We start from the raw sequence: 72,089 nt of genomic DNA, 5'->3' as shown, positions 1-72,089 counted from the left end.
TAGTGGAGACAGGTATGTACTGTTTTATTCAGATTTTTTGGGGTGGGAAGGGGTGGTCAATGACCTCTGGGGGAGTATGTGGGGGTCATAACTTAATCCCTCCAGTGATCATCTGATCAGTTTGGGTATCTTTTTTGGCACTTAGATGCTTTTAAAACATGTCTAGCTCACAATGTCTACGTTCCGTCCAGGACGTCTTAGAAAAAGTTTGATTATTACCGCAAGACATCCAAGTCTAATCCTGCCCAAAGTACACCCATATCACACCTCCAACATGCCTCCCCTGTAGTTCTGGATGCACCGCGACTCACAAGATGTCCAGAAATACAGTTTGTAAAATCGGTACTCGGACATCCTGGCAATTAGGATATTCAAGTGCTGATTTATGCTGGTTTTTTAGACGTCTTAGTTTGTTGTTTTTTTTAAATGCCCCTAATAACAACATAAAATAAACATTTGTTCTATGCACATTCCTGGTTAACTTTTTCCACTTATGGCGTCAAATCAAGCTTTGCCATTAGGGTAGAGAAGCATTAAAACCCAGCAAAAGGACCCCTTCCCGGTGCTCATTCCTCTTACGCTGTCTCAGATTCCCCTGGCAAGAGCTTAATGCAGAATGGCAGAAAACTGCTTTTGTCAGTGGAAATTGAGCCCACATGGCTGTGAATTGGACTTTTTAGGGGCCAGAGCTCATGCCTGATTCTCATCTAAGCCACCTAATAAAAGGTCAGGTCGTGATTGACTAAAGACCACAAGAAACATGTCATTGAAAAGACCATGACAATTTATGTCAACCTGAAGCAGGTCCAGGGATAGCAGCATCTCTCTAAGCTTTCTGTGTGGTGTCAGTTAGCAAGATGATCAGTCTTATGTCCTATTGTGATAAATGAACAGACTCTTATCACTCGGCATCATGGGTGCCACTGGACGAATCATTCATTCCCCCAACCCTGAAGGGCAAAGCCTATTTCATCATCAAAGGTACTAATATCAAATAGAGGGAAAGATCATGAGAAAAAGCAAGAGCTTGGTTAGACAAAATAAACCAAAATAAGCCCCAGCCTAGAAGCCTGAATTATGCATTAGATGCAGAACAGAAGACACCTTATCTGCAGTGGCTTATTCTCTTTACAGTCATGACTTTCTCCAGCCTCTTTGATTTATTTAGCAAAGATTTATATTCCACTAATCCAAGCACAAGCTTTCTCTCAGCAGATAACAAGGTAACAATACAACATCAACCATAAAGTTGCAAAAACAGTATTCGTAAAATCTAAACAGTTAAAAGGGAGCAACCGACCGTTATTAACACAGACTGACATGTGAAGGCTGCGTAAGTGGATGAGATTAATGTCCACAAAGAAAGAGGCAATGTTGTAAAGGGAAAATGCATGCGTGTTTTCACCTGTAAATATATCCTCATGAGGGTCATTTTATAAACTTATTGTTGTACATAAAAGGCATTTTATAAAATTAGGAAAAAGCCTAAAAGTATGCATGGTGCAAGCAGGTGCATACTGAGGGCAGGAGTTTGGGTAGAATCATGAATGATAGAATACATGTGTTCTTCACACAGTAACATATCTACTTGTTCCTGGGAAGCGCCTTTAATTCAGCTGGGATTTCTGCTAGTATTTTATGAAGACATATAGGAGTCTCAGCACTGAAAACAGGCACCTCCCTGTCCATTTAATCTAGACTCCCTGTTATAAAATTACTCTCTATGGGTCAGATTCTTATAGTGTGGCCAAAGTTGTGGACACGGATCGATGCACACTGTCAATTTGCACATGCAACTTAGAAACATAGAAATAGACGGCAGATAAGGGCCACAGCCCATCTAGTCTGCCCACCCCAATGACCCTCCCCTTAGGGGGGAATTCATGAAAAGGCATTAAACGCATTATCTGCTGTCATTTACTATCTACTTAGGGGTCCTTTTATCAAGCTGCGGTAGGGGTTTAATGCGCGGAATACCGCACGTTAAACCATCTGCCGCGCTAGTCGCTAATGCCTCCATTGATGAGGCGTTAGTTTTTTGGCTTGCCGCGGGGGGGTTAGCGCATGATGAAATGTCCGACACGCTAACCCCGCTAGCGCCCCTTGATAAAAGGAGCCATTTTGTGAAGTGAAGTATTTTGTGAAGTGTAGAAAGCCTTTGTAAAATTATCTTCTAACCCTGTGACATTTGGCCTATGGTGGTCAGCACTTTTAAACCAACTTGCCCCGTTAGCTTTGCAGGCACCGGCACAATGAATATTGCCAGCATTCATATAACTGCCAATTCCTCCTCGACGCCACCCATGGACCATCCTGGCACTGGCCACATGCTGCCAGGGCTGTCAGAGAGGATATTCAGTGGCACTGTGTGGTTAAGTGCCACTGATTATGCATGGACAGCCCACTGATTGGGGGTTAAGAAAGGCACAAACCTCTCTTGGCTGCTTGAACCCCTTTGAAAATCCACCCTTCAATTAGCTGGAACTGCAGAAGCTGTTCCTAGAAGGAGAAAATGAAGGTGACCAGAGAGACTGGGAGGTTGCATCTTTGCTAATTTCATGCACAAACCGCTATTAAAAGTCTCCAAAAGCAATTAAAAAACAATTAAACTTCTCATTGTATCGCAGTATAATTACAGCTTCAGCTGTTGGGTTAGCAACTAGTATATTCTGGTTGCTAATGAAGGTGTATAATCTCAGGGGTCAAACCCCGCTGAACTGGTGGCTGCTGATATTCCATGACAATTGACTGGGCAGTACTGCACAATATCTCTGCTAATCAGCCATTCGCTAACCGGGTGGATTAGGGGTGGTCTGGGGTGGAGCATTACTTAGGTGGCTAGCAGCAATATTTAGTGTGGCGCAGTGGTTAAAGCTACAGCCTCAGCACCCTGAGGTTGTGGGTTCAAACCCACACTGCTCCTTGTGACCCTGGGCAAGTCACTTAATCCCTCCACTGCCCCAGGTACATTAGATCAGTGTTTTTCAACCTTTTTTGGGCAAAGGCACACTTGTTTCATGAAAAAAATCACGAGGCACACCACCATTAGAAAATGTTAAAAAATATAACTCTGTGCCTATATTGACTATATATAAAGTAATTCTCTTGAATAGGAATCAAATAAACACAAAGAAAGTATTTTATAATTACTTTATTATGAAATATTAAGTAAACAGAATAGTGAAAAATTATAAAATACTTTATTCAGTGCGAAACCTGGGCCTGTTTGGCTGAACACAAAGATGATATTCTGGCTGGAATCGAAGAAAGACACACACGTAGCTCTTCGTCAACAGCTCTCAGTCTCTCTCTGTATTTGGTTTTTATAGCATACAAAAATAGACAAATATACCCTCCATCCTTTTTATTAAACCACAATAGCAGTTTTTAGCGCAGGGAGCTGCGCTGAATGCCCAGCGCTGCTCTTGACGCTCATAGGCTCCCTGCACTAAAAACCACTATTGCGGTTTAGTAAAAGGTGACCATATTGTAAAATATAGACAGCAGATATAAATTCAGAACTGTGCATAGTAAGTGAAGGGAAGTTTTCATCTCTGGGAATTTACCCAGTTAACTATTAAGTTATTTGGGCAAATTCCTTTGAAAACTGTGGTAATACTGCCTCCACTTTGCTAAATTTAAAATAAAATCATTTTTCCTACCTTGTCTGGTGATTTCTGGTTGCACTTTCTTCTTCTGACTGTGCATCCAATCTTTCTTCCCTTCTATCAGCCTGTATGCTTTCTCTCCTCCACACCTCTTTCCCTCCCCCAACTTTTTCTTCCTCTCTCCCTGACCTTTCTTTCTTTTTTTCTGTTTCTCTTCTTTCCTTCTGTTTCCCTGCCTGCCCCCTTTCTTTCTTTCTCCCTGCCATTCCCCAAGCCACTGCCACTGCCGCTGCCATCGGGGAACAGAACCCACCAATGGATAACAGGCCCCAAAGCCGACGCCGACGCATGCTCTCCCTGACGTCAATTCTGCAATCGGAGAGGAAGTTCCGCCCAGCCAGGCAGCGATTGGCTGGCCCGAACTTCCTCTCCGACTGCAGAATTGACGTCGGGGAGAAGAAGACTTATCGGCTCGATAGATTAGATCGCCAAGACAAAGTGAGTCCTGGGTGATCGACTCACTTTACCTTGGCGAGCTACTAGCGCCCCTGCCTCGGGCCCCCTGTCAGCTCCGGGCCCCTGAATGCAGGACTGGTAGTACTGCCCTGATGGCGGCCCTGCGGCACACCAGGCAACATCTCGCGGCACACTAGTGTGCCGCAGAACAGCGGTTGAAAAACACTGCATTAGATAGATTGTGAGCCCACTGGGACAGACATGGAAAAATGCTTGAGTACCTGAATAAATTCATGTAAACCATTCTGAGCTCCCCTGGGAGAATGGTATAGAAAATTGAATAAATAGTGTGAAACATTGCAGCCTCTAATAACCAGAGCTGGTATTGTGATGTCATAATGCCTCATTCCACCAATGCCTAAGAGCCAACCTCATCAGTGATGTCACAATGACTTGATTGTACTTTACTTGGCTCACTTTTACTTCATTTTGATTTCTAGAGTGGCGCAGTGGTTAAAGCTACAGCCTCAGCACCCTGAGATTGTGGGTTCAAACCCACTCTGCTCCTTGTGACCCTGGGCAAGTCACTTAATCCCTCCATTGCCCCAGGTACATTAGATAGATTGTGAGCCCACCGGGACAGACATGGAAAAATGCTTGAGTACCTGAATAAATTCATGTAAACCGTTCTGAGTTCTCCTGGGAGAATGGTATAGAAAATTGAATAAATAAAAAAAAATAATAATAAAAAACTAATTACAATAGCTAAATAATCTCCCCCCTTTCTATTACAAAACTGTACTGTGGTTTTTAGCGCCTGCCATCGCAGTAACAGCTCCACGCTCATAGAATCTCTATGAGCATCGGAGCTGTTACCAACGCGGCCGACGCTAAAAACCACGCTTCAATTTTGTAAAAAAAAAAAAAAAAAAAAAGGGGGGTGTCAATAAGTGCATAAAGTAAGATTAGCACTGTCCTGTTAACTTCTGAGCCAGCACACACAGCCCTATTAAATCCCACGCTGCTCCTTGTGACCCTGGGCAAGTCACTTAATCGCCCACTGCCCCAGGTACGTTAGGTAGAGTGTGAGTCCATTAGGACAGATAGAGAAAAATGCTTAAGTACCTGAATGGAAACCAACTGGAGGGGCATAATAAAAAAAAATGTCTAAGTCCCCTTACGTTGAAAGTAGAAGCAGGGAAAATGTCCATTATCAAAAAAAACGTCCAAAAGGAGGGTTTTTAAAAAAATAATGGCCTGCCTCTACGTTCAGCTGTGTCACGCAGGTGAAGTGGCAGGGTTTCATACACTCTGTCACAAGAGGTATATCAAATTTTAAATAAAATTTGAACCTCCCCTCCCCCCTCCCAGGGGCTATTTGATAGTTGACAAGGGTAACATGTCTGCGATGTGTCCCTGCACGCTCATCTTACAAAGCCGCATCAGGTTGAAGAAGTGAAAGCAGAATACTTTAAGAGCACGTAATGAATCTGAAGCCATAAACATTTTATTTTTAAAAAATTTATATTCCGCACTATGTACCATTCCAGGTGGATCACAAAACCATACATAAAATCCATAACAAACAAACAAACAAACATAAAATCATTGACCAAAACAAGTAGCATCAACATTTTTAAAGTTTTCCATCTGTTATTTTCAGATGTTCTTTTTTTTTTTTCCCCTTCCATATCTAATTGTTCAACTGAATCCATAACCATTGTTCCCATCAGAACGGCTCATATTGATGGCAACATCTGCTAGCTCTGACTGGGAGGCTTCTGCTGTTCTCCACTGAAGTGAGAGGAATTCTTACGGAGCCAGCCTCTGTTTGAAAACCGTTCTCAATGGACAGTTCCTGTGTACATCTGGCAGCGCTGTAAGAATAATAAGTGATGCGTTTTTTTTTGTGTTGTTTCTTTTTTTGCTGGATGTAGACTGGAGGATGGTAGTGAGGGCTGTTATGTGCAGGGCTCAGCATGCAGGAGCGCCGCCATAAGACTGAAGGGCTCCGTTTGGGCCTTTGAAGTGGATGAGACTGTTGTGCCGAGGAAGTTTAGCATCGATTTTAACAGTGAATGCCAAAGCACAGGAGAGAAAAGGAGTTTCTGAGGTTTGAAGTAATAAGTCATTGAAGAGGTCAAAATCTTATTCTCTTCAATCCACAAAGTGAGTGATTTTCAAGTTTCAAGTTTAATAAAAATTTGATAAAATCGCTTATCTGGGATTATTAAGTGAATAACGGTCTAATAATGATACAGTTAAAACATAAAATAGACACTTACAAATAATGGAGGGACATAACAAACCAGCACAATAAGAGGAGAAATACAATCTTTATAAGGAAAGAGACAAATAAGGTGAATACAACAGGAACGAGGGGAGGAAAAGAGAGAGAGGAGAGAAAAAGAAAGAAGAAAGGGTGAAATAGAGAGAGAAGAAGTTGTACACATAGAGGACCTTCATGGAGAAAGAGAAATTCACAAAGGGCTCAGACATGCCAGTGGACAGAGATTATAATGCTTTCTGAAAATATTTTTTCTAGTAAAATGTGTCTCTGCATTAACAGTGGCATAGTAAACTAAACTAAACTAAACTAAACCTTAGGTTTGTATACCGCACCATCTCCGCGTGCGCAGAGCTCGGCACGGTTTACAGAGTTTGAAAGGAAAGGAACTACAAAGAAAGGATATAGGAGAGGGACTGAGGAGATAGAGGGGGACAGGATACTAGAGCACGGGAGGTGATTAGATTTTTGAAAGTAAAGGGGGGAGGGGGGTTTCACCCCGGGCACTGTCTTAGTGGGGGTGCCGGCACCCATCCTCCTCTCTGTCCCCACTACTATGCATGTGTGTGCCCCTTCCCTTCCCCCATACCTAACGTTCCTGGTGCGAGCAGCAGCTCTAACCTGGTGCTCGCGCCTACGTCAGCTCTTCCTCTGACATCACTTCCTGGACCCATGCCTAGGAAGTGATGTCAGAGGAAGAACCAACGCTGGCGCGAGCAACAGGTTGGGGTCGCTGCTTGCACGAGGAATGTTAAAAGAGGTATGGGAAGGGAAGGGGAGTGCACTTGCAGGAGGAGGGGGTGGAGGAGCGGCGCCTCTTACTCTCACTATGCCACAGTGCATTAACAATGCACTTTTTACAAAACAATGCTAACATTTTTAACAATGGCCGCGGCAGTAGCAGCGCCGATGCTTATAGAACTCTATGTAGAGAATGACAAGGGGGAAAAAATTTATCACCGTTTCCGCCCCGCGCCCTGTGAGCTTGTCCCCGTCCCTGCGAGTTTGGTTCCCATCCCTGCCCCATCCCCGCAAGCTCGGTCCTCGTCCCTGCCCTGCAAACTGTCAGATCCCATCCGCACAAGCCTCGAATAGTTATGATTTTATACTGAACTTATTTTATTAAAGTATAAAAAGAGGCAATATTTTGTATAATTATCTAATATAATAAAATGGTAGGCCGCGCATGCGCACTGAAAAAAACGTGTTCCCTGATCTGTCGCGAAAATACGACTGCGCATGCGCGGCCCCGGCGGCGGCTTTCAAATTAAAAAAAAAAAAAAATTACACAGCTGCGAGACAGGAGCTGCGGCGGCGGCGGCGACTTTCAACGACGAAGAAGCTGCAGCTCGGGAAGTCGGGGCCTCCCCCGCCACTCCCTCTCCTGCAGCTCAGGCACCACAGAAGCTGTAAACGCGCAACCCAGTCCCCGCATCTGCCTACCCTTCCCCCCAACACAGCGCATTTGCCCCCCCCCCCTCTCAGAGAGTCCTTTGCCTCTCACCACCCTTCCCTTGCTGCTGACCCGATTACATACCCGGAGATATAAGCAGCAGTCTTCACACGCTGCTTCAGGCACTTCTACTGCCCTGATTTGCTCTGCTGCGTCTCTGATGATGTCATCAGGGACGTGCCAGAGTAAATCAGGGCAGAAGAACCCGAAGCAGCGTGTGAAGACTGCTGCACAGGCTGCTTGAATGGGAGCAGGAAGAGGTGATGATGGACAGGGGGGGGGGAAAGGAAGGGAGGCCTATTGTTGGACAGGGGGAGCAGGAAGAGGTGCTGATGGACAGGGGGGGGGGAAATGAAGGGAGGCCTACTGCTGGACAGAGGGAGCAGGAAGAGGTGCTGATGGATAGGGGGAGGTAAAACAAAGGGAGAAGGACTGCTGCTGGATAAGGGGAGCTTGAATGGGTGGTGGTGGACAGGGGGGAAAAATGAAGGGAGGCCAAATGCTGGACAGGGGGAGCAGGAAGAGGTGCTGATGGACAGGGGGAAAAAATGAAGGGAGGCCTACTGCTGGACAGGGGGAGCAGGAAGAGATGCTGATGGACGGGGGTGGGGTGGAAATGAAGGGAGACCTACTGCTGGACAGAGGGAGCAGGAAGAGGTGATGATGGACAGGGGAGGAAAAAAAGGAAGGGATGCCTATTGTTGGACAGGGGGAGCAGGAAGAGGTACTGATGGATAGTGGGGAGGTAAAACAAAGGGAGAAGGGCTGCTGCTGGATAAGGGGAGCAGTGAAGGGGTGGTGGTGGACATAGGGGAGGTAAAAAGAAGGGAGAATGGACAGGAAAAAGTGGCTAAGGAGACAGAGAGAGAAAGAAATAAAGACAGACACACACATATATTCTAGCACCCGAGGGAGGAAAATGCTGCACAGGGAAGTAGGGAGGGGGGAAATGCTGATGCACAAGGAAATGGAGGAGGAGGGAATGCTGATATGGCTATTGTACAGGAAAGTAGACAAGGGGAGATAAATGCTGCATAGGGGGCAGAAAGAGAGACAAATAGAAAGAAAGACAAATAATAGGAGGGAGGAAGACAGAAAGAAAAGAAGAAAGACACAAGGGCAGGGAATGAGACAGAAAGAAAGAAAGACAGACATACATATATTCTAGCACCCGTTAATGTAACGGGCTTAAAGACTAGTCATTTTATAAACACAAATAATACAGAGCAAGGATCAACAAAACCCCTGTCATCCTTCCCTTTCACAAATATCCCCTTCACTATTGTGAAAGCTGAACAAACCAAATTACTACAGAATGCTACATATAAAAATCAAGCTAACAGAATACTTCAGTCACACATGGCAGAAATAGTGTTAGGGAAGTGCAACTAGGGCAACTGCCCCCTGGTCAGAGAGAGAGCCCTAAGCCAGCTGGAAGCTAAAGAAGCACAGCCTGGGCTTTGCGTCCCCAGTTAGGTCTAATACCAGCTCTAACAGGATACATATTTCAAATCTGAGATAATCTAATCACAAAATATATGTAAAATAAATTTATTTTTTCCACCTTTTGTTGTCTGGTAATTTTATTCTTCAAATCACATTGGTCTCAGGCTTTGGTTTTGGGTTTCTTCTGTCTTCATCGTGGCGTGGCTGGCTCCTGAATGTAAAATAGGCGCAAGAGGAGCTGGAGAGGAGATGCCGAGTTTGACACAGACACAATTTTTTTTTACCACAGGAGCAAGACTTTTCACCGCTACCATGGGGCAGTAAAAGGTCTTGTTTCCATTCCCACAGGGCGGTGAAAGGTCTTGTCCCCATTCCTGTGGTAAACCAGTTGCAAATGTCTCCATTCCTGCGGATTTACTGCGGCGACCACGGTTTACCGCAGTAAGCGGTCCCTGTGTCATTCTCTAACTCTATGAGCATCGGAGTTGTTGTCGCCACGGACAACGCTAAAAATGCTAGTGTGGTTTTGCAAAAAGGGGGAATAATCTTTTTCATGCATAGCCTGAGTGAGAGGACACCCATTGCTTGAAAGGGAATAGTCGATTAAAAAAAAAAAATCCCTGAATTGGTGAGAACAAGCTTCTACTTCCTGTCACTTTAACCCTGCCATGGATAGCAATATATTCCATTCAAACTATTCTCTCAAAGGTTATTCAACATGTACTGAGCATTATAAGAGTTTCGGCATTGGTGGCTGAAGCATGGCACAGACATCCTCAGGCAGCATGGAGTTCTAGAGCAGGGGTTCCTAAACTGTACGCTGCGGTGCCCGGAGGCACTGCAATGAACTTACAGGGAATTCATGGAATGGCTGGTGGGGATGTCTAAGCGTTACCAGCTGAAGTGGTCCACTACCTGAACCCCAAGCTCCATGCCTGAGGAAGTCTGAGGCATGCCACTAATTTCCTCACTGCTGATGCAGCATGGACTGCAAGTGATATGATCCCATCACACCATTTCTGCAAAAACTTCACTGGCTACTACTATGATACAGGGCTAAATTTAATCCTCTTCAGTCTTGGGGGTGGGTTAGGTAGAAGTGTATATTCACATAGCTTTCCCTACTAGGAAGGTTGTGAGAGGCGATACAGTTATTTAATGATGTCATATTTTGGTATAACCTTCCCTGTGGTTCTTTTGGTTCTTTTCTGTTATTCTTGCAGAAAACACACTATAGGACTTAGGACTGGAGTCCTTGGCCTAATAGTAGTTGGGTCTTGACTATCCCCCATCCATCTGAGGGTTAGAGCTCAAAGCTAGCATTGCTCTCTGTGCATGTGATTGAGCGGTCAAAAGACTACAGGTTAGAAGAAGAAGCTCAAGACATGTAGGAGAAGAGTTTGTCTAGTTCTAAAAACCTACTCATGTTGGGCTGGAAAAACTCTGATTTTTGATACCTTTCTTGGGAATCTCTGTCCCACTACCCATGGTGACTTAGAGAGCTAATGATACAAAAGAGATTTGGGGGATTTGTCTTCCTTAGATATCCCCAGTGGATTCAAAGAACCTGTAGGAGCCAAGAAGCAGAAAGAGTTAAAAGGTATTTGGGGATTTTGTGATACATCTTCAGAATTTTGTGTTATATCTTCAGGAAGAAATGAAGGTATCTTGCCTGCCTGATGAAGGCTAGCCCTGGATCAGAACATAGAAGAAGGAGTTTCTGCTTTAGAGATGGAACAGATTTCATAAGGCATTTGTGGGACTTTTAGAAGGATTTATATTACGAGGGTCCAACATTCTTGTTTGCCTAAAGGATTAATCTTGCTCTAGCCCTGAGGAACTCTTAGCTGAGCTTTTTGCTCAGCACAGAACAGGAGAGAAATTGCTTTTTCTAATCATCTACCATCTCTCTGACCAAAGATGTCACCGGTGGACTGATAAGAGGTGAGGTATATTTCTTTTTGATTGTAGCAGGTTTCCGGGTTTCGCTGTGTCTGTGCAGAAAGAACCGACGTTTCAGCCATCATGTTGTGGCTTTCTTCTGTGCTGAGCAAAAAGCTAGGTTCAGAGTTCCTCAGGACCATAGCAGGATTAACCCTTTAGGCAAACAAGAATGTTGGGCCTTCGTTGTAATATAAATCCTTCTAAAAGTCACACAAATGCTTTATGAAATCTTCTGCTCCATCTCTAAAGCAGAAACTCCTTCTATGTTCTGATCCAGGGTTTCCCCGTGGTTAGCAAGGTAGCAGAATGTTTGAGACTGGCTTTATTTTTTGTTAAACCGTTACAGAATAAATTGTCATTGTTGGGTGTATGTTGGGCAAGTCATGAATAATGGGTTACATAATTTATGGGTCATGGGTTGCAGGCTAAACAGGTCAAATGGGTCATAGGTCAGCTTGCACGACACATTGCTTTCATGTTTCAAGGTAGATTTTCAAAGCTTGGCAAACCCATGACAGGCCTATCCGACTTACCAAGTTTGCTGGAAAAATTTGTGAGAACTTTTCTAGTGCATCCAAGATAATCCAAAAGTTCCGTCACACTCAAACCAAACTAATAATCCAACTCTAGAAGCGAGACAGTTTTTGATGAGAGAACACTGCTAGTCAGATCTTTGAGTCATCTAATGTCTCATGAACAAGTCAAAAATCAATGTCAAGACCAGCAGGAAATCTAGCAGCATAAAAGTGGCTTTCATGGCATCAAGTAGAGTTCAAAGAGGAAATGACTTTATAATTGTAAAGGAATTGCTGTCTCTAAAGGTATGAATGAGCAAGGATCCCAATGCAGCTAACAACACTTAAATTAGGGCTCTGCAGCAAGAACATTCTCATTTAATTTCACGTGATTTTTGTCTAATTTGATTTATAAGTTTTGTTTAATTTGATTTTGGGATTTTGGTTTTGTTGTTTGTTTGCACGTCTCCATTTGATTTTTTTTTTATTACGAGGGCCTGTGAAAAGTTCGCAGCCCAGCTCACAAAAGGGTCCTTTTATTAAGGTGCGCTAACCGATTTAGCGCACGCTACATGCTAAGGCACCCATAGAATATAATGGATGCCTTAGTATTTAGCACGCAGTAAATCAGTTAGCACGCCTTGATAAAAAAGGACCCCAAAGTTAGGGCAGTCTCCATCGAGGGCCATACACTAGTGATTTTCTACTTTCTTTTTTTGTTCCGGCGGAAAAATGTGGAACGAAAAAAGTGGAAAATCGCTGGTCTAAGTGTACAGCTCTCGATGGAGCTGTACCAACTTTGTTGGTTGGGCTGAGAACATTTCAGCAGCCCCTCGTAGTGCATTCTGTTTTGTAATAGGCTTGTAATATGTTCTGTCTGTCCCTCCCTTCTGCTGTTCCTCTGCCTCCTCTTTTCTTCTTAGCCGCCCTCTTCCGCCCCCCTTTCTTGGCCCTGACCCTTCAACCCATTTGTGTGTGGCGGTTGCCATGCTCTGTTTTGTAATAGAGTTTTTTTTTTTTTTGTTTTTTTTTTTGGTTCAATATTTTTTATTGAGTTTTTTGAAAAAATATAAGAAACAGTTCAAGTACAGGGTATCAAAAAATAAAACAAAACATTTAGTATAACAAATATTCAGTTACTTTGTGCAATGTAGAATTGAATCGTTTTAAAAGATCTAAAGTACTAGGACTGTTCATGAAAAAATAATAAAAGAAAAGATAAGAGGAAAGAGAAATTGAAGGAAGAAAGAAAAAGAATAAAATGAGGAAAAAGATGAAGGTAAAGAAAAAAAAAATAAATAAAAAAAAAAGTCTAACTGTCCTCCTAAACTCATTGATGCAATGTTTGTGACTGCCCTTATGCACATCTTGAAAAATTGGAAGTCCTCTTCATTACTAAACTATACCTTTTGGTGGAATTCTTTGAGCATGTATCATAAATTTGAATCATATGCTTATGAAAAGAAAAATATAATTCGACTTTCCAAAAGTTTGATACAATGTAAATCACCCTGGAAATTCCTAGACTCATATGTTCAATCTATTTCATAGACACTCCTCTCTTCTTCTTCTTCCTCTTCCTCTTTTTTTTTTTTTTTTTGTAATAGAGTTTTGTATTATTCAATAGTGGGCAGCATGAGAAAGGCAATTCTGTAACCTAGACTACTGGCATTTATGAACATTTGTGTCCTCTTATGCATGTAAATGCAATTAAGGCTCCAAATGCTATTTTGCAAATACCTACTTACCTTACATAGCAAATATTTGCAAGGAAACTTACATAGGGGCAGAGTATGGACGGGGCTACCATTTATGTTATAGCTTACAAAATGTAGTAAGATATGTGTAACTGCTGCACCTAGGCTGACTCCTAGCAGTACTACTGTGAGACCATTTTGCATCTGCAGCCAACAGAGGCAGCAATGCATGGAATTAATTCCTGCCCTGAAAACTCACTATCCCAAAAGAGATATCCAAGTAGACCTGGGGAGGGGCCTTTTGGACATGGGAGAGAGTTTACTCTTGGGAATGGGCCTGAAGGGGGCCTTTTTCAGGAAAGGGATTTGAGAGGGGGGGTCTACTCTTGGTTGAAGGGGTAGAAGGGAAGGTCACATCATGTTGAAGAGGACAGGGGGGCAGGAGAGGGACTTACCTCATATTGGGGTAGAAGGAAGTTGCATCATGTTGAAGGGGGTTAGGTCATGTTCAGAGGGGATTTGGAAACGTTTGGGGGTTGGGAGGGGGTTTGGATCATGTTGAGGGGCAGGAGAGAGGGAAGCACAGCTCTCATCTTCAGAACTGTATCTAAAACAGTAACGTACCAGGAAGCTGATTTAGGGTGGACCTGAGAGCAAAGTGGGTGAGCCGCCCAACATGTACATTCTTTTGGTGGGAAGGAGGTTTTCGATTGGTGGGGCTTTGGAATTCCTGCCATCCACACTAAAGCAGATGAAATTTTGGTTGGCTCCAGCCCACTTGGGCCCAGCCAGGGCGATGCCACTGATAGATATTGTGTGAATATTGGCAGTTATTTAGTGCCAGCGCCAGCATATCTAAGTGAGCACAGTTAGGAATGGTTCTTTGTGCAGTCCTATGTTCCCACTTAGCTATGTGGGCATCAGCATTGGCATAATTGCCGGCTCCTCCCCAGCTCTGCCCTTTTCCTGACCAGTTTTGCCAGTAATCAGCATCAGTGCTCGGTTAATTTCAGGTCAGATGGCTGGTTAAGCTTGATTTGAGCAGGCAGCAGCTTCATCTGTCCGCTTAAATCGTTTTGAATATTGACTTCCATAATTTATAATTACATATTCAGTGATGCTAGCTGTAGTGCATGCATAGTGCCGCTGAACAGAGAAATAGTTTGAAGCATCAAGAATAGACATTTCTAATTGTTCCCAAGTAGGGTTACCATATTTGTGAAGACAAAAAAAAAAAGAGGGAATACATCAAGGGGCACTAACTGATTTAGCGCATGCTAACTGTGTTAGAGTGAGGTAATAATTAGCATGTGCTAAACGCTATGATGCTCGTAGGAATATAATAGGCATTTTAGCGGTTAGCATGCACTAAATCTCTTAGCACCCCTTGATGAATTCCCTCCTTAATGTCTGCATTAAAATGGCATGCATGAAAAATATAAATAAAAGAGACCATAAAATTATTTTTAATAATGAAAAGAATAACCCTCCCTATGAAATGGCAACAAACAATATTAACATTTCCAGCATGCTCATCCCTACTATTTTTACATCAATGTATCTAACCAACTAAATCCTTTGTTAGCCAGCTGGATCCATTTGAAAATGATTTCTTTAATGCTCCTATAATAATATATTTTATGCACCGGTACATGCAGGCTCTTTTTATTGTACAGTGGAATCCCAGATATTGACTCTTGCTCATCTAACTATCGTGCTGGAACTGTGTTCAATCTCATGGTTAGTTACCCTTGACCTGGTCACATCCTACCACCTGCTTTTCTCTTAAGATGATTCTATTGCTCAATATATGTAATTCTTCCCATAGAACTGCTATTTCTGGTGAAAGGCTGAACAATTGGGGAAAGCATATAGAGCATGACTCATGGCATTCTTTCAAGTTTATTTGGGTCTTGATATACCGCTTTTATAAGCAAAGCGGTTTCCAATTAAACTAAGTATTTAAACGTTTTAAAAATATAAAATAGAGGGGACAAATTCACAGTTACGATACGGACATAACATGATACACGTGGGCAAAAGGGGAGGATACATTGCTTAAAATAAAAGAAAGGGGAGGCAAAAAATAAAAGGAGTGAAGGAGTTCTTTAATGTAAGGCCTGATGTCTGAGGTTTTTGAATAAGGAAGACTAAAGGCTCCTTTTACTAAGCTGTGATAGCGGTTTTAGCGCACGCATGGCGCGTGAAGAATTGCCGTGCGCGCTAGAAACTAATGCCAGCATTGAGCTGGCATTAGTTCTAGCCGCGTAGCGCGCACTAAAATTTTGCGCGTGCTAAAAGTGCTATCGCAGTTTAGGGTTCCTTTTATCAAGGTGCGGTAGGGGGTTTAACGCATACTGCGCGTTAAACCGTCTGCCGTGCTAGTCGTTAACGCCTCCATTGACGAGGCATTAGTTTTTTGGCTTGCCGCCAGGGTTAGCATGTGATGAAATGTCCGACACGCTAACCCCCGTAGCGCACCTTGATAAAAGGAGCCCTTAGTTAAAGGAGCCCTGCATATAAATCTCAAAAGCATCTCGGAAAAGAAATGTTTTGAGATTAGATTTAAAGTTGTTGAGATTCTTTTCTTGTCTCAGGGTCAGAGGTAAAGCATTCCACAGTTGTATCATAAAATACTTGACAAACTGAAGGGACTGCTATAAGATATTGTTGGGAAGAGCCTAGTGTTCTATGTGAATCATAAGGGACTAGCAACCTATCTATAACTGATGGATTGTGATTAGATTGGACTTTGAAAGCATGAAGTAATCTGCATGACTCATGGAATTCTTTCCAACTCATCTGTAGGTAAATGCATGTGTGTATGAGTGTTCATTTTTATGTGAACCTGTGTTTGTATTTTTGTGTTGGTATGTATGATTGCATGCTTGCAAGTGTGTGTGCGGGGAGGGGTATACATGTTTGTGTGTGTCTATCAGGGCCGGATTTTCCTATAGGCTAACTAGGCTTCAGCCTAGGGCCTCGAGATCAAGAGGGGCCTACATTCAAATTGTTAGCAAAATTAAAATTAAACTATTCTAAAAACAGTGAACACTAAAACACTGAACTGAAAATAAGGAGAAATTCTACGCTTCGGGATCGGAACCGGCTCCGGCCGCAACGGGGCGCCGACTCGGCTTCTCCCTTTCTTTTTCTCGCCCTGAGAGGAGGATCGGGGAGGGAAAGACGTCAGTCCGGAAACAGCTGGGCAAAGCCCAGCCCCGTGGGGAGAGAGGCAAAACGTGGATCCGTCAGGACAGGGCGGCCCAGACTGGCATCAGGGGTGGGGGATTTCAGTGGCATGGGAGGGGATGAGAGGCAGGCGGGCATCGGAGGGGGGGGGGTGTGAGGTGAGGAAGGATGCACTGGGGGCACTATGGACATAGGAAGGGGCAATGTTGTGTGTTATGTTTGATTAGTTATTGTTACAAGTAGTATATATGGTGCTGAGAATAAATGTCCAAATAAGTGTTCTCGACTTTTTTTTTTATTATCCGTGTCACATTTTTTTATAAAGGTTAGTACCAATAACAACATGTTTCATTTAACATATTGATATATATCACAGTAATGATGTATTTTATTATCTCTCATGTAATTCACAAACTTAAAAATGGGAGGTGAGAGGGCCTCATAAGTGGAATAGCCTAGGGCCTCTTTTCATCTAAATCCGGCCTTGGTGTCTATACATGTATGTTTGTGTATTGATATGTAAGTGTGTGTGCTTTTTGTTTGTCTGTGATTAGGAAAGAAGATGAGAGAGAAAGGCAATCTGAAAGTACAATTCCTTAATAAACATGTAAGCATTTAGGCATGAACACTTATACCAGCCATAGAGCTGGTGTGCTAGTGCACATGTGCAGCAGTTACTTGAATAATAGTATTACCATAAGATATGATGTAATATTATAGTTTGCTCTCATTATTCGTGGTAGCATGGTTCATGAAAATGTTAATGAACCACAAAACCATGAATAATGAAGTGCTGCATCCATGGGAAAATAGAGGTTAGGTTCCAGCCGGTCATGTCACACCTTAAAATCATGGAAAACGAATAAAGGATTCTTTTGGAAAAATAGGGTAAGGTTCCTACATGGGACAGCACTAGGAGTACCTGCGGATGCTTGTAATTCACTCTCTGAAAGCTTGGGGGCCATATCTGGACGCAAACGCCAGACCACACTGTGAAAGTAAAAGCTAAGAAAGTTGTTTTTGGACGATCAGGTCTGCAAATATATGAGCAAATGGTGTGAACGGCGACTAGCAGTCACAATGGATACAACCATGGATACGCAAAATCGCTCGTTGGGAACGTGCAAATATTGAGAATGGACTGTACGTATCCATACTTGACCTTGATTTGTCCTTGCCATTCTTAGGCCACAGACCATAGAAGTCTGCCTGGCACTGGCCTTGTTCCCCGACTATTGAAGCTGTCATTGAAGCCCCACTCCAGTCCATCCAAATTTGACCAGCCATAATCAGGGCACAGACCACAGATGTCTTCCCGGCACTGGCTTTGCTTCCCAGTTACTGGAGTTGCCATTTAAAAACCGCAATGTTTGTTTGCTTCCATTCTCTTTCAATATAGGATTCCTTTGTGTTTATCGTATGCATTTCTGAATTATATTATCCTTTTCATCTCCACCATTTCCCACAGGAGGGCATTCCAGGTATCTACCACTCTCTCTGTGTAAAAGGATTTCCTGACATGATTCCTGAGTTGGCCCCCCCTGCAAATTAAATTCATGTCCTCTATATCTACTGCCTTGTCATCTCTGTGAAAGCATTTGAATGTATGTATCATATCACCCCGGGAATACATCTTAGGTCATCAAGACTCTTCTCGAATGTCTTGTGGCGCAAACCCAATACTATTTTTGTCACTTTTCTCTGAACTGCTTCAAGTCTTTTTATGTCCTTAGCAAGATATGACCTCCAAAACTGAACATAATACTTCAGTTAGGATCAATGACTTACAGTAGCATCAACACCTCCTATGTTCTGCTGGATATACCCCTCTCTAAGTTACACACATAGGTTTGAGCCCCACCCATGTTCTACCCATGCATAAAACTCCTTGGAAAGTGATGGTTGCATAAATATTAGGGCCTGTGTTATAGACTTTTTCCCCATAGCAATAGTATCTCACTTACATATATATGTGGAAGCACATAATTTCAACTTATTCCTTTTGTGGTCCTCTCAACTCTATCCATGCTGCATGAAGATTTAAATACTCTGATTACCAAGAGCAGGGGGGTCCCTAAATTGTTCAAGTGAATGGACATTTGAAATGATCAAAATGGCTGGGAGAGGAGGAGTCCCTATGGAGTTTGCCGAGAGTTATGGAAAGTACCCACTGGAGTTTACCAAGTAGGCTGGAGGAATCTGCACTAGAGTCTGATTAAATTTGTTGCAGTGGAACGCTAAAATCATTTTCCTTGTCTGGTGAAGCTGAGGACCCCCCCCCCACACACACAAACACACTAAACGAGTTAAAATTTCTTTCATGGGCTAAATTTAGCTGTGGGCAGGAATGGTATGGTGGGTCAGAGAAATGAGCTGTGCAGGCCATGTGCAGTCTACTGGCCATAAGAACATAAGAAATGCCTTCACCGGATCAGACCCTAGGTCCATCTAGTCTGGCGACCCGCACACGCGGAGGCCAAGCTAGGTGTTCTCTAATGGACACCTTGTTCACCCTTGTCCCTCAATGTGATTTGCAAGAAGATGTGCATCCAATTTGCCCTTGAATCCCAGACCAAGACATTGAACAAACCATGACTGTCTGGTCTTTCAATGCATTCTTCAAATATCTTTCGATGCATTATTCAAAATCAACAGAAATTTGTATTTAAAAAAAAAAAACTATTTATTTTGATAAGATGTCAGCTTCAACATTTCCTTCTTATCCCAGAAAATCAGCCTTTACGCCAGCCAGATGGTGTCTGTAAACAGTGTTTTAAATGGCAGTTCTTCTTGCTGAGCAGAAGGCAGCACATGAAGGCTTACGTGCCGAGTGGCATTGCTCACATATGCTATAATATTTCAAATGTGTCATTTTTGCTGAAATTTGTGAGCTTTTTGAGCACCTGAAAGCTGCCACACTGGCAAAAATGCCAGGACTGATACCACATTTCCCAAAGATGGTGCAGTCCCCTGCAAATTTGATGCTGAACACTGCTCTGTAACATATCTAATGATGCATACATTATTTCTCAATCAGATATCAGTTCATTATATTCCTACAGGAGATATACTTATCCAAACTGAGACAAGGTTGGGTGGGGGGATGTGAAGTGTTACAGTAGCTACTTTGTTGCAATTGTTTCCATGAGCTGTGTAAGGGCAATGTCTTGGGAGCTATTCATTAAGGGGCCCCTTTACCAAACTGAGGTAAAAAGTGGCCTTAGCATGTCCTTGCATGGGCCGTTCCTGCGTGCAAAAGCCATTTTAATCACAGGGGTAAAATGGCTGATTTGTCCTTTTTTAAGTATTAATGCCCATGCACTAATTTTCCCATTAGCACATGGCCATTAGTGCATGAGCCCCTACTGCCTCCTATTTTGTAGGTGGTAAGTGCTCGTGCACTAACCACACACTAATCAGTTGGTGTGCTGCAATGTAGCAAACATTCCCACACGCCACCCCAGACCTGCCCCCCTCCAGTGCTTACAAATACATTTTATTTTTTAGCACATGTGAAGCATGCAGTGATCCCGAAACTACCACAGGACTCCTGAATGTGCCTCAGGGTAAGGTTTTTTTTTTTTTTTTTTTTGCTGTGGTAAGCACCTATTGGTGCTTTCTGCAGCTTAGTTAAAGGACCCCAGTTTGATTTCCTGTGTGTTTTTCAAGTTGCGGCTACTGAGGAGGCTGCGTGATTACTTATCAGATGACAACTTTCGGATAGTTGTTACATTATTGATAACACCATTGTTGGATTACTGCAACTCTATTTATGTAGGGTCACCTAAATGTGTTTTGCGTGCCTTGCAGATGGCACAGAATGCCTTGAAGTTGGCACAGAATGCCGCTGCTCACCTTATTGCGCACGTGTCCAAATTTGATTATATAAACTAAACTAAACTAAAACTTAGTTTTATAGACCGAGTCATCAACCAAGAGGAGCTCGACTCGATTTACAATAATGTAAAAATATAATACATAAATTTGACAAGAAAAAGTAGACTGAAATAGTTAATTTCCAAAATGTTTAGCAAACACAAAAGTTTTCAGAACTTTCCGGAATAGAGCAAAAGAACCTGAACTTTTTAATGTAAGCGGTAAAGCATTCCAGAATTTGGTTAATTTAAAAGCAAAAGAATAACTAAATCTCTTAAAGGTTCTGTTTTTACCACTGAGAGAAGGAAATGTAAGTTTTAATTTTTGAAAACTTCTGGCAAGATGAGATCTATGAACATTCCAGTCTAAAGGAATCAAAGTGGCAAAAATGCCAAATAGGATCTTAAATGCAATACAAATACACTTAAATTGAATTCTGAGATACACTGGAAGCCAATGTAATTCCTTGAGCAGAGGGGTTACGTGATCAAATTTACTCTTACTGAAGATAAGTTTAGCTACATTGTTTTGTATTAACTGAAGTCTCTGCAGACTGACCTTTGAAAGTCCCAAATGCACTGAATTGCAGTAATCCAGCCTTGACAAAATGATTGATTGAACCAATACAGAAAAGTGTTGTTGGTGAAAAAGTGCTCTCACTCTTCTCAGAGCACGGAGATTGAAAAAACACTTTTTAATAAGCGAGTTTAGTTGATCCTTAAATGTAAGTGAAGACTCAATAACAATACCTAGTATTAACAAGGAAAACTCAATTTTCAAAGATTCTCCTGAGTCTAAGATCACAGCAGAAGGGAGAGAATCTAACTTTGGGTGTTTCATTGGCTGCCTATTGAAATGTGGGTAGAATTTAAGATCTTGTGTTTTATGTTCAAGGTACTTCAATGCAATTGTCCTATAGTTGTTCACTCACTTTGTCGATGGTATTCTCCTACCTGTGAGTTGTGGTCTGCTGACAGTTTGAGATTGGAAATTCCATCCTTAGTAACCATGAAACTTGCTGGTAATAGGAATTCCAAGTTGTCGGTTTGGGGCCCGGTTCTATGGAGTGTCAACTGACCATGCTTTGACAATTTAGAAAAGAGGTAAAAACTGTATTATTTGCACGTGCTTTTGGCAGTGGAGGCGTATGAGATTCTATCTTTTAGTGGTAGGCTGTGGTCAGGGCCGCCATCAGAAATTTCTGGGCCCCTTATTGAGCAATCCTATTGGGCCCCCCCCACGCACCCCTTCCCCCCCCTTTTGTCCGGGGGGGTGCTATCAGGAAATCGGCAGGGGACAAAAAAAAGTATGACAGCAGTGTTTATTGTTTATTGTTGTGCACAGCAGAAACATAAAGCATAATTTGTGCTATGGTGGCCTAGGACCAATGTTTCCTCTAAGGATTGATGAGGTGTGTGCAAAAAAAAATATGCATGAGCGACAAGTTACATACTCCACAAATTTATGAGCAGGCACGGAGGACGCATTTTTAAACAAATGTAGTTTATCCTTGTACTCCTTATGTATTTTTAATCATCTATGGCAGTGATTCCCAACCCTGTCCTGGAGGAACACCAGGCCAATCGGGTTTTCAGGCTAGCCCTAATGAATATGCATGAGAGAGATTTGCATATGATGGAAGTGATAGGCATGCAAATTTGCTTCATGCATATTCATTAGGGCTAGCCTGAAAACCCAATTGGCCTGGTGTTCCTCCAGGACAGGGTTGGGAACCACTGATCTATGGATATGTTTGTATGTTTATTGTTCAAATGGTTTTATTTATTTCCCCAAATTTATTTTTGTTATACGCATTGAAAATATTTGATATTGCGTTTAAATCAAAATCTCAATAAACTTGAAACTTGAAACGAGTGCCCGTGAGATTGTGGAAGGGTTAAATACTCAAAACTTAGAAGAATAACAATTTACTTAAAGTTTTTGCTACGCCAGCTTTCTGGTATCTTTACATACAGTGGCGTACCTAGCATATGTAACACCCGGGGCCCATCATTTTTTGGCACCCCCCCCCCATCTGTAACAAAAACATGATTTTTAGTAACAAACCACACGTCACACATGAGTACCTAGGAAAAGGCAGCATCTTACATATTGCAGTGAGCAGTACATCAATACACCCATTGTAAAACTAAACAAGCCAGACCAGCACAGATCAATCCTACATCGTCAATCCTAACAGAAAACCATGTCTTTCAAACACAAAGAACACAGAAAACACCTTCGCCTAGTATGGAATATGTCATCACAAACGAACCCCTCCCCCTTTTACAAAACTGTAGTGTGGATTTTAGCCACGGTGGTAACAGCCCTGACGCTCATAGAATTCTGAGCATCAGAGGCGCTACCACCACGGCTGGTGCTAAAAAACGCTCCACAGTTTTGTAAAAGGGGGGATAAAATAGAAATACACAGTTTCAACGCTCTAGCTCAGAGATGCCCAAACTTTTTGGGCTTGCGAGCTACTTTAAAATGACCAAGTCAAAATGATCTACCAAAAATAAAATAAAAAAACACAAAGCACACTATACGCTGAGAAAATGTTAATTATCATTCCTATTCTGGGTTTTTTCAAAGAGGTCAAGGCAGATGACTCTATGCATTGTCACCTCAGTAACAACCATACAAAAATAGACAAATATACCCCCCATCCTTTTTATTAAACCACAATAGCAGTTTTTAGCGCAGGGAACTGCACTAAATGCCCAGCGCTGCTCTCGACGCTCATAGGCTCCCTGCACTAAAAAACACTATTGCGATTTAGTAAAAGGGGGCCATAGTGCAAAATATAGACAGCATATATAAATTCAGACACATTTTGATCACTAAATTGAAAATAAAATCATTTTCCTACCTTTGTTTGGTAATTTCATCTGGTTGCACTTTATTCTTCTGACTGTGCATCCAATATTTCTTCCCTTCTTTCAGCCTCCTGTATGCTTCCTCTCCTCCAGACCTCATTCCCTCCCCCAACTTTTTCTTTCTTTCTCTATGTCTGTCTTTCTCTAATTCTGTGCCCCATTTTTTTGCTTTGTTTCTGGTTCCCTGTCCCCGCCCCCTTCTTTCTTTCTTCCTTCCTTCCTCCGTGCCCCATTTTTTGCTTTTTTTTTCTGGCTCCCTGTCCCCCCCCCCACACACACCTTCTTTCTTTCTTCCTTCCTGCCTCCCCCAAGCCACCACCGCCGCGGAATAGGCTGTTGCTGCAATCGGGAACAGGCCGAAATCTCCCTGCTTCTCTTCTGCACTGGGCCGATCAACTCTCGCCACCCGACGTCAATTCTAACGTCAGAAAGGACGTTCCAGGCAGCCGGCAGCGATTGGCTAGCCAGAACGTCCTCTCGACGTCAGAATTGACGTCGGGCCGCCGCGAGAGTTGGTCGGCCCAGCAGGGAAGAGAAGCAGGGAGATCAAAGACACGGTGCCGGCCTGATCCCCGATGGCAGCAGTGAGAAGGGAAGGGAAGCAGGTTGGGCACCACTGCTCTAGACGAGTCGCGAGCCGCACGCTAAGGAGAACAGTTGACCGCCCCCCCCCTTGGTACGCCACTGGAGCAGCAGCGTGTCTGGCCGGCTCATTCGTTCAAAGCCGCGGGTGGCGGCTCCTTGCGAGATCCGCACCTGCGTCTGAAGCCTCTCTGACGTTGTGACATCAGAGAGGCTTCCGATGCAGGAGTGGATAGCGCAAGGAGCCGCCAACCCGCAGCTTTGAACAACAAGCCGGCTGCTGCTCCAAAAGGAAGAGAATGATCGCCTCCAGACCGCGGGCCACAAATAAAACCTGGAGAGCCACACGCGGGCCGCGTGTTTGAGCCCACTGCCTTAGAGGGAACACTGCCTAGGACCCTGGGGGAGCCCGGGCCCCCTGTCACCTCCGGGCCCCTGAATGCAGGACTGGTAGTACTGCCCTGATGGCGGCCCTGGCTGTGATTGGCACCAGCTTTGAACAGTCTTTTTGAAGATGTAATTTTAAGATTATGTAAAGATGTTCAGATGTTTTATGATTTTGTAAAATGTGTATTGCCATTGTATTTTGTTGTTTGTTAATTGCTGTTTGTGTATATTTACATTGGTCCCCACCTAGACTTGTAGAAATAATTTTAAATTGAATAAATAAATAAATAAAGGATGATAAAGGATTCAAAAGCAGCCAAATTTGTGAAATGTGAGTTCAATTTCATAATAGGATGCCTAGCTGTAAAGTTCAGAGATGTCTATTTTATGCCTTTATGAAGGTGACTTAGAGAGGCATTTTCAAAAGGATGTCCAAGTCAGAATAGAGACGTCCAGCTCACATCCAAAACAGACATCCACCTCACATGAATTTTCCAACAGAAAATATGTCAGGATTTCTTGTTCAAAAATTCATCCAGTCCAATCTTTAGTTTTATATACCGATTCATCCCTCAGAAAGGGCTCGACTCGATTAACAAGATTTCCTTACATCAAGTAGAGAATGAAAGATAATCTCTATTCCAACCATTAATTTGGAACAGATGAATCTATCAAAGATTTCTGAAATAAGTGAGTTTTTAACATTTTCTGAAAGATTGGTAATTGAGAGAGTAATCTAATCAGACGGAAGCTCATTCCAAATTTTTACAAATGAGAAGGCAGAAGATTGACAGGATTCTCTTAATGGTAGGAAAGCCAAGTTTATATCTGTGTGGTGAGACATCCAACATGAAAAGCCATTTTACAAACTGGAAAGTCCAATATATGTAAGATTAATATAGATATAGGGTAAATATAGAAATCTTAAATACACATATAGGGTAAAGATAGCATGTAAATATTGTACACTCATCAAGGATATGTAAACGCATCACACAAAGATGCCCAAAAGCACCAAAATAACAACAGAGGAGCTAGCTAAATTAAAGGTAGACAAATCGATGGGGGTTGGATGATGTGCATCTGAGGGTTCTGAAGGAACTTTGGGGAGTTCTGGTGGCTCCACTGACTGACCTTTCCAATGCTTCTCTAGAGTCGGGAATGGTACCAGAGGACTGGAGAAAGGCGGATGTGTTTCCTCTACACAGAAGTGGAAATAAGGAAGAAGTAGGGAATTACAGGCCAGTAAGTCTGACTTCTGTAGTGAGCAAATTCATGGAAATGCTTTTAAAATAGAGAATGGTGATGTTTCTGGAATCCAGTGGATTACAGGATCAGAGGCAACACTATAACTGAAACTCATGTATTGTAACATCATTATAGATGCTCATAAAGGTCATGCATAGTAACACCAGTGTGGAAGCTCATGTAAACCATTCTGAATTGACTACCCAGTTATTCGTAGTGGTATAGAAGCTTTCAATAAACAACATATGAATGGCAAAAATACAGGGACAAGAACATCTGTTTGGCAGCATTCTTAAAAGAATGGCCAAACAGACATCCCTGCAGAGTAGAGATGCAGCCTAGTGGCTGCTTCCTTCCATTTACTGTTTATCCTTTGTTTATTTGGCTTGTCTGGAATATATTAGATATGCCATTCTTTATGTACATGTGTCCAAATGAATTTTATAAGTTCTATGTCTCTCTAATTTACATTTTAAACTAGCTATTATGATTTTATTTATTGTATTATGTACATGCTTTGATTGATTTTATTATTTATAGGTGTATTACTAGTTCCTCTTATAAGGATTGAATGTGCTCCCAATGCAGACAGTCCAGCTGTAGGAACATGTTAGGTGATGATTGAAACATCTGTGTGATAAAACAGTATATACAAGGGTCATTTCATAAATAATGCACACAATTTTTTTAAATTTACATTTTTTTTCAAGTATTTCTTTACAATCCTTCAATGTAGTCTCCCTGCTTTTCAATGACTGAGTCCCAACGTCCAGGAAGCTTCATTATTCCAACCAAGATACCGTTTTAGTTCAGTTGCCGAATGGCTCAGGTACCGGCAGAAGAAAGCTCTTCTAGAGATGCAAAGCGATGTCCACGCATAGGTTGTTTCAACTTTGGAAAAAGGTCAAAGCCGTATTTGTGTAGTTTTTCAATGACATTCTCTATGTGTGGGCGAGCATTGTCGTGAAGAATGAGTGGCCCAGTCAAGAGCAACTGAGGTCGGATTTTCTGCATTTCTCTGTGCATTTTTTGCAAAAAATCACCATAATAAACTGCTGTGATACTTCTTCCACATGGAACTTTGTCTGTGATGATGATGCCTTAGTGATGATAAGCAAAAATCATCATTTGTTTGACTTTTGATTAAGTTCATCAAAATCTTTTTGGTCATGGGGAAGATTGAACTCTCCACTCGTCATTGATAAACTATGTGAAAACGGCTGGGAGGTGTTATCTCATGCTCCCTATAGTCCAGACATGAGTCCACCAGACTTCGACCTTTTTCCAAAGTTGAAACAACCTATGCGTGGACATCATTTTGCATCTCTGAAAGAGCTTTCTTCCATCGGTACCCGAGCCATTCGGTAACTGAACAAAATGGTGTCTTGGATGGAATAATGAAGCTTCCCAGACATTGGGACTCGGTCATTGCAAAGCAAGGAGACTGTATTGAAGAATTGTAAAGAAATACTTGATAAAAAATAAAACATGTAAATTAAAAAAAAAAATATATAGTGTGCATTATTTATGAAATGACCCTCGTAAAACACATTACTAAAGACTACATCTTGAAATAAATTTTCCTTGTTTGTTTCTGCTAGAAGGTTCTTCTAGATGCTTTTTTTAAAATGACATTTGGACTTCTGCTATGGCTTTTTGAAGCCTCTTGTCTTTTTGTACTGCAGCTTCAGATCAGGCAAAGGATCAATAGAAAGTTAAAGTAATGTTCTATAAATTATTCTTTCATGTTAATAAATGCACTGTTCCAGACCTGATAATGCTTAACAACTACAATTAAGACTCACAATTAGTGTAGCATAAGCTTTTTTGAAATTGCACATTTTCTTAGAATATTTAGCATTCTTTAATGAATGGACTCTTTTGAATCAGGACCACGGATAGTGGACAGCTCCATGCAAAGCATGTTATCCCACTTGTTTTACAATTTGGCTAGCAGAAGGTTGCCTCTGCAGCAAAAATGACAGGAGGAATAAAAATAGAATATTCTTTCTTTCTTTTTTTTTCTCATTCCTTTTTTTAAAATGTTGAATGAGAATGGCATATATTCTTATGGAAAAATAAATCACTGCTGTGTGGGAAGCTCTTGTGATAAGTATCCTCTGTATCTCAAGTATCTCATCAGACTATGGAGAATGCAGAGAAACATGCTATATGCTACACAAAGCTGATAGGGTTCAACAGAGGCAAGAAAGTTCTTTTAATCTGCAGCTAGGTGTTGTACTTACATCTGGAGAAAATGCACTGTTCTGTATTTAACATGCTAATAAATTTACAAAACCAGCTGCTGCTGCGCTAAATGCTCTGATGCCCATAGGGACTGAATGTACATTGGAGCATTTGCTACAAAGCAGCCGCTACCGCAGCTTTATAAAAAGGGGGTGAGTTTGTGAAAACTATGGTCTCCAATAGTTCAGCATCTCCTCTTCCCCTCCCTATACCTTCAAATATCCAGCATCTCATCTTCCCTTTCCTATTCTCCCAACATAGTAACATAGTAAATGATGGCAGATAAAAACCTGAATTGTCTATCCAGTCTGCCCGTTAGTTATACCCATTAAAAATACATGATTAAATTAACTTGCCTCTTCTTTGATATTTCTGGGTCCTAGAATGTAAAGTCCACCTGGTATTGTTCTAGGTTCCAAATGCTGAAGTTGCCATCTAATCAAGCCATTGTGACATCACTGCTGAGGTTGGTTCTTAGGCATTGATGGAATGAGGCATTATGAGATCACAATCTCAGCTCTGGAATGTTGCTATTCTTTGGGTTTCTGCCAAGTAACATGGTAAATGACGGCAGATAAAGACCTGAATGGTCCATCCAGTCTGCCCATAAGTTATACCCTTTAAAAATACATGATTAATTTAACTCATCTCTTCTTTGATATTTCTGGGTCCTAGACTGTAAAGTCCACCTGGTATTGTCCTAGGTTCCAAATGCTGAAGTTGCCATCCAAGCTCACTCCAGCCTATCCATCCATCCTGTTTGCAGGATATCTACTATAAAGTCTGTCCAGTAACATCCTCACGTTTTATTTTAGTGGCGTTCCCATTGATGCTCTCCTCAGCCCATCCTACACCAAATCGCCACATATGGGACCCAGACCCTGCAAGTCTGTCCAGTACCGACCTTCTAGTCCAGCATCTCACCTCCTCTTTTCTACCCTTTGGTGTCCAACATCTCTTCCCTTTCTTTCCCTCTGCCAGGCCTGTGCCATTGCCACCACCACAGTTAAATCTTTCCGGCCAGTCCAGAGGCAGATATTCAGTGACACTTAACTAGAGAATGCTGTTGAACATCTACTCTGACCGACTAAACACTCTACAGTTAGTGCTGAGACTCTAAGGGTAGAATTAAGGCAGAGTTATCCATGCACCACCAGTATTCAGTGACGATTCTTAGCAAGCTAGACATGTTGGGCTGCATGCATGAGTAAAACCATCCTAACTATTCCTTGTTAGCTATGTGGGTACAGCACTGAGTATCAGCCATATCTGGATAGCTTCTAGGTACCTGCAAAGTCCTGGATGTTCAGTGCCAGTATCATTATATTGTTAGCTACCCTCAAGAATAAACATTTTTGGTTACCAGCGACCCAATCCCTCAATGTTTCTTCCATTGCTCGTTCTTCCCTTTCATGAAACTGTAGCTCTTCCCTTTTTACTCCACCTTCTAGTTTGTGATGTTTAAAGTCTGTCTATTATATTTTGATATTTGTCTATTTTATCAATGTACATCGCTTTGAAAATCTGATAAAAGCGTTTTATCAAATTTTAAATAAAACTTGGCCCGACACTGAATGTCAGAGTAGACACCGAAGAGGGAGTGGAGAATATGAGAAAGGATCTGCAAAATGTTAGAGGAATGGTCTAATGCCTGGCAACTCAAATTCAATGCAAAGAAATGCAGAGTAATGCATTTGGGGATTAATAATCGGAAGGAACCGTATATGCTGGGAGGAGAGAAGCTGATATGCACGGACGGGGAGAGGGGCCTTGGGGTGATAGTGTCCGAAGATCTAAAGGCGAAAAAACAGTGTGACAAGGCAGTGGCTGCTGCCAGAAGGGTGCTGGGCTGTATAAAGAGAGGCGTAGTCAATAGAAGGAAGAAGGTGTTGATGCCCCTGTACAGGTCATTGGTGAGGCCCCACTTAGAGTATTTGGGTGGTACTTAACTGGTTACAGATAATGTCCAGCCCACTAACCGGTTAAGTAAGTGCATAAAGTTAGGACAGCAAAAGGGCTGTCCTAATATTATCTGTTAAGCTAACCGTGCACTGCTCTGAGTATTGTCTTAAAGTATCAGATGATTTTGGGCTGACCACAGTGACCGAATAATGAGTTCCGGAGCCTGGACATTGCCTGCCACTGAATATCCTGATTCAGTTCTTCCTTAAAAGCTGTTGACTGCCATGGGTTGAATATTAGCTCCTCAGTGTCCATTGGGGTTTTCTGTTGCAGGTCTTATCTGCCATGGCTGAATTTCATCAAAAAGGCAGTAAATATATCAAAATCAATCAATCAGTCAATAAATCAATAAATACTGCTTGGTACCTTTTCTGGTGGTATCACATAGGTAGGATAGTGTTGTTCAGGAGTAAGTGCAGAAAAAGATATAAGATAAACCGCAGGAAAGGGTGATAGAATATTAGGGAATTGGTTTTTTAAAGTATTATTTATATTAATTTTTATTTTTGTTTTGGTGTGATTTATTGCTTTTAGTAAGTAAACTCAGAAGCCCTAACTATAAAATGCACACATATCTATGCAAACATGAGTGGAAAAGTTTTGTTTAGATGACCTGTTATAAAATTGTCCCTCCCCCATTTTACATGCTCTGGACTCGGATTTTGTGCTCTTTTAATAATATTGTTTGTAAGTTTCACCAACGGAGGGCGAAGATGCAGCCAGCTTGACAATATGTAGCAGCAAGATTGACAAACAGTGATTTCAAGTTCCCAGAAAAGCAGTCTCCCATGCTGTGCAAACCTTCCAGCTGGTTCAATAATTAAATGCTGCATAAGAATATAATTTTTGAAATAAACATTTTTAACGATATGCAGTTGGAAGCTTACTGTACTGTGACTACCCAGTGAACAACATCTAACTAGAGGCACAATGAACCTCTTGAATATTTCTTAGCAGCAAACAATAAATCTATTATTCTAGGGATGATTTTGTAGAAATGGTCTTGCTCTTCATCAGCCTGTCAGGTGCATTTTGTGTTGTTTTGAGTAACCCGGTACAGATCTGTTGGCTGTTGCCATTGTATTAATCTCAACTCTTCTGAATTTCTTGAGTAGCAGAATAGCACTTCCTGTTTGCTTCTTCCAGGATGTGTGCATCTCACCCAACAGGTAAAAAAAAAGCCCTCTCTCTTTAATTATATATTTATTCATTTATTTCATTATATTTTCTAAATCATTTTAAGCTTGAAAGCCTCAAAATGGAGAACAATTTATAACTAGTACAGGCATAAATAGGGCACAGTCCAGTCAGGTTGAAAGGCTAGATTCAAATAGGGCACTGGTCTTTGACCTAAGGGCCGCCATGTGAGCGGACTGCTGGGGACGATGGACCACTGGTCTGACCCAAAAGCGGGAAATCTTATGTTCTTATGTTCATGGCTTCCTTGACTTTCATCTCTAAGGGCTCCTTTTACTAAGGTGCGCTAGCATTTTTAGCACGCTGAAGATTAGCGTGCGCAAACCACGCACTAAATGAAAAATACTAACGCAAGCTCTATGGAGGCGTTAGCGTCTAGCGTGCGCAGCATTATAGCATGCACTAAGCGTGCGCTAAAACCGCTAGCTCACCTTAGTAAAAGGAGCCCTGAGTAAGTTGAGGATGAAGAGGGTTGTCATGGTCTCCTGATTGGTCCTTACTATACCAAATTTGCCTCATTCCTATCCCAATTTAATGTGTATACTTATGCATAGCTTTTTATAGGCCCCTGATGAAGGCTGAGTAGCTGAAAAAAGACCCACGTAGGGTCTGTCTCCAGTGTTTTTTGGGACTGAATGTTTGATCAATAAAGAATTCTGTCAATATTCAAGTTTCAAGTTTATTAGGATTTTATATACCGCCTATCAAGGTTATCTAAGCGGTTTTTACAATCAGGTACTCAAGCATTTTCCCTCTCTGTCCCGGTGGGCTCACAGTCTATCTAATGTACCTGGGGCTATGGAGGATTAAGTGACTTGCCCAGGATCACAAGGAGCAGCGCGGGGTTTGAACCCACAACCCCAGGGTGCTGAGGCTGTAGATCCAACCACTGCGCCACACACTCCTCACACCTGGATCATCTGTTTAGTCCCACCCCTTCGTGTTTCTTCATTGGTACTTCATGGGAGTGTTTGTTTTTCTCTTTGCTTTTGGGAAATCTATAACTGGCACTTCCATTTAGGCACCCCGAGGCTGTACAGGAGGAGTCTATACTAGAACGTGGGGCATTACACAGAAAGAGCTCCGTCGCCTCCAAATCATTCAAAACACATCAATAAAAATCATCACCAACTCTAAAAAATATGATCATGTTACCCCATTATTGAAAATGGCACACTGGTTACCAATAGGACACAGTATAAACATATAAAATTCTTCTTTTGACATTTAAAACGTGTACTACTAACTGTCCTGAATTCATAAATAGACTTTTGATCCCCTATAATCCGTAAAGAGCCCTACGTTCTTCTTCAACTCACCTTCTATCCGTTCCCTCTCTTAGCCATATATATGCATTACGCACATCTATCTTCTCGGTAACTGCCCCATCTCTTCTGAATGCTGCTCCATTGGATCTAAGAGAAGAACCATCACTGGATCAGTTCAAATCTAAATTAAAAACTTTTCTATTTAGAGACGCATTTAATGCTTGAGCATCCTTTTCAGGACTTCATAGGATTGTTAATTTTCAATTCTTTCTTTTAGCAGAATTTTAGACATTATTTGTTCCCTTTCTTTTTGTTTTTTTTCCCTTTTATGTTCTTTCCTATTTTTTTTATATTGTAGTTCTTCCCCTTATTACCCTATTGTAACATTAAGTTCCCAATCCTTGTTTTGTAAGTCTGTAAGTGTTAGTCTTTGTTAAAAAGCAAAAATCAAATCTATTGGTTGTATTATATTGTTTATTGCCTTGAAACTTTGTTTAGGTGATTAATCAAATTTTTTATAAAATTTGAAACTTGTTGCAGAATGCCTCAGGGGTGGGAAATTTCGTGGTGACACCAGAAAATATTTCTTTACTGAAAGGGTGGTTGATCGCTGGAATAATCTTCCACAACAGGTAATTGAGGCCAGCAGCGTGCTAGATTTTAAGAAAAGATGGGATTGGCATGTGGGATCTCTTCATGGAGGTAATTAGGGGGTGGGCCATTAGTGTGGGCAGACTGGATGGGCCGTGGCCCTTTTCTGCCGTCATGTTCTAGGGCCAGATTATATCTCTTAAAACTGTTTCATGGTAGTCCTATTAAGAAGTTTCATATGAACATAAAAATAGCCATAGCGGGTCAGACCAATGGTGCATCCAACCCAGTATCCTGTTTCCACAGTGGCCAATTCAGGTCACAAGTACCTGGCAAAAACTCAAATAGGAGCAACATTCCTTATAGAATAAAAAAGCGTAGCAAGATTCCATGCTACCGATCCCAGAGCAAGCAGTGGCTTCTCATATGTCTGTCTCAATAGTAGACCATGGACTTTTCCTCCTGGAAATTGTCCAAACCTTTTTTAAACCCAGCTACATTTACCACTGTTACCACATCCTCTGGCAACACATTCTAGAGCTTAACTATTCTCTGAGTGAAAAAAATATTTCCTCCTATTGGCTTTAAAAATATTTCCCTGTAACCTCATTGAGTGTCTACTAGGGCTCCTTTTACTAAGGTGCGCTAGCGGTTTTAGCACACGCTTAGTGCACGCTACAGTACCACACGTGCTAAACACTAACGCCTCCATAGAGCTTTCATTAGTATTTTTCGTTTAGCGTTTGGTTAACGCACGCTAAAAACGCTAGCACACCTTAGCAAAAGGAGCTCCCTAGTCTTTGTAATTTTTGATAGAGTTAAAAATCAATTCACATCTCCCTGTTCTGTACCACGCTCAGGATTTTGTAGACTTCAATCATATCTCCCCTCAGCCGTCTCTTTTCCAAGTTGAAAAGCTCTAAACTCTTTAGTCTTTCCTCATGCGAGAGGAGTTCCATTCTCTTTATCACTCTGGTTGCTCTTCTTTGAATCTTTTCTAGTTCCGCTATATCTTTTTTGAGACACAATACTCAAGGTGAGGTCACACCATGGAGAGATACACGGGCATTAAAATATTCTTGGTCTTATGTACCATCCCTTTTCTAATAATTCCTAGCATCTTGTTTGCTTTTTTTGGCCGCTGATTTTAAGTTTACCTCACTTATGTTTATATTGAGTCATTTTACTATTGTTTATGCTGTTAAAATTGTAAGGTTTATGTTAAACTGTACCCGCTGAACTCCATCTTGGGTAAATCGCTTCATTAAGTCAGTTAATAAATCCTAATAAATAAATAAAGGTCTATAAACCTGGAAATGTTCTTGTAAGTACAGAAAGAGGGGCCCAAATCATGCAGAGCCCGAAAAATCATCATAAAAAACCTTAAACCTCATAACAACCCGCACAGAGAATCAATGATTCAATGAAGTTGCTTAAGGGTTGTGGTATATGATAGAGACCTTCAAAATACTTAGGGGCATAGAGAGGGTGGACAGGGACAGGTTCTTCAGACTAAAAGGGACGACAGGTACGAGGGGGCACACAGAGAAACTGAAGGGAGATAGGTTCAAATCAAATGCAAGGAAGTTTTTCTTCACCCAAAGGGTCGTGGACAAATGGAATGCGCTCCCGGAGGAAGTGATCCGGCAGAGTACAGTACAGGGATTCAAACAGGGATTGGACAGATTCCTGAGGGAAAAGGGGATTGTGGGGTACTGAGGGAGGTGCTGGGGTGTTGCATAAGTATAGACAGCTCACCAGGTCGTGCAGGTGCAAGGCCGGAGGGTTAGGACATTGATGGGAAGATAGGACTTCGATGAGAAACCAAGGGGGCCCCTTCTGGTGATTAAGGCAGGTCATGACCTGTTGGGCCGCCGCGGGGGCGGACTGCTGGGCGGGATGGACCTCTGGTCTGACCCGGCAGAGGCACTGCTTATGTTCTTATGTTCTTATGTTCTACTTCAAACCTGAAAATATCTCTGCTACAGTATTTTGTAGAATGTGCAAGCATCTTAAGAGACTTAGGGGGCAAATCAAGCAATGCTACTGAATAGCGAATCATTTTTAAAATATACACAAGAATGTGGGAAATGCCTAAGCAATTGCCAACAAGCAGACTCGCAGAACCTATTTTGCAAAGAAGCACATTAAAAATATATATATCATTATTGGGGGCTTTGAATGTGTAAATGCAGGTATTTATATATGCCAGTGGTGATTTTGTAATCTATTCTCCTGATATTCATCCCATGGCAGTCCGCCATGTGCTGAATTAGACCCATATATTCAGTATGAGTCATATCTGGCTACCTGCACTGAAGCCCAGATTCTATAAACAGAAGTTGGGCATCTAGATTGATGCACCTAGCTGATCTAGGCACCTAACTCCTCCCCCCCCCGTTCCTTTTAGAAAACCATAGCGTGGTTTGTAGCGTCAGCGTCAGTAAAAGCTCCAACGCTCATAGGAATTCTATGCGCATCGGAGTTGTTACCGCCGTGACTGGCACTAAAAACCTTGCTACGGGTTTATAAAAGGGAAGGTTAATTATTCAATAAAGCTTAATTAGCACCATTAATCGAAAGGTGCAATTAAAAAGCAATTCCTTTATAGAATAGGCTCTGACCAGGGGGTTCTCTGGGTGCTTAATTATATATGCACAGTTATAGAATCATCTCCAATATGTTTTATACTTTTGAGAGTGTTAAGGTCTGCACATTTAAAAATATATATATATATATCCTCCTTACAAATAGCATGCCTTAGAAAAGTGAGGAACCTACCGCCATTCTGTCTCTACCCCCCCAAAACCTATGCTGTTAGCACCATTCACGCACCATTCATGCACCCTCCAGCCAAAAACGTGAAACGAAAAAAGCTGTACGACAACCTCCTAGCCACTCGAGCTGCAAAGCTGGACCACCAACTCTCCAATCTACTGACTTCGACCACAGACTACAAAACTTTCAAAAAGAAACAAAAACCCTACTATACATAAAACCAAACTAACACACCTAGATCGGACCTCAAACATCACCTGCAATACGCTCCATTCCTTAGCAAACTAGAAAATATCCAGACCACTCCTATGCACTTCTAAATGTCCTGACAATTCATATGTAATCCGCCTTGAACTGCAAGGTAACGGCGGAATAGAAATCACTAATGTAATGTAATGTGTAAAATTTGTACAGGGCAGACATTTTAGTGCTAGGTTAAAAAAAACAAAAGGGACACTGTAAAAAGATTCACAAAGGTCACAGTGGGACTTGTACCCAGTGCATATATCTAAGATTAAGGGGTCCTTTTATAAAGGCGCGGTAGCGGTTTAACGCGCAGAATACCGTGCGTTAAACCGCCTGCCGCGCTAGTACCTAACGCCTCCCTTGACGAGGCGTTAGGATTTGAGGCTGCCGCGGGGCTTAGCGCGTGATGAAATGTCCGACGCGCTAACCCCCGTAGCGCGCCTTGATAAAAGGAGCCCTAAGACTTACACATCCAGGGTGGTGGGGGGAGGGAAATGTATTTCGAGGATTAAAATGACTTAATTATAATATTGTAATCACGTCATATGTCTTATTGTATTAATAATTGGGAGGAGAGTGGGAGAAAATGATTGTGTCATGTATTGTGTAATTAATAGTACGTTTCATGAAGCGTTTTATGTTCAAGAAATTGTATTGCACTGTCAAAGTTTGAAAATCAATAAAGATTAAAAAAAAAAAAAAAAAAGATTAAGACTCTAGGAGCAAAGGCTCTGTTTTCAGAAGTGCTGAAAAGGATTCATCGCCTCATGATAAAATAAAGTCCCTAGGCATTAAAAATTTATACTGGGAAATAGCATCTCCCTGAATTGGCAGTTGAAGCCCCCTTGCAAAAGTCTTTCTTCTGAGACCTATGGAAATTCCACCAGCCTAAATAATTCATATAGCTATGTTGGTTTATTGAATGTGGTTCAGCCTCAGAACAGGAGATTCTTTTCCGATAATTGGACCTATGCATTTCAAGAGATTAGGAACATTTCCTGAGGGAGGAGGGGGGAGTATGATCCATTATCACTTCTCTCCCCTGCTTTTTCAACTGTAATGGTTGCAAATACATTTCATTTTTTTTTTCCTGTCATCTAAGTGGCGCATTGTCACAGTACATTACTCCACCCCGGAATATTCTTATTTCCATCTTTGTGTCAGTGACAAACACAATGAGTGGAGATTTTCTCTGGGGATATTTTTGTGGTAATGTAACTTATTAAAATATAGCTGACTGCAAAAGAAGTGGAGGCTTTTTTTTTTTTTTTAAATAGGTCAGGTAGTCTGTGAAACACAGCTAGTGAAATGGCTTGTAGCAAAATGGATAATGTTGACATTAGTGGCGCTGACTGCTGACTGGATCTATGGCAGGGGGTGTCAAACTAGAATCATGGCGGGCTGCAAACCAGAGTTGATGAATATGCTTGAGACCATATATGCATCCACTAGAAATTGGACCATGTAAGCTCGTATTACAAAAAAACACTACACTGGCTGCCTGTGGAAGCAAGGGCCATCTTTAAGTTTGCATGCCTTTGCTTCAAAACCATAACAGGTTCGTTCCCAATCTATTGGCCTCATCACTTTGAATTTCCAGGCACAGGAACAGGAGCAGGAGCAGGAACAGGAGCAGGCCCAACACACAGCTCCATCTCCAGGGACAACTGACCGGCTCCCCCCAAAGAAGCGCAGAGTAATAGTCATCGGGGATTCCATGCTGAGGGGCACCGAGGGACCAATTTGCAGACTGGATATGCAATCTAGGGAGGTCTGCTGTCTGCCTGGAGCCAGGATACGAGATGTCACCGCCAGTCTGGATAGACTACTCACGCCCCGAGACCACTTTCCTATGCTTCTTGTCCACATAGGAACCAACGACACTGCCAGGAACACACCGGAGACCATCACCAGAGACTTTGGAGCACTGGGTGAGAGGCTGAAGCGGACAGGAGCGCAGGTGGTTTTCTCATCGATCCTCCCAGTTAGAGGCAAGGGAAGAGCCAGAGATGAACGTATCCTGAGGACGAACGAGTGGCTACAGGGATGGTGCCGGGATATGAACTTCGGATTCCTAAACCATGGGGAAGCGCTACAAGGACTTCAGGGACCAGACGGACTCCATCTGACCAGTAGGGGTAAGAACGTCTTCGGACACCGACTAGCCCGCCTGCTTCACAGGGCTTTAAACTAGGTAAGTCGGGGGAGGGTACCCATTCACATATTAGTGCAGAAAGGAATTATCCTGATGAGGTGAGTCGAAACTCCGCTTCCATGTCCAAGGTAAGTACCCACATTGCAAACAGTTCTTTGGGAGTCACACCGACTCGGGTAGGATACGCCTCACAGGGACTTAGCAAACACAAGATATGGAGGGCCATGTATGTCAATGCACACAGTTTAGGTAACAAAATTCTAGAATTGGAGGCTGAAATAAGGAATGCCAACCTAGATGTGGTGGCAATATCTGAAACTTGGTTCACGGACTCACATGGGTGGGATATGGCTATACCGGGCTACAATCTACTTCGTCAGGACAGAGAGGGCAGGTTAGGAGGGGGGGGTAGCTCTATACATTAAAGAGGACATCAAAACCACCAGGATCACAGATGTCAAGTACACCGGGGAGTCCCTCTGGGTAAACCTGGCAAGAGGCAGAGAAAAATGCCTGTATCTAGGTGTGGTATACAGACCCCCAAGACAACTGGAAGACATGGACGCAGAATTAATTGAAGACATAGAGAATATCACTCTACGAGGAGAAGCTGTACTGCTAGGGGACTTCAATATGCCTGATGCAGACTGGAACTCATTTTCAGCGACAACCAGCGGTAGCAGGAGGCTCTTAACCTCCATAAAGGGAGCACGTCTCAAACAAATGGTAACGGAGCCCACTAGGGCCCAGGCGATCCTCGACCTGGTACTCACCAACGGGGAAAGTGTCTCAGAGGTCTCAGTAGGAGATACGCTAGCCTCCAGCGACCACAACATAGTATGGTTCAACCTTAGGAAAGGCTTCCCTAAATCAAACACGAAAACAAAGGTACTCAATTTCCGGGGCACAGACTTCGCACGCATGGGAGATTTCGTCCATCAGACGCTGCAGGACCAAGCGGAGACCGATGATGTAGAAGCTAAGTGGTTAACACTGAAATCAACCATACATGAAGCAACTAGCCGCTTCATAAAATCATTAAATAAACGACAAAGAAACAATAAACCCCAATGGTTCACCGCGGAGATCTCGCACCTCATTAAGGAGAAGAAAAAAGCGTTTCTCTCCTACAAGCGCACGGAGAAAAGAGAGGCAAAAGTAGAATATAGGACCAAGTCTACAGTGGTCAAAATGGCAGTTAGGGAGGCAAAACTTCGAGTGGAAGAAATTCTGGCAAAAAACATTAAAAAGGGGGACAAATCCTTCTTCATGTATATTAGTGACAGAAAAAGGAACACAGGCGGGATAGTACGCCTTAGAAGACCGGACGGAAGTTACGTGGAAGCAGATTCCGATAAAGCCGAACTACTGAATGAATACTTCTGCTCAGTCTTCACCTGTGAGGCACCGGGACACGGTCCGCAGTTGAAGGCAACACAAAGCACAGAAGACCCGTTTCAGAATTTTGAGTTCACACCAGGTGAAGTTTACAGTGAACTGGCAAGACTCAAGGTGAACAAAGCCATGGGACCAGACAATTTGCACCCAAGAGTGCTCAGAGAATTGAGCGATGTCCTGGCGAAACCGTTGGCTGAGCTATTCAATCTCTCCCTAAGTAAGGGGAAAGTTCCCCTGGACTGGAAATTAGCTAATGTCGTTCCTCTGCATAAAAAGGGTTGCCGGGCAGAGGCTGCGAATTATAGACCGGTGAGTCTCACATCAATAGTGTGCAAACTCATGGAAACACTAATTAAAAGCAAATTGGACACGATCTTGAATGAAGGGAATCTTCGGGATCCCAGTCAGCATGGATTCACCAAGGGTAGGTCCTGCCAATCCAATCTCATCAGCTTCTTTGACTGGGTAACAAGAAAGTTGGACTTGGGAGAGTCTTTGGACGTCGTGTACCTGGACTTCAGTAAAGCTTTTGACAGTGTCCCACACCGCAGGCTGCTAAGCAAGATGGAATCGATGGGGTTAGGAGAGACACTAACTGCATGGGTCAATGATTGGCTGAGTGGCAGACTTCAGAGAGTGGTGGTTAATGGTACCCTCTCTAAAACATCGGAGGTGACCAGTGGAGTGCCGCAGGGCTCGGTCCTGGGTCCACTCCTTTTCAACATATTCATAGGGGATCTGACTCAAGGGCTTCAAGGTAAAATAACACTATTCGCCGATGACGCCAAACTATGTAATATAGTAAGTGAATGCAGTTTACAGAATTATATGGTGCAGGACCTGCTTACATTGGAAAGTTGGTCCTCAACCTGGCAGCTAGGCTTCAATGCTAAGAAATGTAAGGTCATGCACCTCGGAAGCGGAAATCCAGGACATACTTGTTGAACGGAGAAACTTTAACTAGGACTTCAGCAGAACGAGATTTAGGAGTAATCATCAGTGCAGACATGAAAACTGCCAATCAAGTGGAAAAGGCTTCATCTAAGGCAAGGCAGATATTGGGTTGTATCAATAGAAGTTTCGTCAGCCGAAAGCCTGAAGTCATAATGCCGTTGTACAGGGCCATGGTGAGACCTCATCTGGAGTACTGTGTGCAATTCTGGAGGCCACATTACAGTAAAGATGTGCGCAGAATTGAATCGGTTCAGCGGACGGCCACCAGGATGATCTCGGGGCTCAAGGGTCTCTCGTACGAAGAGAGATTGAACAAATTGGAGCTCTACACTCTCGAGGAACGTAGGGAGAGGGGAGACATGATCAAAACATTTAAGTACCTCACGGGACGTGTCGAAGTGGAAGATGATATTTTCTTTCTCAAGGGACCTCGGCCACAAGAGGGCACCCGCTCAAACTCAGGGGGGGAAAATTTCATGGCGACACCAGAAAGTATTTCTTCACAGAGAGAGTGGTTGATCATTGGAACAAGCTTCCAGTGCAGGTGATCGAGGTAGACAGCGTGCCAGACTTTAAGAATAAATGGGATACCCATGTGGGATCCCTACGAGGGTCAAGATAAGGAAATTGGGTCATTAGGGCATAGACAGGGGGTGGGTAAGCAGAGTGAGCAGACTTGATGGGCTGTAGCCCTTTTCTGCCGTCATCTTCTATGTTCTATGTTTCTATGATGGGTCATTTGGCCTTTATCTGCCATCATGTTTCTATGTTTCTATAATCAGAAAGTTCTATGACATCACAATGCAGGTGTAAAGAGCCTTAGCCTATAGGAAGAGGAGATGCAAATGTTAAGAGCCTTAGCCAATAGGGAGAGGAGGAGAGAGTGGCTGCTGCAGACACCAGAAAGTATTTCTTCACAGAGAGAGTGGTTGATCATTGGAACAAGCTCCAGTGCAGGTGATCGAGGCAGACAGCGTGCCAGACTTTAAGAATAAATGGGATACCCATGTGGGATCCCTACGAGGGTCAAGATAAGGAAATTGGGTCATTAGGGCATAGACAGGGGGTGGGTAAGCAGAGTGGGCAGACTTGATGGGCTGTAGCCCTTTTCTGCCGTCATCTTCTATGTTTCTATGTAACTTGCACACGTAGCGCTTACTTGTTTGCTTCTCCGTCCCTGAAGATCTACAAGAGATTCCTTGATAGAACATTATCATTCCAAGCAGGCAAATGGAATAAATGTTTAACCAGCTTCATTCCAAACGCGCTCTCTTATCAAACTTTCAGGCAGTCAATCAAAATGTATCTCTTCAATAAATTTCTCTGACTCCACTTCTGCCTTGATGTTTTTTTTTAAACCACCTCCAGCCAAACTTGATTAATCTTACCATGCTAATGTAATTTTGAAAGTTTTATGTACTATCGCTGTCTGTATACAGTCTCTTCTTCTGTAAACCGCTCTGAACTGTTTGTGGTATTGCGGGATGTAAAAAATAATGTTATTCTTATATATTTCATTAATATTCATGAGGGGTAACCCAACCTGACTGGTTTGTGGCCCTTCAAGACTGCAGTTGTACGCCCCTGATCTACGGCTTCATTTTAACCATGTCAGAAAGGGATGACTTTTCCTTGACAGGTATACAATTTCCAGAGCCAGAATTTTAGAGCAAAACCAAAATGGTTGCTGTATTGATCCTGGGAAAGGTTGGAACCATTGTAGGTTGGGATACTTAGTAAACTGGACCTCATCTGAGGAAATGATTGCTCCGGTTTCAAAAATGCACCCACTGCATCATCTGTTTTGGTTCAGTCCGCCTAAGTTCCCTCTAGGAAAGCTTTGATTATCGCTGCAGTAGGTCCAGGTTTAAGCCCCCTGATTCCCACCCATAATACACCTCCCAACACGTCCCTTTGAGCTGGACGCACAGCAACTTAGAAGTGCTGCTACATGTCCAGAAAGCTGTTTTTAATTCCTGCTATAAGGACGTCCAAGTGCCGACTTAGGCTGGTTTTTGGAAGTTTCAAAGTTTTGATTATGAGCCTCTCATTTAACTGGCACTCTCAACCAACCAGAAAAAAAAATTGTCTGAAAAAAAATATTGTCTCCCGCGCTCCTCAGACAATGTCCGATGCTCCTGACTCAACAACCCCCCTCCCTTCCTCCAGCCCCAGAGGCATCAGCAGCAGAGGAAAGGCCCTGCTGGGGCTGGCCAGAAGCTGACTGTTTACTAGTGCTTCCTCTGCTCGCCCGCTGCTGCTACTGCTTCAGAGATGAGGGAGGGAGGGAGGGGGAGTTGTCAGGACTTTGCTCTGCTTCTTCAGAAATGGAGGGAGGAAGAGGAATGTCAGGACTGGCTCTACTGCTTTGGGAATGGAGGAAGGGAGGGGGTTGTCAGGATTGGTTCTGCTGCTTTGGGTAAGAGAGGGAGGGAGTAGGGGGAGAAGGGGGAAGAGAAAGTGGGAGAGAAAGTGAGAAAGAAAGAAACCAGAAAGAAGGGAAGAACCAACAAGCGGGGACCAACAAGTGGACCAACAAGTGGGGACTGGGGGGGGGGATGATACAGTGAGATGGGAAGGGAGACAAAACTATTTTTTTAGAAACTCTTAAGCAACTAGAAACTACAGTTATCTGGCATCCACTAATCCCAAAGGGTGGCAGATAGCTGAGAGTCTACTGTATAATGTAATGTAATAGCTGTGTGTATGGGGGGAGGGTTAAATGCAGAAAAGTTGTGCATAATTTACAGTGTTCTGTAAGTCACCTGATTATTGCTTATGTCACACCCATGCTTCAATATCAAAAAAATTCAAGAAAAGGATGCCCAAAATAAATCACAAAAAAACTGCACCCTCCAAACATACAGGACAAAAAAAATCACCTTTCTTTTCAAAAAAGGGAGAAAAGACCTCAGTGTCTAATAGGGGCTCTATAGGCTTCCCATATAGACAGGCTAGTTTTAAACAGAGTTTAATCCTAGCAAGTATCAAAAAGAATGTCACCGTGTGGTTCGAAAAGCCAAAAGAGAGTATGAAGAGAGGCTAGCCAGGGAGGCACGAAATTTCAAACCGTTCTTCAGATATGTTAAAGGGAAACAGCCAGCTAGGGAGGAGGTGGGACCGCTGGACGAAGGAGACAAGAAGGGAGCGGTGAAGGAGGAGAAAGAAGTCGCAGAAAGACTCAACATGTTCTTCTCGTCTGTATTTACAAACGAAGACACAACCTACATACCGGAACCTGAACAAATCTTCAATGGAAATCAAGCAGAAAAATTAACATCCATGGAAGTGAGCCTTGATGATGTACATAGGCAGATAGAAAAACTTAAAACTGACAAATCCCCGGGTCCGGACGGAATCCATCCCAGGGTTCTGAAGGAATTAAAGGAGGAGATAGCGAAACTACTGCAGCAAATTTGCAACCTATCCTTGAAAACAGGCATGATCCCGGAGGATTGGAAGATAGCCAATGTCACGCCCATCTTTAAAAAGGGATCAAGAGGTGACCCGGGAAACTACAGACCAGTGAGTTTGACCTCGGTTCCGGGGAAACTGGCGGAAACACTGATTAAAGAACACATCGATGAACATCTGGAAAGAAACGAACTTTTGAAAACAACCCAACATGGTTTCTGCAGGGGGAGATCGTGCCTAACGAACTTATTGCACTTCTTTGAAGGTATTAACAAACGGATGGACAGAGGAGACCCCATAGACATTATATACCTTGATTTCCAAAAAGCCTTTGACAAGGTGCCTCACGAACGTCTACTCCGGAAACTGAAGAACCATGGAGTGGACGGAGACGTACATAGATGGATCAGAAACTGGTTGGTGGGTAGGAAACAGAGGGTAGGGGTGAAAGGCCACTACTCGGACTGGATGAGGGTCACGAGTGGTGTTCCGCAGGGCTCAGTGCTCGGGCCGCTGTTATTTAATATATTCATAAATGATCTAGAAACAGGCACGAAGTGTGAGATAATAAAATTTGCGGACGATACAAAACTATTTAGTGGAGCTGGGACTAAAGAGGAATGTGAAGAATTGCAAAGGGACTTGAACAAATTGGGGGAATGGGCGGCGAGATGGCAGATGAAGTTCAACGTTGAGAAATGTAAAGTATTGCATGTTGGAAACAGAAACCCGAGGTACAACTATACGATGGGAGGGATATTATTGAATGAGAGCAACCAAGAAAGGGACTTGGGGGTAATGGTGGACATGACAATGAAGCCGACGGCACAGTGCGCAACAGCCGCTAAGAAAGCAAATAGAATGCTAGGCATAATCAAGAAGGGTATTACAACAAGGACAAAAGAAGTTATCCTGCCATTGTATCGGGCGATGGTGCGCCCGCATCTGGAATACTGCGTCCAATATTGGTCTCCGTACCTTAGGAAGGATATGGCGTTACTCGAGAGGGTTCAGAGGAGAGCGACACGCTTGATAAAAGGGATGGAAAACCTCTCATACGCTGAGAGATTGGAGAAACTGGGTCTCTTTTCCCTGGAGAAGAGGAGACTTAGAGGGGATATGATAGAGACTTATAAGATCATGAAGGGCATAGAGAGAGTAGAGAAGGACAGATTCTTCAAACTTTCGAAAAATAAAAGAACAAGAGGACACTTGGAAAAGTTGAAAGGGGACAGATTTAAAACGAATGCTAGGAAGTTCTTCTTTACCCAACGAGTGGTGGACACCTGGAATGCACTTCCAGAGGGCGTAATAGGGCAGAGTACAGTACAGGGGTTTAAGAAAGGATTGGACATTTTCCTGCTGGAAAAGGGGATAGAAGGGTATAGATAGAGGATTACTGCACAGGTCCTGGACCTGTTGGGCCACCGCGTGTGCGGACTGCTGGGCACGATGGACCTCTGGTCTGACCCAGCAGAGGCATTGCTTATGTTCTTATGTTCTTATGGTCAAAAAACTCCCAGTTAATATGTGAACTTCTATTCTTAATTTTTCTTATAGTTTTCTATAGTTTTCTTATATTTTTCAAATTTTCTTCAAACAATTATTTTCAAAATAGAGGTCACTTATATGAGTATTTGGTATTCAGGTGTAGTCCTGGAGTAAAGAAAGCAGGAAAAACTGCTCCATGGAAAAAAGCTACCAATCAAACATTCTTCCACAACATCCAACAGGGGCCCCTGTTTCGCAAAAAAAATGCTTCTTCAGGGATTTGAGCGATCACACATCCGCTTCCACTCCTGTCATACCCATGCTTCATACATGTTTTCAAGAGAGCCTACACAGGGGTGAAGCATGGGTGTGACATAAGCAAGGTTTCTATTTATGCAGGTGAATTTCAGAACACTGTAAATTATGCACAACTTTTCTGCATTTAAGCCCCCCCCCTACACACACATCTATTACATCTATTAAACTACGCTAACAGTTTTCTAGCACGGAGAGCTGCGCTGAATGGCCCGCGCTGCTCCCGACGCTCATAGGGTTTCTTTGAGCGTTGGGAGCAGCACAGGCCATTCGGCGTGGCTTTCTGCACTAAAAAACTGCTAGCGCAATTTAATAGAAGAGGGGATTAGTCCAGCGAGTTTCCAGGTATTTTTTTGTATTTTAGGAAAAATAGCTTATGAAAAAACTAGAAACGTACTGGACTAATAGCCCCCGACGGAGACTATGGGGTCCTTTTATCAAGCTGCGGTAGGGGGGGGTTTAATGCGCGTAATACTGCGTGTTAAACCGCCTGCCGCGCTAGCCGCTAACGCTTGCATTGAGCAGGCATTCGTTTTTTAAGCCGGCCCTGGGGGTTAGCGCGTGATGAAATGTCCGACGCGCTAACCCCACTAGCGCGGCTTGATAAAAGGACCCCTATTTTTTAACAACATTTTCAAACCATCCTCGTACTTAGGTGCTTTGCTTCAGGTAATTTCCTTCATATTGGCACTCACGCTGCCTCCATCGCTCACTTAACATAAACACAACCACACCCCCAATAACATCTCTAATTCGCTCAATCTCTAAATTCTTAGAGCCCAAATCCATTAACATTCTGGTGCATTCATTAATCATTGCGAAATTAGATTACCGTAATAGCTTATTTACAGGAATACCCCAGAAAGAATTAAAACGTTTACAAATAATTCAAAATGCCGCAATATAATTAATAACAAAATACAAAAAATATGATCATGTTACCCCCCCTACTTCGAAATGCCCATTGGCTGCCAATTAATCAAAGAATTTCTTACAAAATCTCTCTCATAACATTTAATACAATTCATTCTAAACTGCCCAATTTATTGATAAATATCTTATTCCATATGACCCATCCCGCAGTCTTAGATCTTCTAATCGTAAATTGCTGACGGTCCCCTCCCTTCAAACAATAGGAACCAAAAGGCATGACATTTTCTCAGTCGTAGCCCCTCAACTTTGGAATACCCTACCAGCTCTTGATAGAGAAGAAGCCAATCTCGAACGTTTCAAAAGCCTACTCAAGAGTCATTTATTTAAAGAAACTTAACATTTGATTTAAATTTTACAGTATCCTTTTTAAACTCCCTTAAGGAATTAAGCAGCAACGAGCCCTTTCCTTTTGTTTTTTTCCTTATTTGTCTTTCTTTCCTATCCATATTGTATTTCTAACCCTATTTCCTTTTGTCTCCCATCTGTCTGTCTCATTTATCCCTTTTTAATATGCCAATTATTAGATGATGTTTCTTTGTAATTTGGGTTTGTTTGGTTTTTGTAAATTATTAATGGTATTGTTAATGGCATTTTTATTATGTTCATGCTCTTTTTTTTTATATATTGTTAACTCGCTTAGAAATTAGATAAGCAATTAAATCAAATTTTAATAAAACCTTGAAACCTTGATAAAATCATTTTGGCCGCAGCTTTATTAAACAAACATATAACATTACAACAATTTGAAATTAGAGTGATCTTTTCTAACCCCATACCCTGACATCTAGTTGGTAATGTAATTCTATAATTTGCTTCACTCTCCAAATTAATCCAATTCTTACCCCCTGTGAGACCTGTGGTGTCACCCAGCCTCACCAATATCTGTGGCGGTATCACACACAAGTATCTCCCAGCCATAAATTACTATATTAAGACCACAAACATATTATTGACCACCAGGAAGAACCCCTTTCCTGCCACTGTGGGGACAGCATAAGCTTGTCACCACTCTCCCCCCCCCCCAAAAAAAAAAAAAAAGTTAGCTGCGGCCACTAGGATTTCCATAAATAGATTTCAACAAATTCTGGATAGTACTCAAGAAAATATCCAAACCTATATCAGATATATGAATACCATCCGAACAGCACTGGGCACGTGGGCACTGAACGGGGGTGGGTGGGGGGAGGGAAGTTGGTGCTCTTTTGCTGTTCTTGGTGTTCTCTTTGTTGTTGGGCTCTTTGGCAAATAAAAGTGGTAAGAGAGGGCGCGAGAGAGGGGTGGAGGGGAGGGGGGGGGGTAAAAAAACAACAACCAACCAATACAAAATAAACCCCAAACCAAACAATTAGTAAGCGAGAAAGAGGCGGCTAAAGTGCAAGCCCATCGCCACTGGCTCCCGCCCTATTCAGCCGGACTTCACGACTGACAGATATTGAGAGAGACATGAATGGCGTTCCCCTAGAATGAATAGAAATTTAGAGGGTGCAGGCAAGCAAACATGGATTTCAGGGTACTGTTCAGAACACTAAACAGAAAAAAATTTGAGTGATGACGTTTGGGGGAAGGGGAGGGGGGCAGAGACAACGGCTGAAAAATCACGAATAATTGAAACCGTAGATATGGAAACCGCGAATATGGAAGGAGAAGTGTAATCTGTTTTACTCCTTGGGTTCAAAAAGGGACTGGATGACTTCCTGGAAGCGAAGGGAATAACGGGGTACAGATAGAGGTTTACCTCACAGGACACTGAGCAAACAAGATATGGACTTTTTAGGTTAGGTAGGGAACATTTTCAGGTCATGGACCTGGAGGGCCACCGCGGGAGCGGACTGCCGGGCGCGATGGACCCCTGGTCTGACCCGGCGGAGGCAATGCTTATGTTCTTATGTTCTTATGTTATCTTGCCAGGTACTTGTGACCTGGATTGGCCATTGTAGGAAACAGGATACTGGGCTTGATGGACTTTTGGTCAGTCCCAGTACGGCAATTCTTACGTTCTTAAGTGAACTAAGTATAGGACAATCAAGCCATCGTGACATCACTGATGAGTTTGGCTCTTAGGCATTGGTGGAATGAGGCTTTATGACATCACAATCTGAGCTCTGGAATGTTGCTACTATTTGGGTTTCTGCCAGGTACTTGGGACCTGGCCACAGTTGGAAACAGGATACTGGGTTTGATATATCTTTGGTCTGTCCCAGTATGGCAATTCTTATGTTCTTATGAAAAAAAGCCACAATTAAAAATGACATTTTAAACCACCAGCTAACCTGATCCCCTCCAGCTCCACCCATGGGCACTGCCCAAATAGTGCTGTGGCAGTCACGGAGAATATTCAGTAACATTATCTGGTTAGTGCTTCCAAACATTCCGTTGGCCGACTCTTACCCAGTTAGTGGCACCTGCGAACCAGATAAGCGCCTTTGAAAATCAACTGGCTTGCTTTTTTTGTTCCTGTTCTAACTGGTCTCTTTATCTTTCTTTGCACATTAGGCTTTATATTTCACTCTGTCACCTTCTATCTTTCCATCTGCTTCAGTCTCTGTTTAAGCGTTTCCCTCTCTTGTCTTCAAACGCTTGTTTAGAAATATAAAGAAACCTCTTTTCACAGAGCGTCTCTGTTATGGTGAATGCCCTGCACTTTCTCAGGCTCACAATTCTATTCAGTTTCTTTCAATGAAAGCTCCTCTGCCTCAGTTGTGTGGCTGAATTACAGGACAAAGCAGGATATTTTCAAAGAACTGTCTCTTTAATCTAGGACCGCTTTGCTTCTTCTGACCTTCCTCTGTGGTTTTGTGGTGGTTCCCAGTCCCGGGGCCACCTTGTTGCCCGTTGTCTTCCTGCTTGCTGAAAAAAATGAGAGAAAACCAGTGTAGGGTTTCAGACTTACCTCCCCCCCCCCATCTTTTCCAAAACATAGCATGGTTTTTAGCGTCGGCTGTGGTGGTAACAGCTCCGATGCTCATAGGAATTCTATGGAAAAATGCGGGGGGATCACAAATTCAAAATAATTTGTGGGTGATTAAAGATACTATGTCAAGTCCAAACAAAATCACTCCTATGAACTCAGTGATCTCTCTGAAAATTTATATCAACTTATACTGAAAACAGTGCTCAGAGACATGGAGGTGAAAAGAGGGGCGAACCCCGAAACTATCACCTCACCACCCAGTCATCGCATATTCCATGTATATTTAGTTGACATTCAAAAGTTCTCACACTGCTGTGTTCCCACAGGTCATCATGTCTCCTAAATGTGATAATTCAAAAAAAAAAACCTTATCTTTGAATGAAGGTTCCGACGTGGCACGTTTCGATCCTGCGGCAGAGAATCCAAAGCTTAATTCAAAGCGGTACTTCAAAAAAGGAGTGGAAATGTCTCAAAAATACTTCAATGCATTTAAAGCTGTAATTAGCTGAAAGTCTCTCCCGCCTCCGAAGCTGATAATGCCACAGCCAGCTCTAAAAACCACGCTATGGATTTGTAAAAAGAAAATTCATGAATATTCTTCCATTGTTATAATGCAAAATTCTTTCTAGGTTGTTTTCTAACAAAGCTATTTATTTTCACTTTTTATTTTTCCTCAGAAACTTAGGGCTCCTTTTACTAAGGTTTTTAGCGCACGCAGGAAATTACCACGCGCTACGTTTCTAGAACTAACGCTAGCTCGAAGCTGGCGTTAAGGTCTAGCGTGCGTGGCATTGTAGCACGCTCAATTCCGCGCGTTAGAACCCTAACGCGGCTTAGTAAAAGAAGCCCTTATTGGTGTTTATTACAAATAAATATGAGGGAGAAGGTTTACTTGGAGAACAGAATTCTGAAGCATAGTTCGGCCTCTCTTCCTTTGCCAGCGGGAGAAGTCAGGGTGGATTTAGGGAGGATAAACTGATGAACCGTGGTGTGCTGATTCAGTGCCAGAGGAGGGGGGAAGGGCGGGCCCGTCTCATCACAAATTTGGCAAGATAAAAAGAAAATTCCACCTCTTTAGTGTGTCATGGGGACCCTTTTACTAAACTGCATGAAGTGCTTATCCCCAAATTCTATAAATGGTGCCAAAATTAGGTATGTAATACACACCTAGTTATAGAATAGAGTCAGATACGTGTGTGACATAATTAACTAATTGGTGCTAAATTAGCACTTAGGGGGGAATTCATCAAAGTGCGCTAACTGCATTAGCACGTGCTAACATGGTTAGTTCATGCTAACATGGTTAGTACCCTTTGATGAATTTCCCCCTTAATTAGTAATAAGTTCCAGTAATTGACCTTAACAATAGAAAATGACATGGGGACAAATTTGTCCCCGTCTCTGTGGGATCTATCTCCATCCCCATCCCATCACCACAAGTTCTGTCCCTGTCCCTGCCCCATCCCTGCAAGCTCTGTCCTCATCTTAAGTGTTCAAGGCTTGTGCAGATGAGGATAGAACTTGCGGGGATAGGACAGGGACAGAACTCATGGGGCGGGACGGGGATGGAGCTAGATCCCACGGGGACGAGGACAAATTTGTCCCTGTGTCATTCTTACATTACATTACATTAGTGACTTCTAGTCCACCTGTACCTTGCAGTTCTAGGCGGATTACATCAGAAGATAACTGGACATTTCCAGGAGTTTTACAATTTTGGGGGCTTGTTACATAATTAAGTCTTTGAGGAGAAATTGTAAGATAGGTAGAAGTTTGAAGATTACATCAGAGGAAAACTGGACATTTTCAGGGGAATTACAATTTAATGGGCTGGTTACAAAGTTGAATCGTTAGGAGAAATTACAAGAGGAGAAGGAATTTAAGGGGGAAATTTTCTAGAGGGGGGAAGGACGATGGGGAGAGTTATGATATCTGGATAAATTTTTTAAATAGCAAGGCTTTGATTTCTTTTTGAAATGATTCTCCTACTGTAAACCGTGTCGAGCTCTACGAACGTGGAGATGATGCGGTATACAAACCTAAGGATTAGATTAGATTAGATTAGATTTATAGTCGCTTGTTGCTGTCAGCAGGTTAGAGATAGAGGGGTCTAGTTTCGCTGCCTGCGTCGCTAGGAGGTTGTCATACATCTTCTTGCGCTGTGTACCTTTGAGTGGGGGGTAGGAGAATAGGGTCTGAGTTCTCCTTTTTCTGGTTTTAAGGTTCCGGTTTAGGCGATTGTTTAGGTAGGCAGGTGCAATACCGTTTACTGCTGTTATGCCTATGGCCAGGGGGTAACTGAAACTCAGCATACTATGTGACATGTATCCTCAAATCTGCTTATCTGATATCCTGACCTCCTTGACCTGGGTGTTGCCAAAACAACATCAAAAGGACAGTAAAACCAGATGGAAAGCTGGTTTCTGCAACAAGTTTGCTGATCTGCTATCCTGACCTCCTTGACCTGGGTGTTGCCAAAACAACAAAGAACAAAAGACCAGGACCGGGTGTGCCTGAATCATAATGAAGGATGCTGGTTACTGCAGGACCAGCTGTTTAGCTATGAACTCAGCAGCTTTCACCCTTTAAAAGGACGGGACTCTGCCCCTAACATTAGAATCCAAGACGTCTAAAGGGACAGTCTCCCGTATCCACCCACCTATCAATTGCAGGGATTCCCAATTGTGAAGGATGGTCATTGCCTGGGATTACGGTGAAGCTATTTTATTCTTATATTCATATATATATATATATATATATATATATATATATATATATATATAATAAAGGGTTATTGTTTATGCTTTTATATTGTCTGTGTGCTTTTCTGAGTGTCACTGATCATCCCATCTGACAGAAATAAGTGGCGGAACAACTGCTTTGAATAATAGACAGTATAATTTGAATTGAATTCGAGCTCGTATAGGTAGCCAGTGTGAGTCTAGGTAGGCATTGGTGATGTGGTCAAATTTTCCAAGTGAATAGATCAGTCTGAGGGCTGTATTTTGTACAGTCTGTAGTTGTTTTATCAAGTTCGTGGGACATGGTAGGTAGAGGATATTGCAGTAGTCCACTAGACCTAGGACAAGGGATTGGACTATGAACCTATATTGCTCTTTCTCGAAGAATTTTCTTATTTTTCGTAGATTGTGCATGGTTAAAAACGCTTTTTGAGTAGTCTTGTTGATTTGGACCTGCATTGTGCAGCATCTCTCTATTGTCACTCCTAGGATTTTGAGAGCGGACTGTATGGGGTATTTGGTGGCATTTATTTCTAATTCTGTTATGGATGGAGTTTTGTCCTTTTCATTCTCCACTTAACAAGCACTAACTGGTATTAATTAGTTGTTGCATGCATAACTGACTTATGCCACTATCCCGTACACTGAGGGCCTGATTTTATAAACAGCGCTTAACCGCGCCTAACTTGTAGGTGCAGTTGTCAATGAATTGCTAGACACCACTTATAGAATCATGCTTAGTGGTGCCTTGGCATGCTTTGACATCGCTAGATGTCCTTGAAGTAGGTGTTGGCATATTAGGCCAGGGTTATCCTAGCCTAATTTACCAGCATCTAACACTGAAACTTAACGATGCTTAAGTCAACCAAGCCTATTCTCCGCCCCTAGGCACTTTTTAGGTTGGCCTCATTAGGCACTGGTATGTGCCTTGACTTAGGCATCCCTGGATGCCATGTGGTATTCCGCATGCAACCGTAATTAATTTTTTTAAATTCTTTTTTAAATCAATTTTTTTAATGGCATGGTCAATTACCATGCTACTTAAGGTAATAAAAAAAATTATGTGTGTATTTTAGTTAGATGTCACTAGACCTAGCAGCATCCAACCTAGGGCTAGATTCACTAAGCAAACTGATCATGTACCAATCAGTTTGCGAGCCCTTTGCGACCCGATTTCCCTCTGACCCGATTCACTAACCTGTGAATCGATCTGATCCCGATCTGTGCATGCAAATGAGGGGAAACGGCATGCAAAGTAGGAAGGATGCAACTCACTACACTTTTTCCTGGCACACCGACTGGCTGGCCAATCAAGGACCAGTCACTTGTGTAAAAAACTGCTCTCTGCCCCATCAAAAAGCGCCCTTCTCTCTGCCCTCTGCCGCCTCTCCTTCCTAAAACAGCACCGACTCTCCTGCTCTCTGCCGCCCTTCCCCGCAGTGCGAGCCCATGGTTCTAACCCGCTGCTTTAATGCGGGGCTGCACTGTGGGGAAGGGCGGCAGAGAGCAGGAGAGTCAATAATTATGCCTGCTTTTAAAAAAGTTAGCTGTGACTCTTCGTGGTAGGGTCTCACCGGGGCAGTGAACTTGAGTGCTGCTACAGTCTGCACTTTTGTCGAGTGTCGAGTCGGCAACGGGGAAGAGGCTGCTGCCACCGGGGATCATCCTTCCCTGGGAGAGCAGGAGAGTCGGGGCCAGTAAAAAAAAGTAACCCCCCAGCAAAAATGGACAGCAAACGCATGCGCAGACCATCTACAGGCAAAGTAGATGGTCTGCGCAGGCATTGGGATCGCTACACAGCGATACGTGTAGTCGGATGGGGGCGTGCCTCCGATCACCCTCATTTGCATAGAGATGTTTGGTGAATCAGCCGGCCTGCCTCCAATCGCCCACGGATCGGACACGGATCTGAAGGTTAGTGAATTTAGCCCCTAGACACTATTTATAGAATTTCCCCCCTGAGCACCTAAGTTCTAGTGCAAGGCTGCCCAAGTCCGGTCCTCAAGATCTACTGGCAGGCTAGGTTTTCTGGATATCCACAATGAACATGCATGAGAGAGATCTGCATACCAAGAAGGCAGTGCAGGCAAATCTCTCTCATGCATATTCATTGTGGATATCCTGAAAACCTTGCCTGCCAGTAGATCTCGAGGACCGGACTTGGGCAGCCCTGTTCTATAGCGTGCCAGTGCAAAAAGGGTGTTAATGTGATAGCGGTATGCCAACTATTTCTACACATACTTTAAAGAACAGTTATATTTACCCATCCAACTGCTGGTTTTAGAGGCCACCATTTACACCAGCGAGAGGGGTCTTGCCTAAAGTTTGCCGTGCAACTGTGGACTTACCATAGCATTCTATAGCAGATTCTATGGTTGATTTTCTGGGTTTTTTTTTTTTTTTTAATTCTTTATTCATTTTATAATTCACAAGTGTACAGTAAATATCAAACAATTAGAATACAATATCACTTGAAAATCTACCATATCATACAACAAAAAGATATATCCCCCACCCCTCCCACTTCCATATACAACAAAAAATATACCACATGAATATAATATCTTATCATTCATATATATTATTAATAGAAATCCAAACCTCCCCCCCCCCAATCTACATGTAAGAATTAAAATTGGGAAAAGTGTAAATTATTCATTAGAATAATTTAAAAATGGCCCCCACACATCCTTAAATTTATTATAGTAACATTTTTGAACTGCCAATGGCTGATTTTCTATTTTTGGCATTAATGGCCACACGCTAATGTTACCATTAATGTCACCTATTTTGTATGCGATAAGGACTCACGCTAATCCCCGCTAATCAGTTACCACATGGCAATGCCCCTTTGGTGAAAAAAAAAGTTAAATATTTTTTAGTGCATAGGTACAAAGACTAGGGGACACTCGATGAAGTTACAGGGAAATACTCTTAAAACCAATAGGAGGACATTTTTTTTTTTCACTCAGAGAATAGTTAAGCTCTGGAACGCGTTGCCAGAGGATGTGGTAAGAGAGGATAGCACAGCTGGTTTTAAGAAAGGTTTGGACAAGTTCCTGGAGGAAAAGTCCACAGTCTGTTATTGAGAGAGACATGGGAGAGCCACTGCTTGCCCTGTATTGGTAGCATGGAATATTGCTACACCTTGGGTTTTGGCCAGGTACTACTGTCCTGGATTGGCCACCATGAGAATGGGCTACTGGGCTTGATTGATCTGACCTTGTTGAGGTGAAGGTGAGGTTGAGGTTGAGGTGAAGTGGGAGGTGAAGAACAGGTGGATTATCTGTTCTGGTGAGTTGCTATTCTTCGGGATTCTGTTTGGAATGTTGCTACTATTTGGATTTCTGCCAGGGACTTGTGACCTGGATTGGCCACTGTGGAAACAGGATACTGGGCTAGATGGACCAGTAGTCTGTCCCAGAATGGCTGTTCTTATGTTCATTTTTGAACGGGTTTGGAGCCCATTTCTAAGACCTTTCCCTCACAAACCTAGAAAATTTGAAATGGTTTTATTAATTGATCTTCTGTGCTCTGCTTAATTTATTCAGCATTAGAAATGGGACAACTGCAAACAGAAGAATAAGTTCCACAAGACCCCAGATGTCATTCACTGCCCTCTGCTTTTTGAGGTTCATATTATTTGCTAAATGATGAAGTAGCAGAGCAATTACATTGCACAGTTGGAAACTCCATGTTCAGGTCCTTAGGGCCTTTAGATATTTAGAATTATATTTTTCTTCTTTTAGGCGTTACAGCTGTTTCTCTGCAATGATCAAGAGCCATAATTGGAAATAAAAAAAGAGGCTAATTTGGGTCCACAGTAGAGAAATCTTCTTTGTTGCTCTGGATGGTGCATTGGCACAGAGAGATGCACTTGGGTTTCTCACATTTCAGTTTCTCACATTTCTCTCATTATCACTGCAGTTCAGTACAGGTACTTTACTCATGATGTAATTTTGGAGGGAGGATAGCATGTGAAAAATTATGAATAAGCGAAACCGTGAGTGCTGAAACCGTGAATACGGAGGGAGAAATGTATGCAGCCTAGGAATACTCCTCGACTTCAACCTATCACTCTCCAACCATATCTCTCAGGCGGTATCTTCCTCATTTTACTACCTACGACAAATCTGAAAAATAAGGAACTACTTTTCTAAGTCTGACTTCACCCAACTACTCTATGCCTTAGTCCTCTCCAGCATGGACTACTGAAACACCCTATTCAATGGTCTGACGGCAAGGAGCATACAACATCTCCAGCATGTACAAAACGCGGCAATCAGACTTCTAAAAAAACCTCCATGCCAGCGACCCTGTTTCCCAAGCTCTATTGTCAGCTCACTGGCTATTCTTATGTTTAATATTATGTTCTTATGCTAAACTGCATTAGAGGTTTCTACCGCGGGCTGGTGGGGTAAATGCTCCCCAAAACAAAAGAAAAACAGACTGTGGAAAGCAATGATCTTGATGAGGCATTTATTATGACAAAATAAAGGTACAAGTACAAAAAGAATAATGTCCACTTGGGCCCTCTTTTACAAAGGCGCGCTAAGCGTTTTAGCGTGGATTTAGCATGTGCTAATTCAACACATGCACTAACTGCTAATCTATCCATAGGATAACATGCACGCGTTAGCATTTAGCGTGTGTTTAGCGCGCGCTAATATTTAGAGCACGCTAAAAAGCTTAGCGCACCTTTGTAAAAGAGGGGGGTTAATGAATGACTGACATGTGTTATAGAACGGACCCTACCCGGTCCGTGTTTCAGCAAAAAGCCTTCTTCAGGGGTCCAGTATTCACTCATTGGTATAAAAAAATACATAAATAAAACCTTGTCTGTGGAGACGCTGGAATGAATTAAAGCACTTCTGCAAAGCAGCAGTAAAAAAAAAAAAAAAAAATGCTCCGACATTCATAGCCAGCATTAATTAGGATGTTTCATAAACCTATATAAAGTGCTAATTAACTTCCCCACCTTTTACAAAACTGTAGTGCAGTTTTAGCGCCAGCTGCGGTGGCAAAAGCTCCGACGTTCATCCGTCGGAGCTGTTATCGCTGCGGCTGACGCTAAAACCGCACTATAGTTTTGTAAAAGGAGAAGGGGGGGGGGGGGTTTAAATTCTTCCTCATCCTGAAGAGTCTTGCTAGCAAGTTAATCTGGACAGCAAATAGTTAACTGAATATTTTAAAATAGTTGGACTAATCCTTACTCTGATTGGCTGCCAAAAATATTGCCTTCAATATTTCAGGACCAACTATGTGGCATCAGGTGCAGTGGAGGACTCACTTTTATTTTGCTAGTTCAGGCTGGCCTGGCTCGGTTGGTGCCATGGAACTGATTAAGACTAGGAGAAGTGAAAAAGACCGGGCTTTATTTTTATTTTACCTTTTTAGGGGTCCTTTTACTAAGGCGCGCTAACCAATTCTACAAAAGATAGGCACCTATCGTATGCCTAGTGGTGTTAGCGTTTTTTTTATTACCAGCAGCAGTGGTAAAAATCCTGACGCTCCTAGGAATTCTATGAACGTTGGCGCTTATACTGCCACGGCTGTCGATAAAAGATGCTAATGTGGCTTCATAAAAGAGGTGGATAGTGTCACCTGCCGGGGCCTCTGTAAGATTAAGGAGGACCGCCGATAGGGGGTAGCACAACCCTGGCGTGGCTCCCAAAGGGGGAGACCTCACTGGTGCCTCACTATCCTAGTCTTCGTTCAAATAAAGCACAGCGAGCCCAGTTGAATCAAAAATAATGTGTCAGGTTTACTTTATCGCCTAACACATAATCATTAGAAAACTCAAAATACAGATAAGGAATCATTAAAGTCCAAGTTTCCCTGTTCAAAAAAAACCCACAAATAAAAGACTTTTGTCTTACACTCAGTTCTGTGAAAGCAGCGCAGGGCTGCTATCAGGTAAATTCATAGTCCCGGTTTTACTGCTCTCCCTGCATGGAAACACAGTCTCTGAAGAAACACATCAAAATCAGTCCCATAGGAAGTCCTTAAGAATTGCGCTTGCACCCTGGACTTTCAATTCAAGACCATCCGGTTTCTTCACCAGGTATTTACAGGTTCTATCATAAAGTAAACTTAAAACATGCAAAGCAAAAAAAAAACTCTAGCCTCACTGCAGGCTCTTGTTCTTTCAGCACTAATTAGCTTACAGTCTTTCCCACTGCTGGGCCACAGAATTGTTGGATCCCCTTTCAATATCTAGCTTCAATAAGCTCCCTCTGAAACCCAACCCTTGGTTCTTCGGGGTTCCTACCCCAATTCTGTGAGTCCTTAGAACTTAGGTGGCTTAATTGGGAAACTGTTTCACAAGCCAGCAAACCTTCTCCAGTTCCTCTGAGCTTCTGCACAGCTGTAGTGTAGTGAGTTAATCAGGCTGCTGCAGCACTGCTCTGGGCTTGCCTTTACTCCAACAAAACAATCAAAAATAGCTTTCCATTAATCTTTTCCCTTATTATTCTTATGTAGCTCCGTACCTGCAACCCTTAGTGGAAAGCTGCCAAGCCTACATCCATGGCTTCCTCCGTATCGGTCTCAGGCATGCCCCATTCATCCAGTTCCATGTTTTCCACCATACCCAGCTGCTCGGCTGGCTCTTGAGCCAGGGAATCCTCACACTCCATAGGTTCTGGAGCAGGGTCTGGCCTTTGCCTGGCCCGGAGAACCTTCTCTGCCAGCTCTTGGTGTGCTTTCCCCCTTAATGCTCTGGAGAGCTGCTTAAGAGGCTTTTGGCCACGCCCTGCACTCAGTGTGTGTGTGTCTAGCTTGCGTGCTCTTGGGCTCCCCTCCAGGTTGCCGGGCGGAATACTACTGGGAACCTGGTTTAACCTCCTAGTGTGACTCAGGCTTCTCTTGGGTCGTGGAGCTAACTTATACTCTGGGCATTGCTCCAGCTCAGAAGGCTCAGGACAGGCAGCATGGTTTTCAAGATCTTCATTCTGATCATCCTTAGGCAGACTCTGGTCTCTAATACAGGATTGAGACCGGGGTTTCACTTTGACATGACCGTCGCGCAGGGCGGAAATGTCACAATAGTGACTTAGGTGCTACTAGGCGTGATTCTCTACAGGATTTAGACGCCTTTAAAACCCTGGCCTACATTACAGGCATAATTGAATGCCAAGACCTATCCAGTCCACCCCGTCTGTGGCATGCTGGAATGTGTAGTTCATTATACTTCCCTACTTTCACATCCTTGGAGAAAGATGAAGAGGATTTGGGTGGTGGTCTAGTTAACACAGGGGTTCACTCTTCCTGCAGTGTTCTCACTCTAGGCATAGGTGGACAAAGTAAAGGTTTTTGTATTACTCCTTTATTCACCCCCCCCCCCCTGACCCCTGTTTCTGGGCACTGCAGGTCTTTCTTTAACGTCACAGAGGCTTCCCTGTGACAGTGTGTGTACTTTCTAGGAGAGCACTAGCTGATATGAAAAGTCAAGCTAGAATCGAAATTAAAATCTACTAACAATCCTCATCATGCACAGTCATCAAGTCCTTCTTCAGTATTAAGTTTGGTCTTAACAGTACCCTAGTTCTCCCTGTCCAATGCATTCACAGAAGTAGAAGTGTTTCACTGTATAGGCAACAAAGTCAGCAGATTAGAGGAGGAGGTGACTATTAGGGACATAATCAAAACTTTAAAGCATACAAAAAAGTGCCTAAGTTGACACTTGGACATCTCAATCACCAGGACGTCCAAGTGCCGATTTTCAGATCTGTTTTTCTGGACATCCAGTGGGACGACATAGACGCTGTGCATCCAGAGTCATAAGGGGGTATGTTAGAGGGTGTGATCTGGATGGGTTTTGGGCAGGCTTAGGGGAGGCCTAAACTTGGATGTCTTGCGGAGATAATTGAAGCTTTTCCAGGATGTCATGGATGGAACTTAGACGTTTCCACCTGCTTTAGAAGCAACTAAGTGCCACAAAGGTCCCCAAACTGACCAGATGACCACTGGATGTAGGTAAGCATGACCCCCCTCCCCCCACTCCTCCAGTACTCACTAACCCCCTTCTACCCCCCAAATTTCAGAAAAAAACAGTGCATACCTGACTCTAGAACAACAGCATCTTCTATGGGAAAGCCTAATAGAGCATCACACAGGTGTTTTAATTAGGCTAGTGGGTGGGCTTGTAAACCGTAGAGAGGAGGACCTAGGTCCGTAAGCCCCTCTAACCACTCCAATTATGGTGGAAAGTGTGATCCCAAAAAAATCCTACTCTTTTGTCATATAGGTGCTACTTGCAGCCATTAGTGCTATTAGGGTGGTAGACCAGTGGGTATTATAAATTATAAGGGGGTTATGGTGAGATGTACTTGTGACACCTTTTTTGTGACAGTACAAAAGGAAGTGGGAACGGACAATGAACACTCCACTGAAGATCACTCATGTAAAACCAACTTGTTTATTTCATAAAAGGACATAAGCAGAAGCTGAGGACCCGACACAGCACTGTGTTTCGGCGACTGAGGAACGCCTGCATCGGAGGTCACTGTGGCGAATATGTTCACAGATGACAGGTCTGGGATAAAACAAAGCTCGGTCCAAGTAACATGTCAGAGTAACCAAAATCACTGAAAAGCTGTGGCCAGTCCATTAGAATGCTGGTCCTTCCCACGTCTAAGTGGTGTTCATTTGGATGTTTCTAACTTGGATGAATTTTTGGTTGAAAATGGGGAATAAAGTTAGGTATCATGGAGGCCTAGATATCCTGGCAGCCTAGACATCCAAGAAGATGATTTAAAAAATATATGTATTTAGACGTCCAGTGGTTTGGGTTTCAAAAATGGCTGTTTTTGTGACTCCAAATTGGACATTTTGCAGGAAACATCCAAGTCGGACCTAGACATCCTTTTTGATTATGCCCTTCTATGAGATCTGGGAAGAGTATGGGGCAATGTAAGAAAAGAAAGTGTAGTCAATTTTTTTTTAAGTTACTCCCTTGAAATATTCACATTGCACGGTTGAATTTTTTGTTTAATGTATGATTCTCATAGCAGATTCATAGGCATTCCCTCATGAGAAGTAGCAAGCTATTTTTATAATATCGTCATTTTTTTCTGAACCATTTCATGCACCATTTCAGCACAGTTTTCATCCAAACAGCTCCTCTAGTCTGTTCTGCCCCTCCTCCCATCCAGGGTGCATGTGCATTTCTCTTGATTTTGGTACCATATAGGCTTCTATTCAGCAAATATCTCTGTGCAGTGCTCAGCCAGCCTGTCCTACATATGTACATCAGCAATGGCCAATTTGTCAAGGCAGCTAACGTTGGGTGATGACTTCCACTGTGGCCTGGGATGGCTGCTTGCAGCTGTCAAAGGAAGAAAAAATCTGTGGAAAGATGCTTCTCCAGGTGTCTGTGCAAGGGGGAAGGGAGGGAATATCAAGGTCAACTCATTGTTTTATATTACTCTAAAGTGGCAAAGTGCTTTTCATTATTCCTCTTCTGCTGTGCAGTGAGACCATGCTCCATCGTTACCATGGCAACCCTAGCTGGCTCTTTGAAGGACCCAGTAACTAATTTAAGTTTAATTGCATTTCCATACAGTGGTGTGTTTTTTTTGTTAGAAAAACCATGATATATTTCAATCACCAATACTGAAATTCATTAAAAGACATACCATTTTTGTTATCTGCCCACAGAGAGCTGCACAGAAGAAGCAGCAATGAATCAAACTGCAAGTGGATAATATGCTGATGATTGTTAAAAACAAACTTTATTCCACATTTTGTTTGACCCAGTATTTGCCGTTATTGGTAGCTGGCCTTTTTCTCTCCCAGTCAGTAAGGTTTTTGGGATATCCTTAATAAATAGTTATCCTATTTGATGTCCTGAAGGCAGTTCATAGAAATATATTCCATGCATATTTATTAGGGATATCCTGAGAACCCAATTAATTAGGGGGTGGGAGTCAGAGGACCGGATCGAGAATTGTCAGGGCTTCCTTCGACCCTCTTGAAGTGAATAGCCTTCTCCTTTGACTGTTAAAGATACGTTAAAACGTTCAGCTCAATGTGCGACAGCGGCGGCTAAGAAAGCAAATAGAATGTTAGGAATGATCAGGAAAGGAATGGAAAACAAAGATGAAAATGTTATAATGCCCTTGTATCGCTCTATGGTACAGCTGCACCTTGAATACTGTGTGCAATTCTGGTCGTCATATCTCAAGAAACATATAGCGAAATTAGAAAAAGTATAGAGAAGGGCAATGAAAATGATAAAAAAGGGATGGGATGGCTTCCCTACGGGGAAAGGTATAAGGATAAAGTGGCTAGGACTCTTCAGCTTGGAGAAGAGACAGCTCAGGAGTGATATGATGGAGGTCTATAAAATACTGAGTGGCGTGGAAAGAGTAGATATGAGTAGTCCTAGTATTTCCAAATATACTAGGACTAGGGGGCATGTGATGAAGCTACTAAGTAGTAGATTTAAAATAAGCCAGAGAAAATATTTCTTCAGACGTGTAATTTAACTCTGGAATTCGTTGATGGAGAATGTGGTGAAATCAGTTAGCTTAGCGGGTTTAAAAAAAGGTTTCGATAAATTCCTAAAAGGGATGTCCATAGGCCATTATTGAGATGGCTTGGGGGAATCCGATGCTTATTCCTAGGATAAGCAGCATAAAATCTGTTTTACTACTTGAGATCTAGCTAGGTACATGGGACCTAGGCTGGCCACTGTTGGAAACAGGTTACTGGGCTTGAAGAACCTTTGGTCTGTCCCAGTATGGCAAATCTTATATTATTAGCTGTCATTAACTGAAGATTCACAGGAAAATCCTTGCTACCCTGCCCTGTTTTGCTTTGCTACTCTCCCTTCCCCCCATGTCTGACTATATCAAATCCAAACCAGAGACTATCATCCCTCTAGCCACCCAGGCCAACCAGAGATCTCTCATCCCTCCTCCTAATCCAATCTGAGTGCTCTTCAATTTTTGAATTGCAGCTAGTGCAATGAATTCATGTTGGAGTACGCTTGTTCCCCAAGCTCCAGCTGATGTCACTTCTGGGTACCACACATAGGATGCGATGTGAGAGGGAGAGGACACAGTAGCAAGGAGCATGTTGAAGTTGCTGGTCATGGTGGTGAACAGCTAGAGGTATAGGAGAAGGGAAGGAGGGCGCGTGCGTGGCAGGGGGGTCGGGAAAGGAGCAGGGGGGGGCGGAGATAAGGGTTTGGGAGGGGCGCTACCGCCGCTGGCGCTTCTCACCCTCGCTACTCCACTGGTGGTGAGGGCCACCCAGTGGTTTTGATGTTTTAGCAAGAAAAACAACAGAGTCAATAGGAAAAAGTCTGCAGTGAAAAAACCAACCAGGAACAAACAAACCAAAACTGCAGATATGTACAACGATGTAGGCAAAATTTATTGTGACAACCAAAGTATATCTAAAAACCTTTTTACCAAACAAGGAACCCAACACGGTCCGTGTTTCGGACAACCTTCATCAGGGGTCCATGGTAGAAAAGGGAAAAAACATATGTCACAAAAAAATGCAGTGTAACATACAATAGAAAAAAACAGATACTATGTAATGCCGAGGGTCACTGGATATAATAAAATCTCGCAGGAGTGTTTGTTTGTTCTTAGCAAGAAAAACACACATTTGCCACTGTGCCATTTTTTTTTTACCTTTTTTTTCTTTTGAAAATGAGCCCCATTTTGTGATTATACATGAAGGGTTTTATTTTTTTTTGCCAGTAATGAGTATAACAGAACACTGATATGCACTTGATTGCTTCTGTTAATTCCTCATGGTCTCTCTTCTTTTCAATTGACATCGGCTAAATACAGTCTTTTCTTTCTTCCTTTCGTGTTTTTCATTTTCATAGTGTGGAACCGAACATTTGTCTGTCTATTAGAACTTACCACAATGGTACAGGAATTTAAAATGATTAAATACAAAATGATTAAAAGAAAAAGAATCTCTGCCTGAATGTTTTGTGCTGAAAACAGGTCAAAGTACACGGCACAACATTTTAATCATTGCATTGTGACTTTTTTTTCCCCCCTCCAGAGTGTCCTAATGCAGTGCTCAAGCAGTTGCATGGGTCCTGGATTCTTTTCAGGCTGTGATACGTTTTACTGGGTCAGCATAAAAGAACTGTGTGAACTTTCAAAAGCACAGAGGTCCCATCTTATTTTTTTTTTTTTTTATACTGTAAATCAGCCTTTGTTACTTAAAAGGAGCCGTCATTGATCTCTGTCTGAGTGGAATTCAAAACCGGAGGTGATATGCGGTGGGGGGATGGGATGAAATAAAAAAGACAAAGGAAAAGAGAGTAAAAAGAAAGTCTCAGAGACAGAAATAAGGTGCATTGGTTTTATGTTCCACATGCCCATTGTCCCACAAAACAAAGACAAAAGGAGTGAAGAAATTGGCACTCTAAGGGCACATTAGCAAGCTATACAGTTAGTTATATAATACAGCATAGCTTTTTATTTCAGAAAACTCTGGCTTCGTTTGTCAAGAAGTAAGACTGATTCAACATCTCTCTGCATTAGCTAACTGGGGGAAATTCTATTATGTGGGTGCCAACGTTTAGGCGCCATGAGGAAAATTCAATAAACGGTGCCCAAAGTCAGGCACCAGAATGATCCGGGCTAAGCTAGTAATTTGCAATAGAGTGGACACCCCTGATGGTGTGAATAACATGAGAAAGGGCCTAGTGAAGCTTGAAGAATGGTCTGAAATTTGGCAGCTAAGATTTACCCGAAGTTGCGCTGCCGAGCAGTGCGAGCTAAATGCTGAGCCACCCATAGGAATAGAATGGGTGGCCCAGCGTTCATTTATTTTATTTATTTATTAAAAAAATTGTAGCCTGCATATCCAGCAATTCTAAGTGGGTAATAATCCAACATACAGCTGGGAATCTCTAATCACATATAACATTTAAATTTAAAAAAAAACGAATATAATCATAAAAATAAAATTGCTAAAACTATTCACTATAGAACTTAAGACAATCAAGCTCAGAATTAAAATAACAAAAAGAAAAACTAAGAGTAATCTTGATTACAAAGAAAACACGCGTTCAAATAACCTGGTTTTTACCATCTTCCTGAACTGCACAATGCCTGACATTTGCCTTGTCTCACAGGGCAACGCATTCCAATACATTGGTCCATGTATCATCAGCATAGTTTTACGATGCCCCCAGAGTCTCACCACACTCCAAGATGGCACATCCAGACACTTATCCATAGACCGTAAAACTTGTGTCGGTTGATAAAATTGAAACAAAGAGCGAAGGACCAGAGGACCTTCATCTTTCAAAAGCTTTAAAATCAAAGAATTACAATAATCAAATACTGGGGTCAGCATTCTACTGATGATGGTCTTAAAATTATCCACAGACAGATGATCTCTCAGCCTACTACAATAATCAAAGTTTAAAGAAAACCAGCGACACTACTGCCTTCACCTGGGGCTTAAACGATAATGTTGAGTCCAGAACAATTCCTAAATATTTACACTGATGCATCACTATATTCACAGCATTATCTACCACCATCTCAAATGGGAACGACGGCAGCTGTCTTTCACGATAGACACACAAAACTTCTGGTTTTTGCCACATTCAATTTTATCTGGCACATCCAGCCCTTAAGAACCTGAAAACGGTTATTGAGGCCCTTCAGTGCATCAGCAATCGAATTGTTCACAGGAATCAAAAACTGGATATCATCTGCATATAAATGAAAACTAATCCCAAGTTCATGCAACTCCTTGCAAAAAGGTAGCAGATAGATATTAAATAAAACATCTGATAAAGCTGAACCAACTAGACTTCTCCTGAACTACCTACACACAGAACATCCTGTTTTCCAAAAAATGACCTAAATCAGTCCAGAAATATTCCTCCAATACGCAAGGACTGCAATCTAGTCAACAAGATTTGATGATTGACAGTGTTGAACGCTTGTCAAAATGTCCAACGATATCATAAAATAGCATTCGCCATGATCCAGACCCTTGCCTACCTCATCAAGCACAGAAAGCAATAACAATTCCGTAGAGTACTTAGGTCTAAAACCAAACTGAAAATCATCCAAGATATTATTTCTATCCAGAAAGTCTTGCAGCTGTTCCAAAACTACCTTTTCCAGCACCTTAGCCAAAACATTTAAAGATGAGATTGGATGAAAGTGGTCTACCACTGACCCATTCCTATGATTCTTTAATAAAGGTCACACAATTTAGCTCACTTTGCTCGACAGCACAGCTTTGTAAAAGTTCATGAATTTGGGCTACATTTGGGGTTAAGAACTTTTATGCATGAAAGAGGAATGGAACTTGGGTGAGATAGTATGTGATGATCTTAAGGAGGCCAAACAGATTGAACAGGAGATGGCGAAAGCTAGAAGGATGGTAGGGTGAGGTATGGCCAGTAGGAAAAACAAAGTACTGATGCCCCTGTATAAGACTCTTGTGAGACCTCATTTAGAATATTGTGAACAATTCCTGAGACATATAAACAGGATGGAGTCAGTCCAGAGGAAGGCTATTAAAATGGTTGGTGGTCTTCATCATAAGGCGTATGGGGACAGACAGATCTCAATAAGTACACTTTGGAGGAAAGGCGGGAGAGAGAAGATATGATAGAGATGTTTAAATACTTATGTGGCATAAATGTGTCTGACATGAGTGTCTTTCATTTGAAAGGATGCTCTGGGATGAGAGGACATAGGATGAAGTTAAGAGGCTCAGGAGCAATCTAAGGAAATGCTTTTTTCAGAAAGGGTGATAGATACATGGAATAGTCTCCCAGTAGAGATGGTGGAGACACAGACTGTGCCTGAATTCAAGAAAACATGGGACAGGCACTTAGGATCTCTTGGACGTCACTTCCTTGCTCCGCGACCTAGAAATGATTTGGAGGGAGTCAGGCTAGAGTAGTTGCTCGCGCTGGCGAAGATTTTAAAAAGGTACAGAGAGCGGGAAAGGGAGGGCATGAGCATGGTGGTGGTGGGGGGACAGAGAGGTGCTGGCGCCCCCAACAAGACAGCACCCGGGGCAGTCTGTCTCCCCCACCTCTCCCCTTACTATATCACTGGTGGCAAGCTGGTCTAGATGTAGAGTGAGCACATAGTAAGTCACCAAAGGCATTAAGGCTCAAGAGAAGAGTTAGGTTTTCAGCTGCTTCTTGAAGTAGAGGCAGTCTTGAGTTATACAGTATCTGCCCTGTTTCCCCGAAAATAAGACCTATCCTGAAAATAAGCCCTAGCATGATTTTTAAAGATGCTCCTAATATGAGCCCTACCCCCAAAATAAGCCCTAGTTAAGACTGACCCACAAAGCCCCCCCCCCCGGAATGTTCCCAATACTCCCTGACTCCATCCTTGACACTAGTGCTGCCTGATTTGCTGAAAAAATCAAACTCGTCGATTCAGCAACCCCCACCTCTGCTCAGAGTGGAAGTATGTCAGTCTCACGGTGGGAGGGTCAGTGGGGTTCTGCTGCACAGCGGGATGGGAGGGAGGGAAGGATAGTAAGATGCTGGGTGAGAGGGGAGGAAAGGTGCCACACTTGGAGGAAGAAAGGAAAGAGGAAGAAATGAGGTGGAGGAGAGGAAGGGAGAGATGACCATTGTTCATGAAAAAAATAAGACCTACCCCGAAAATAAGACCTAGTGCGTTTTTTGGGCCCAAAATTAATATGACACTGTCTTATTTTCGGGGAAACACGGTAGTCACTCTGTGAGTGAGTTCCAGTGTAGGGGGGATTACTCCTGGGAAGACTCACTGGCAGGTGCTTCATTATGTGATTTTTTTTTTTGAATAGGGTACAGATAGGGATGCCCTTTGAGACCTGAGAACCTTAGAATCCTCAAAGAAGTACCGAGAAGCAACGTATGCTTTAGGTGCTGTGGCCCGTTTTGTTTGATCAGTTGCACGTGAACTGTGCATGATATAATCCCGAAGCTCTGTTAATATAGGCTCTTGACCCTTGAGAAATCCATAAGATAATGTGGCCTCTCTCGGTTGATGCGGGACCCTATATGGTAAAGAAATGTGGGCTAAGGGGTTAGTTTTCCCCTTTGTTTTCTCTCTCTCTCCTGCCCTGTGGATGAACTGTTGAGGCCAGAGGGAAGGAACATTAGACCAAACCAGTGACAAGTGACAAGAATAGGTTGAAAATAAAAAGAGAGAACTTGTTTATGCGAAAGAAAAAAATCTGCATAGATTTTTATCTAAAGTTCATTCTGTTGAGACAGCATGAATGTCAGGTATTGATGGCAGCCAACCACGTTTTCAGAACAGTGTTGCTAAACCATTAGCATTTTCCTGCCTTGATCAATAACTCACTTGCAGTATCTCGGCCCATTCATCTACACATTTCTTCCAGCTCCCCCTCCACATTTTCTACCATCCCCACCAGGCTGTAAGATCCCTGGGAAAAAAAAAGTGTATGCAGGGAGAGGTTAGACTACAGTTTTATTGGGATGGATGGCTCTGCAGTGATCATTACTCCACAAATCAGTGGATTTATAAAGGTGAAAGCCCTCGAGCAATAAAAACGACACCAGTTGTTCAGGCAAAATAATCCATTTCATTATTTTTTTTTTTTCTTCTTCCTTTTAATGTGCTTCCTATTGCCATCGCTTTAAAACCGGCAAAAATGTGAATAAATTGTACGCCTGGCACACTCCATAAAATATGGCCTTAACGCTTTGGCCCTCAGGATGGCAGAGTAATAAATACAAGAAATGGTGACATAATTCTATTTGGATCTTGTCTTACTGGGTTTCTTATTACAGGCGGCTTGATGATTTCCTAAGAGCCATGGGACCTGTGAGACCAGGTGTCAAATCCCATCACCCCAGATGCTCACAGTGTGATAGAGCAGTTTCTTTAATTTATCTCTGCTCTTTCGACAAAGTCAAGATAGTAAGGCCTAGATTCGCTAACCTTCCTTTCCGTGGCCAACCCGTGGGCGATTGCAGGCAGGCCAATGAATTCACTAAAGGCCAGCATGCAAATGGGGGCGATAGGAGAAACACCCCCACCGACCACATAGATCTCTGTAGATGGTCTGCGCATGCTTTATGGAGCTAAGAGCTGCTTTTTTTTCTGGGTTTTTTACTACTTCTTGAGCCCGTGGTTTTTAACCTGCAACCCGCATGTTAAAACAATGGGCTCACACTGCGGGGAAGGGCAGGAGAGTTGGGGGCGGCAAGACGAGATTCGGGGCACAGGGCGGCAAGAGGAGAGTTGGGGCTGAAAAGGGGCAAGAAAAGTTCTCAAACCCTAATACCACCAGATCCTCCCACAAATTAAAACTATCCTTCCCCTCGCTAAAAGGCATTTCCCACACAGGAAAGCTAGGGACCTCCCTCCACTTCAAAATCACTGAGCTCTGGAACAACCTTACCTCCCCTCTTCAGAACTTGAGCTCTCTCCAAGTGTGTCAGGTCAAAAGCGCACCGGGACAAAGGCGCGCCCAGACAATTGAGCGCAGCGTGGAGGCGCGCGCCGCTCAAAATTACTGCTTTTAGGGCTCTGACGGGGGGGGGGGGGGCGTGGGGGGGAACCCACCACTTTACTTAATAGACATCGCGCCGCATTGTGGGGGCGTTGTGGGGGGTATGGGGGGTTGTTGTAACCCCCCACATTTTTCTGAAAACTTAACTTTTTCCCTGTTTTTAGGGAAAAAGTTAAGTTTACAGTAAAATGTGGAGGGTTTCAACCCCCCAAACCCCCCATAATGCCGGCGTGATGTCTATTAAGTAAAGTGGGGGGGTTCCCCAACAAAAACCCCCGTCGGAGCCCCTAAAAACTGTAATTTTCTTCAGCGCGCGCCTCCGTCTTGTGCTCAGTTGTCGGCGCGCGCCTTTGTCTTTCGCGCCGTTGTCTATGAACCCTCTCCAAGTTTTCCGCAAACATCTGAAAACCTGGCTTTTCTCAAAAAATGTAAGTCTCTCTCCAACTTAGGAATCAAGGAAACTCTTATATCTTGGCATCCCAAGTCCTCTAAATTTTCTTCACACTTCTACCTCTAACCCTCTGTTGTAGTTCCTTCCTATTTCTCCTACTGTAAACCGCGTCGAGCTCTACGAATGTGGAGATGATGCGGTATACAAACCTAAGGATTAGATTAGATTAGATTAGAAGTCAGGCTGAAAAAGGGCAGGAGAAGTCGGCAGAGAGCAGGAAAAGTCGTGTGCGACTGGTCCCCACCAGTCGCTTCGTTTTGTATTGGCCAGCCCAGTCGGTGTTCCTGTAAAAGTTTAGTGAATTGCGTCCCTTCCTATTTTGCATGCTGTTTACCCTCATTTGCATGCGCGGATCGGAATTGGATTGGCCTCGAGGTTAGTGAATCGGGTCGGTGTCGCAAACCGATCGATACACGATCGATTTGCATAGTGAATCTAGCCCTAAGTAACCAAACATTCTTTCTGAACAGAAGATACAAATATACCAAGGGGCACATTTTTTAAATAAAAAAATAATTAAAAAAATGCATCCACAGAACAGAACATAGTATTTTTCCCTTGGATGTTTTTGGTTTAAAAATGACCATGTTTGGCAATGGATTTTTGGACTTTTTTCCTGCAAAACGTCCAAAATCGGATTTGGATGTCATATCAAAAATGCTCTTCCACACAGTGGCGTAGCAAGGGTAGGAGGCGCCTGGGGTGGTGATACTCACTGCCCTCTTTTCCACCTCGGCTCCTTCCCACCCGGCCCCCTGCTGCACATGCCTTCCCTCCCCCTCCCCTTCCGTACCTCTTTGGCTCTTCGCTGGCACGAGCAGTAGGGTAGTCCGGAAAAACCTCAAATTGGAAAAACTGCGTGAATTGAAGTCCCCCCCCCCTTGTGTATTTGATTGCGCTTGATCAGAAAATAATTTTTAGAAATTTTTTTAAGCCCATCCTGGGGTCCCTCAAAGCCGCTGATTACATAAAGCACCGTTTTTCTTAAAATGTGCCATTATTTTTGCTTAAGGGAGCAAATTTCTTGGTATTATGCAGCCTTTACTTGATATTTATTTATTTAATTCATTTTCTATCCCATTTTCCCCAAAGAGCTCAGAACGGGTTACAGGTTAACATACATAATATACAATTTACAGGTTGAATTTGCCATAGTTACAGTTCAAGACGTTTCAGAATACCAATATAATATGTCGCATATTTGCCTAGAATTAGAATGAGATCACTTAACACCAGCCATAGAACTGATGTAACAGTTTGCACCTAAATTGCAAAAGAAGGTCCAGGCTCCACCCATGTGAATGCCCACTTGCGATCTATGCTCAATTGCATTTCTATACCATGTTTTGGAATAGAATGGAGATGGAGCATTGGTATTTATGAACGTCTGTGTGTATGTGTCAGTATAAATAAAGAAGATGGGGATCATCGTAGGCGACTCCATTATACGACATGTGGACAGCCACACCGCAGGAGGAAGAGAGGACAGAGTTGTCACCTGTCTGCCTGGAGCAAGAGTGAAGGATGTGACCAACAGGATCTCCAGGATCATAGATGGCGCAGGGGGAGAGGACACCGCTGTGCTTATCCACGTGGGAACAAATGATGTGAGCGGGCGGAAGTATGACAGGGAAGAGCTGAAGGGCCAGCTCCGCTCACTCGGAAGACAACTGAAGATCAGGGAGGTGAAGGTGGCCTTCTCTGAGATCCTCCCAGTACCAAGAGCGGATGGAAAGAGACAAGGGGAATTGCAAGTAATCAACGCCTGGATGAGACGATGGTGCGAAGAAGAAGGCTTCGACTTCGTGCGCAACTGGACGGCGTTCTGGGGAAAAAGCAAGTACTACAGAAGGGACGGACTACACCTCAACAAGGAAGGAGCAAGAGTTTTGGCAGGCAACATGAAGAAGGCAATCGAGAAGGCTTTAAACTGAAAGATAGGGGAAAGCCGACAGTCGACCACCG

Source organism: Geotrypetes seraphini, chromosome 10, assembly GCF_902459505.1.
Source record: "Geotrypetes seraphini chromosome 10, aGeoSer1.1, whole genome shotgun sequence".
In the NCBI taxonomy this organism is placed as follows: domain Eukaryota; kingdom Metazoa; phylum Chordata; class Amphibia; order Gymnophiona; family Dermophiidae; genus Geotrypetes; species Geotrypetes seraphini.
This window is presented reverse-complemented; position numbering follows the sequence as displayed.